This window comes from Rhinolophus sinicus, chromosome 14 (assembly GCF_057876585.1).
Source record: "Rhinolophus sinicus isolate RSI-liver-muscle chromosome 14, RSI-T2T, whole genome shotgun sequence".
Lineage (NCBI taxonomy): Eukaryota > Metazoa > Chordata > Mammalia > Chiroptera > Rhinolophidae > Rhinolophus > Rhinolophus sinicus.
In genome coordinates this window covers 8,775,488-8,846,298 of record NC_142514.1, presented here as the reverse complement: position 1 = coordinate 8,846,298, position 70,811 = coordinate 8,775,488, and the positions used below count along the sequence as shown (strand labels likewise).

At 49.8% G+C, this 70,811-nt stretch overlaps 2 protein-coding genes across 2 annotated transcripts; one reads left to right on the top strand and one right to left on the bottom strand.

The window, feature by feature from the left end:
- Window positions 1–17,146: 17,146 nt before the first annotated feature.
- On the top strand, window positions 17,147–51,852 carry LRRC38 (leucine rich repeat containing 38). The gene is made up of 2 exons (XM_088790121.1): window positions 17,147–18,919; window positions 35,611–51,852. The coding sequence occupies exons 1-2, from the start codon at window positions 18,277–18,279 to the stop codon at window positions 35,862–35,864; spliced, it is 897 nt and encodes a 298-aa protein (XP_088646247.1). The 5' UTR covers window positions 17,147–18,276; the 3' UTR covers window positions 35,865–51,852.
- A 9,528-nt stretch (window positions 51,853–61,380) lies between these two features.
- On the bottom strand, window positions 61,381–64,128 carry LOC148755324 (PRAME family member 20-like). Its single transcript, XM_088791371.1, has 3 exons — window positions 63,851–64,128; window positions 62,837–63,406; window positions 61,381–61,954 (listed from the first exon to the last, which is right to left on the bottom strand). Exons 1-3 carry the CDS (start codon window positions 64,123–64,125, stop codon window positions 61,381–61,383), a joined length of 1,419 nt encoding a protein of 472 aa, XP_088647497.1. The 5' UTR covers window positions 64,126–64,128.
- Between the last annotated feature and the right edge of the window lie 6,683 nt (window positions 64,129–70,811).

Sequence of the window (70,811 nt, the reverse complement as noted above, 5' to 3'; positions counted from 1 at the left end):
TTTCATTTAATTTCTGGGAAGTTTGGAAATCCTGGGATTGTGGGGCCATCCAGGACTAATAACAACCTAGGTTAATGGAGGCCACTAACCCAAGAGGCCCTCAGCTCCCCAGCCTCGCTAGCAGCTCACCCCTCCTTCTGACTAAATCCTTCACCAAACCATCCTGTTGAGTTTTTGGAAAAGTATCTTCGGGGAACATGCAATGTCCATCCTGGCCACTAGAGGGCAGAACACGGCAACATTCCTCCAGGGGTGCTGCGGCCTGAAGGGACGGTTTGGCATGTTCCTTCCTGTCGCCCTGACGCCTGGAGACAGGACAAATATAGAGTAAACAATAGTCAGAGGGTGCAATTTGGGTGCCACAGCCTCCGATGCCAGCTTCTTCTCTTTCTTTTTTTGACTTTTTTTTTTTTTTTAAACATCTAATGAGAGGGAAACGTGCTGGGTTTGGAAATAGAAGACTCCTTCTTCAGGTCAAGGTCTAGGCTCAGATTTGCCTGGTTGGAGCACAGCCCTGTTTCACTCGCTCACTTGACAACTCGTTATTGAGCACGAACCACCATGTGCCGGGCACTCTGCTGGAAACACAGGATTTCCCTGTAAGGCTGGAGAGGTGGGTGCTATCTAGGGGCGGGTGCCAGCCTGCGGGCCAGGCTTCACTGAGGGGGTGGCTTTTGCAGTGGAGTTATGTGGTGACTGTGGGTATTCAAGGTGTTCAAGGCAGAGGTCCTGATGATGCAAGGCACGTGGAGATTTCACACAGAGGGGAGGGGATGAGTGAAGACCCTCAGATACAACTGACAAAACTGTGGGCAATTTGGGCCTGTCCATCTCCACCACCACCACCACCACCACCATCTCTGCCTTCTAACCTGGCTCCCTGCTTCCCCTCGGACCCCGCTACACACCAGCCTCTACCCAGTGGCCAGTCGAATCTTTATAAATATTCATCACATCAAGTACCCCCGTGGTGGGAAGCCCCCAGTCACACCCCTCTCATGGGTACCAAAGCCTGCAGATGCATCTTCCCTACACACACACCTCTCTGACCACCTCTCATGCCCTCTGCCCTCCAGGCACACTGGCTTTCTTTCTAATTCCGGAACTTTCCAAGCCCATCCAAGCCTTAGGGCTCTCAGACCAAGCACTCCTACCAGGACTCACTTCTTGGGCATAGACCCATGCAGCCACACAGGGGCCTGGGCTCGCAGGGGCCCCACGCTTCGTTTAATGCTCTGCTCTCGCCATCTTGGGATTTTTAATCGGTTTGAAGGAGGGCCCACATTTTCATTTTGCCCGGCACCCCATGAATCGTGTGGTCAGTCCTGCCTCTACCTTGAACACTCTGCTCTTGGCACATCTGGCTCCTTCAGTCATCCAGGTCGTCTCGGCTCAGATGTCACCTCCTCAGAGGGGCCTTCCCTGGCCACCTGTCCAAAGGAGCCCCACCCGTGGCACAGTCTTTCCTGGGGGACGAGCTGTGAAATTCTAGACCAGAGCAGGGGGAGTGAATTCCCCTCTGACGTCAGCAGTTGATCCAAGCTGTGTCCAGAAGCCTTTCGGATACAATCCCAGAGGCAGAGGGAGGGCGGAGCAGCCAGGCAGGGCTGTTTATAGCTTCCGGGCGCTTGGCAGTTTGATTCGCCTTAAGTCAGGCTGAAGTTATTGACTAAACGTTTGCGTGTCCATCTTCAGCTTAGAATTATCCAAAGGGCACCTGGAACCACACAGTTGCTGCCCCTCGGTCTGTATTTTGCCAACACATGAGGTTTCTTCTGAAATTTCTCCCATGTGGAAAAAATGGCGGAGTTGAGGCTGTGGTACTATATGCTTTGTATTGTGCAGTTTCAAGTGTGGCTTTATCTTCATCATCATTGTTACCGTTGTTGGTTGTTGAGCTACAGGGGCAGCTTTCATTCCATTGATTCAAGAAATCCTCACTGAGTATCCGCTCTGCAACAAGCAGGGGTGGGGCTCACCTGGGGGAACCAGTGATAATAATAGTAATTGCTGTTGTGTGGGTGCAGACAGTGAAGTAGGTGCACTGCATATGTGAACTCACTGTAACCTCCAGCCACTCCATGGGGGCAGGGGGGTTACTATTATTCCCATTTGACAGCTGAGGAATCTGAGTCCTGGAGGGAGGTGAAGCCATGTGCTGAGTCACCCAGTTAATGACATGGACAGTTGGGACTGGACTGGTTTGTGCCACGCCAGTGCCCAAGCTCACGACAACCCCCCACATGCCTTGCAGGTGTTTTCCTAAGTCCCTGGACTTTGCTGATAACCTCAAGATGAGTCTGCCAGGCCCAGTGGAAACAAATCACCTTCCCAACCCCCCCACCCCCCCCCCACCCACCACCCGGTCTGTAATCTTTGGAGGAATTGCCCCATGTGCTCTGTCCAGCAGAAAAACTTGGCATCAGGCACTTTTTGTGGCACAGGGCTGGCAGGGCTGCCACACAGAGCTGTGCAGGCTGTATACCGCACACCTTCAGCGGCACCGTTCACGTAAACTGCTGTCCCCTGCACTAGTGCAATGGATAATTGCACTCTCATATTTAGTGGCCCTGAGTTGAGATTTCATGCCTTAATGAAATTATTCAAAATAAAGAGGGTGAGGGGGCAAACTGAGTTAGAGGAAGGCGAAGAGGAATTGTCCAGGATGCGTACAACCCGTCCAGGTATGGCTTAATATCAACAATGGGGAAACTTCGAAAAGAAAACAACTTGTGTTTATTTTTTATTTCTGCAAATAAATTATCCCCAAACTTAGCTTAAAACAACAAACATTTATTATCTCACAGGTTCTGTGGGTCAGGAACGCAGGAGTGGCTTAGGTGGGTGATTCTGGCTCACCATCTCTCTGGAAGTTACAGCCGAGATGTCACATGGGCTGCTGTCATGTGGAGCTGGAGACCCTGCTTTCAAGCTCCCTCACGTGGTTGTTGGTAGGAGACCCCAGCTCTTTGCCATATGGGCTTCTCTACATACTGCCTGAGTGTCCTCACCGCACGGCAGCTGGCTTCCCCTCGCGAGAGTGTTTGGAGAGAGAGAAAGCAAGAGTGATGTCTGAGATGGAAGTGGTGGCCTTTACATAATCTCGTACTAGAACTGACGTACCATAAGCTATTAGTCATGGAAACCACAGGATGTGAACCCCAGGAGGGGGCCATTGGGCGCCAACTTGGAGGCTGGCTACCACACCACTGCTGTACCACCAGCGTAGGCTCCCCACACTCTGCAAGCCTTGGGGGGTTTTCAGCAGTTGAGCCCTTTCACTCCAGATATGTGGTTCACAGACATGGTCTCCCCTTGCTCCTTTCCGGTTGGGGTTTGAGTGGCGGGGTCTTTGCCTTACCACTCATTCAGCCTCACGCAAGCTGTTATGAAAGCCAACAGATTTCGTACACGCTTTGGACCTGAGATCTAAACGCTGAATGGGAGGAAAATATGCCACCCCAAAATATGCCACTTCGGCATATTGGTTATTTTGAATTAAAGGTACTTAAGAAACAACAGCTGCAAGAAGGATACTCTGACCCTCCTTTGTCCCCCTGAAAGCAGGAAATAAATCTTCCATGTGAAAGTACCTCCCTGTGCTAGGAGGGCAGAAGGCATCTCCATCACCAGACACAGGGAATTCAGGGCTGAGAAGCCTGTATAAACAAATCCTGTTCCTTCTTCGCTAATTAGCTACTCCAAGCCCAAACCCCTTTGTTTTGTCAATTCTTCACAAATGTATTGTTTCCTTGTTTAAAAGGCAACATAACTGCCTGCGTTTTTCACTTCCTAGCACCCCATATCTTTGGGGCTCCTGTACATGTGAAATAAAATTTGATTTTCTCCTGTTCATCTGTCTTATGTTAATTTAGCTATTAGACCCACCAAAGAACCTAGATGAGAAGAAGGGAAAATGTTTCCTTCCCCTACAAAAGCAAAAAGTATGATTAGTTTCTCACCCTCCTACAGGACACTTGAGAAAGGAGCCTGTTAGAACCTGGGGTGGTGGTCTATTTCATTTAGCAGCTGAGGCTGTTGTCATTATTGTTTATTTGGTTTCTTACTTTAGACCTTGAAACCAGATGGAGGGGAAAGCATACCAAACCTAGAGTCATCCAGACATGGTTTGAAGGCCAGCTTTGCCACTTCCAATGCATGGACATGGGTAAGTTTCTTAATCTCCTTAAATTTTATTTTTGCATCAGAGATGGACATAATAATATCTAGCTCATAGAATTGTGCTGGGAACTAAATTAGACACCAGGTGAAAATGCTTTGCCTGGTGCCCCAAACTTACAAACTACCCAGGAAATGGTGGCTTACATGGAAACTGTTGTACCATATAGAGAAATAACCCTAGCTATTTTATTTCATGGTTTTCAGCTTTTTTGAAATGTAATGTTTTTAATGTAAGAAAATGGCCAGTTCCAGCTATAAAAGTGATCATGTTAAAAGGTTTGCTGCAATCTTAGCTGTGGTCTTATTACATCCTAAAGCTTACAAATATTCTGAGGACCCATTTTTGCAAGGAAGGTAATGGGAAAAAAGTGATTTAGGCTCTAAAAATGCCAATTTGCAGTTAACTGTTCAGGAACACATCTCTTCCCTAAAATGAGGGACATGTGTATCCCAGATGAGATGAAAAGTCCCCTTGTCCCCTTTCTGTTCCTTCATTCCTTCATAATCAGACAATGAGTTTGGCAAAATAGCTGCCTATGTACAGATACAATTTTTCAGAAACAATCACCTCAAAACTTCTTTTTCTGAGAGTCTCCTCTGCAAGATGCTGTCTCATCAAAGACATACATTCCTATTTTCAAGGCAGCAATTTTCCGTTTTGCTTTTTTCAAGATGCATTGTCATTCGGCACCTAGGACTCCCTCCCTAAGTTCTGTACTTTAGGGTATTGAAAGTCACCACGACTCCAAGGCAAGTGTCACCCATCAACAGCTCGTGAATAACTAATCAGGAGAGGGAAACGGAGCATCACGACGCAGAACTCACTTTCTGCTCTTACAGGGCTTGTGATTAAGCTGAGAAAAAGGCCTCGATTCACTCTGTGTGTGTGTGTGTGTGTGTGTGTGTGTGTGTGTGTGTGTGTGTGCCTTGCGTTTGGGGCTGAAGGGTAGGCCAGATGCCCAGAGGGACTTTGCCTGTAGGGCCTGGAAACAGGATGGGAAATCATTGGTGATTAGGTGTGGCTTCCTATGAAGCATTCCCTCTCACCTCTTCTCATCCTTTCAGGTGATGAAATCCACCCTCGACTGAGGTCATTTGCTCCCTAACGGATCAGAATGGCTGGCCTTCTGCTAGACACTGGAGAGTTTCCAAATTGAGCCTCGCCAATCGGATTTGAGTGGCCCTGCCTGAGTACTTCCCCTTGGAATCCAGTGGTGAGTAGGAGCATTTCCATGATGAGCTAACCATGTCAAGAGTAGAGTTCAGTGACTGTTGAGAACCAAGGACCATGCCTGTGGCTCAGAAACGTGCCTCCCATTACCCTCCCCTCTTCCTGAGTACCTGGTCCCGGGCTGGTTTAGGGCTCTTCGTGTACACAGGAGGTGCTCAATAAACGCTTGCTGACTGCCGTGATCTTTACACATAATTAGCTCATTGAGCTTAATCAATTCCTTTCCTGGAGTAATTTCAGGTTTATCTGTGTCTACTCACTTTTCCATTCTGCCACCTGGTCACTTCTGAGGCCTGCTCCACCCCATTCATCAACAAGCCCAAATGTACCTGTCTGTAAACTGCTGGGGAGAGAGCTAGTGTGACATCCACAGTAGACTAGTGTGACGTCCACAGGAGAAGCCATGAGTCACCATCACCTCTCAAACTCTGATAAGCTTATCTACTGCAAAGAAGGGCCAGGAAAGTACATGAGTCTGGCCTGAGGCAGATGATGGAGTTTGGGGGGAAAACAAAGTACCAGACACCCAAACAAAGCTTTGTTTCCTTAAGTCATCTTAGCAATGCTTCTTGAGGAATGTGTTCATATTGTACAGAGGAGGGAGTGGAAACGCGCGGGGGGAGGGGGGGTGCCCAAGCCACAAGAGGTGGAGGCAGGAATGAGAACCACGTGTGCCGTGTGCCGCGCTCCACAAGCCTGAGAAATCAGCCACTTCAGGGCCTTGAGGTGTGCTCACGTCAGTGCTGTCTGGGGAAGAGAAAGCAGAGGTGGGTGTGCTCCTTGGGACCTCCTTGAGTTCCATTTCTGATATCATGAGATTGTAAACTGCTAGCTATTAATTTTATGTTTTCTTGGTCAATTTTCCTAAGAATTAGAAATCAACGAAAGGAAAGATTGCAATGACCTCTCTTTTATATCTCTGGTGTGTTTCCTCTGACACCAAACAATTCTCCAATTCTTTGGACACCAACTGCAGGCCCAACAATTCAATTCATTTCTGACGCTATCTACCTGGAGTTAGAGGCAGATCCCACAACTTAAAGGGCTCAATCCCACAAGACTGCCCCCACTTCAGACACCACCTGTAAGTCTCAGGCCACCTGAACTTCTGACTGACTGGCTGTAAATCAGGTTTCCCATGACTCCCTCCTCAGGCTTGATAATTTACTGGGACAGCTCACAGAACTTAGAAAAAGGTTTGATTTCTGTTTACCGGTTTGTTATAAAGGACACGACTCAGAAATAACCAAATGGAAGAGATGCACTGGGCAAGGCTTGGGGGCTAGGTGTGTGTGTGTGTGTGTGTGTGTGTGCAGAGCTTCCACTCCCTCTCTGGGAGTGTCCCCCCCCCGTCCCCCCACCCCAGCACCTACATGTGCTCACCATCCCAGAAGCTCTCTGAATCAAACTGCTCAAAAGTTTTTATAGAACTCAATTTCCAGCCTCTGTCCCCTCTCTGAAGGTCAGGGGTTAAGGCTCAAAATTCTTACCCTCCAATCACTTGGTGTTGCTGGTGACCAGCTCCATTCTGAGGCGACCTAGGGGCCCCACACTAAGTCATCACATTAGCACAAACTCAGGTGTGATCTTAAGGGGCTCATTGTGAATAAGAAAAGACACCCCTATCACTCAGGAAACTCCAAGGTTTTTAGGACCTCTGGGCTAGGAATGGGGACAAAGACAGATATAGTCTTTATTACAATACAGTATCCAAAGGGGAGCCTCTGGCCCTCCATCAATGCATCTCACATTGGGGGTGGTTTTTCTAAGTGTTCTCATGGTTTTTCCCCAAGGCTTCTTCAAACCAAAGACACTGACAACTAGTGTGAGGTTGAAACAATTGTGAAGCTGCTAGCTCCCAGGGACACGGTATCCATTGTCTGCTGCTGCTGCTGTTATTTTCCAACTTGCATGAGACAGACAACCCAATTCAGACTTCAAATTGGCTCAAGCACAAAGCAGGCCTCTATTGGCCCGTGTAACTGAGAGGTCTGGAGAGACTGCACAGCTTCTCACTGGCCCTCCACTCTGTTTCTCATCAGTTTGTCCACAGGTTCCACACAGGAGGTGCTTAATAAATGCTTACTGTTGTCACAAAAAGACCCCATCCGCTGCAAGCACCGTACCCTCATAGCATCGCATCTCAGGATGGGGAGAGGATGCCCCAGCTAAACAGCTGCTGGCACCTTCTTGGAGATACTGAGTCATGTGTTCAGGCTTGAACCAATCACCTGAAGGTGGGGCAGAGTCTGTTTAATTATTCATGACACTTGTTAAAACATGGGGGGGAGGGGAGGGGAGGGGAGGGGAGGGGAGGGGAGGGGAGGGCTAATGAAAACATTCCACTATGGGATGGGCCCTAACCTAAGGAGGAGTGATGTTCAGCCCTTGCAGTGCTGGAGGGCAGGCAAATGTGGGTTCATTTCATCTGTTTCCCCAACATGGCCATTAATGAGGTCGAGGTACCCCAGGAAGGAACATCAGACATCATCCAGCCCAAGAACTTTCCTTTAGAGGTGAGACCAAGGACAAGAGAACTTAAAAGTGAGTTAAAGATTGTGCTTCACCCCTCTCTCACATTGGGAATCAGGCCAGGTTGCATTGTCATTGTGTCCCCAATGTTTGCATCCATTTCAAAGGTACGCGGTCAGTATTATTGGATGAATGCATGGGAACAGCAGCTCTGTAATCAGAGCTTTTAAAATGCTGGTACAACACCCAGGGATTGGTCCACCAGGCCATGGGACAGCTACAAAGGAAGGTCAAAAACTCGCATGGACTAGGAATCAGGAGGCCGGGTTACTTTCCAACATCGATTTGAGATGTTGTGAGCCTTTCTCAAACGTTCATGGTCAAATTCTGAAGCGTTTCCTAAGAATTCTGTGCCTTCATGTACACAATTCCTCTCTCTGGAACATATTTTCCTTCTCTGGAACAGATTCCCCACCTGCTTGTAGAACTCCTATTCATCCTTCAAAACCTTGATCCACCATCACCTCTTCTGTGATACTTTGTTTGATCCTTCCAATTCAGGTAGAATTTTTATTCCCTTCCTCCTCCGTACCACTGTATCTTGTACACACTTTTAACATTGTACGTTTTACAAATTATTTGCTTATATGTCTGCATACTATACTGAGCTACCTGATAAGGTATCTGAGGGAACCACATCCCATTTATCTTTATATCCTTGTTCCTTGGCACATAGAAGTTCAGTACAGTTTATATGCTAACTGGAATGAACATTCTCAAGCCTCCAGTTCCCCATTGTCGAAGGGCTTCACCAATCAATACTTGCCCTCGCTACCTTAAAGGATTTTTAAAATGAGAATGAGATGACTAATAAAAATTCCTCGCTGGAAGGCATGAAGGTCAAGTCCAGTAAACTCTTGCTGGGTCGGAGCACCTGGTTACTCAGCTGGATGTGAATTGACCTTATTGGCTCAGGAGGGGCTTGGGGCTCTCCTGCGCTTTCATCAGTCACTCTGAACAAGGGTATGGTTGCAGGACAGCTAAGGACAGTGGTTAAAAACTTCTGACTGTCTAAAAACGTGACCGAGTCCCCCTCCGCCCCCACCCCTGCTCGGTTTTTCTTCATTGCAGTTATCGTTCTCTGACGTCATCCAATGTAGTAGTTTGCTCAGTGACTGTTATTCTGTGGCTGAGGCTGGCTGCCCACCCACATCCATTCTCCTCATTTCTCGGCTTTGGCCAGACCCCATTGCTTAGCCCCTCTTGACACTGGCTGAGGCCGCAGGACTAGCTTTCCCTCGCAGAAAGGACATAGAAATGATGGTTGCTGCTCCCCACAGACCTGGGCTTCAGCACACCAGAGGGGGCTCCTCTGTGCCCCTTGCACCTTCCTGCTGGCTGCAGGGGGACGTGGCAGCTGCAGCCCAGGTTCATCCAAGCAGCGAAGACAACATCATAGGTGCTTAGCAGAGCGAAGACTTGGAAGGAACTTGGTTTCTCCCCAATGGCCCCGTGGAGCAGGTCACTACTTCTTTGTTGTTTAGTACATTTTGGGGTCTCTTGATTCTAGAAACCCAGTCTTACCCTAACTAATGCACACGAATGCTTTGTGACAGCTGGGACTTTGTCTTTTTTGTTTGCTGCAGGGTTCCCAATGCCTAGAACACTGTCTGGCTCATAGCAGGGGCTCAAACGAATATGTGCTGCATAAATGAATGGAACTAGACGGCCCATGTTTGAATCACTGGCAACCCATGTGACCTTAAGCCCGGTGACCTCAGTGTCCCCACCTGTAAAATGGAGATAGTAATTGGACCTATTTTTTGGGTTGTTGAGGAGATTTAGATTATATTTACAGTTCATAGAGCAATGCTTAACACATAGTAAGTGCTCAGTAAATGTTAGATATTGTTATTATTATTGCATATGGTGTTTTCTGCAGCCTTTGAGGTCTTCTGTAATACTGAAAATGATATCATATTAAATTAGAAGAAACTTCAGAGAAAAAGAAGCGATGACAGCTTGGCGAGTAGATGTGTCTGCTTTGCGATTGGCTGGCACAGATGAAGTGGGTTCACCTTTAATTGTTTCATGAACTCAGTGTGATGGTTTGGGGAAATACATGCAAATGTATGCAAATCATATACAACTTCACATAAAAATAGCCTCCTGTGTGCCTCCGCATTTACTAGAAAGAATTCTGGGGGCTTTAAACTACCCCTTCGGGTTATGTCAGCTTTCCCATCTGCCCTCCAGAAAGACCCACACCTGGAAGGAGGGTGGGATGCCCACGTGTGGGGGGGGGTTGCGCATGTCTGCGATATGGTTTGGGGGAGGGCACAGGAGGCTAGTGAGGACAGCTGAAGTACTGCTCTGAGATCACATATGTGTGGCTGCTCCAAAATAAACTTTAAAATTCCAGGCTCTGAGGCCCTACATCCAACCAGACAGTCCATCCAATCAGCAGCCATCTAACCACCTACCATTATCATGACAGCAAAAGGAAACGTGTGCCAGGGTTTGAAGTGTCAAAGCTCCTTGCAGCTCACCAGCTGTGAAAAGCTGAGGAGTCAGTGATATATCTGAGTCTCGTCTGGCTTCTGGCTTCTGTAAAATGGACACCAGGACCCATGGCCTGCCCACCTGACAGCCGCTTTGAGGACCCACTGAAATGATGGGTGCAAAGGGGCTTCACAGTCTTGTAAGTGGTTAATGAGAGTGTTCAGGTCACCATCAGTATTCTTGTGAGGGGAGCAGTGAGCAAGGAGAGAAAACCACCTGGCAGGAAGTGGGGGACTGAGGAGAGTGTAGGATTTGTGGGGTTGAACAAACAGGTCTGAAGCCTCATTACAGAGGCCCCTGTCTCTTGAGCTTTCCAACATTCCATCTGGCAGCATCATTCATTCATACATGCACGCACTCACTCATTCATTTGGCAATGACATTGAGCACCTGCCCTACGCAGGGCCCTATGTCGGGTTCCAGGATCCAAAGATGCAAAAGACACAATCTTTGCTCACAAAAATTCTTTCCTGCTGTCCTTCTTCACAGGGACCTGTTTCTTATCACACCAGAGCTCACTAACGATCCAGCAGGGGAGGCAAACTTGTCATTAATAAATGCCACGCCACATGCAAGGGACAGTCATAGAAGCCCGGAGAGCAAGAGATGATGCAAAGGAGGAAATATTTGGCTGCACCTGGGAAGGTCAAGGCCACCTGGAGAAATGCATGGTGTCCTGAAGGGTGAGCGTGAGCTTGCCAGGTGGATGGGCAGAGGGAACAGTGTGTACCAGGGTACAGAAGCATGAAGCCACATGGCCATTTGCTCCAAGAGCTGATTTGGAAAATATGGTTAATGGTGTCAAGATGTACCTTTCCCCAGTCACGTCAGCCCAGGCATCCTTGACTCCTCCAAATGCCGGTGACATTTATGAACCCACGAGTTTGGCAGTTACCGTATAGAACCAGTCCTTTGCTTGTTTGTTGTCTGCGCTGCTGTGTGTCCCATCTCTTCAAGGAGATTGTGAGTCACCTGAGAACCGAGGCTGTCTATTCTATCTTCGTCTCCCCAGGACTCAGCACAATGCCTTCCTTGTGAATATTAAGCAGGCAACAGACGTTCGTGGCTGGAGGTGTCCAGACGATGACAGTGTCAGGGTGCTACTTATTTATTGAGGGCCCCCTCAGATGTTGTGCCACAGGCTAATTTGCACATTATCTCTTGTAATCCTCACAATAACCCTACAGGGTGGATACTCTGAGTCCCCACTTTACAGATGAAGCAACTGAGGCTTAGACAGACTGCCTCACTTGCAGGAGAGGCGCGGCCTAGAAGTGATGGAACTAGGATTTGAATGCAGGCTGACTCATCCAACAGCAGATGCACTCAGTCTGACTCTACCCAGGTTTCCTGCCCTAGTTCAGTGCACTTAAAACAACAGTATGCGTTGGAATTTTACAGATTGATGTGTAAATCCTAATCTCTAACCAGATTGTGGTTATTTCTTCTTATGGCTGCCTCCTGAGCCATGGCTCCTTAAGCCTGGTCCATCTTTGTATCTTCATACCTAGCATGGCACCTGTTCTCTCAGGATACAGAACAACAGGACCACGGAATTATCCAGGACAATTCTGGAAGACTCCCTGGAGGAAGCCAGCTTTCCTTGAGCCACATTTGGAATGTGGAAAGAGGCAAGATGGAAAGACGGTGTGTGTGGAGCTCGACGATAGAGGTGATAAGGCCATTTATGCGACGCTACATGCTTTTCATGGAGTTCAGAGGACCTAGAAATGTGGTTAGAGGGGCCCCAAATTCCCAGACTACTTCAGGGGTACAGCTGGAACACTTTGTGCTCCACACACAAATCCCTTTCTCTCTGCAGGATCAGAGCCAAAGCCACCTTTGAAGGGATGAAGGTCCTTGCTTTTCCAGAGGCGACGGATGGGCCTCTCCAGGTGAGACACCACCGGAAGCTACTGAAAAACGGTCGCCTTGTTGAGCAGCGTCATTTGTAGGTAGTCATCAGGTAAGTATACATTTCCTGAGTGCCTACTATGTTCTAGGGCTGATTCTAAGAACTGGGACAACATAGTGGCCCTCATAAGAGTTCCATCTTAGTGGTGGAAGGTACAGTGAATAAGTAAACTAACAATCTAGGTGATGTCAGGGGGTAACACATGCTTTGAAAAAAAATCAAACAAAGTGGTAGCATAAAGAGTGACTGGGGAGAGAGGAGGCCAGTCCGAGGAGGTGACATTTGGGCTGCAAATACCTGAATAACCAAATGTCACCAACCATGCCAAGAGCTGGCAGGAGTGTTTCAGCCACAAGGCACAGCACAAGCAAAGGTGATGGAGTGGGAACAAATGTGATGAATTAGGTAGATGTACAAAAAGACCAGAGTGGCTGGATGGTGCTGAGGCAAGAGGAGAGTGATCCCAAATGGGATGGGAGAGGCATATGGGGCCAGATCACTCGGGTCTAGTAGGATTTTATTCCAAGTGCGCCAGTATATATTAGCTAGGTATTGCTGTGTAACAAATTACCCCCAAATTTAGCAGTTCGAAACAAAACCTGTTTTTTATCTTAGTTTCTGTGGGTCAGGAATCTGGGCATGCCTTTGCTGTGTCCTCTACTTCAAGGTCAAGATGGCGGCAGGGCTGTAGTCATCTCAGGGTTGCACTGGGAAGGCTCTGGTTCAAGTTCACATGGTTGGAGTCAGGATTCAGTTCCTCAAGGGCTGTCGATCTGAGGCCATCCTCAGTTCCTTACATGCGGGCCTCTCCAATACGGCAGCTTGTTTCATCAAAGCCCACAAGCCAAAGAGTCAAGAGAGAGCATCTGAGAGCAAGATGGAAGTTACCGTCTTTGTAACCTAATTGCAAAATGGCATCTGTCATGTTGGTCAGATTCTATTCATTAGAAGCAAGTCACAGGTCCTGTCCCCACTAAAGGAATACCAGGAGGTGGGGGTCATTGGGGGTCATCTTAGAAGAAGTCTCCCTGCCACACACCATAAGTCATTGGAGGTGTCTGAGCAGGGAGGTGATATGATCTGATATATATTTTCAAAGGATCACTTTGGCTTTTTTGAGCATAAGGAGTTTGAGTGGGGGTTGGGTGAAAGTGGACCCAGGAAGGCCAGTGGAGACCTCTGTAAAAGAAGATGCCAGTTGAGACTAAAAAAGTAACAGTGGAGAGGCAGAGAAGGAGAACTGACGGTCTTACCAACGGATAGGAGGTGGGGGTCAGTGAACCAGAAGCAGGATGACTTCTGAGCTTGCTGTGACTCGTGCCTCCTGCCTGCCTGGGATGACAGTGCTTTTGAATCTCAGGATGTGTGCTCTGTGTTTTTCTCTTCCTGGGAGAGACAGGGTGGCACTACCCCATCCTCTTCCGGCCTTACCCAAGGTCACACATTTGCTAGATGGCTGGCCAGCATTAAGAGCACCGGCCGTGAGCAGAGAACAGATGTCTTCTTGCGCCAGGCTGAGGGACTGACCCCACGTCCTCAGTCTCATTAGTCTGCCCACGCTCAGACCAACCAAGCCAGCCAGCTGGGGGTGGGGGGGCAGGGGGAACACTCACCTATAACTGTGCTCACAAAGTCAGCCAGAGCTGGAGACAGCTGAGAGGTGTATTTGTCTGTCTCAGATGGCCTACAGTTGGAGTGTGGAATAGGGGGGCAGGGAGAGTTAACCTGGGCCCAGAGTGTTAGCGTATCCCTAACAAATACATTCCAGAGAGGCAAACACAAGTTCTTTACCTGAAGAATACTATCTCCATGAAATATTTACCTGCTATAGATGAAAAGATAGAGAAATAACTATGTGGTTACCATTTATTGTGTCAGTCTCGCTGCTAAGCACTTCATAAATATCTCATTTAATCCCCATAACAGCCCAGCGAAGTAGGCACTAGTATACCCCATTTCACAGAAGGGAAAACTGAGGCTTAAAGAAGTTAAGTAACTTGCCCAAGGTGACAGCCAGTGAACGGACAGCCAGGATTTGACCCAGGTCTGTGATTCCAAACCCATGTTCCTAAGCAGACCCCCTACTTCCTATCTAGGCTGGTTGAAGATTCATCTTCTGGTTCTAAAATGGGGGTCCAGGCTTGCCAGCGAGTAGCAAAACAGAAGCATGTTTTACTGCTGCTCTTACCCCGGCTAGACCTAGTGGAGAGGAGATGGAGCTGCTCCCCTAAGGAGTCAGTTCTCACCCAAGCAGACAGCAGATGGTGCCCCCTGGTGGTGATGGCAAGGAAGAGCAGTAGGTGGGAATTTGGAGGAGCTTAGGTTTGGCCAGTTTGGAGAGACAGAGACATAGCAGTGTCCATGGAGCAGAGACCCGGGTCCATCAAGTCAAGCTGCCCCAGGCAAAGGTCCAGAGCACATCTCCTTTCCTGGGGCCCGTGGGGTGTCCTCATGCCTCCTACCCAGGTCAGCCAGTTGCTCAGAAGAGGTGATGAACACCACTAACCCAAATGACATCACCAAACACCAGACACATTCTTATCCCTCAAGCTTAGCATCTGCACCTAAAATCAGACTCCTGCACATATCACACTGGCATCATCTTGTTTATAATTTAGGGCCTAGAATTTTGGCTAATTTAGAGGTCAGTCTAGTCTGGCAACCAAAGGAGAAAATCTCATTGCTGGGTTGTTTTTGCTTACAGAGACCAGGATCCATATGGGGGAGTTTCCTGGTGAACTGCCATCCACATAATCCCCCAAGGCCTCGTGGGGAGTCAGACATGGGCCACTGCGAAGGCAAAACAAGAAGTGCTCCGGAGCTCCAGGGGCACAGAACAGGGGTGAAAATTCAGCGTGGCCAGCTGGGGAAGGCATGATGTCACCTTTGAAAACATCAGGATACCTTGGGTATTTGCCACACCCCTGTTTGGAGCCTCTTGAATAGGAATCACAAAGTGTGTTGACTCTGAGAACAAATACAGAAACGGGACTGACAAGCTGAGTCTGAAGGTCTCTCCATGTCACCTGCACAGTTCCTCCTCTGTAGGGGGCTGTAAGGGGCCCCCTTCCTGGGGAGGGAGCAGGGTGAGTGGAGCAGCTGGGGAGTCAGGATGCCTGTGTTCTATTTCCAGCAGCTATCACTGACTCACAGCATGACCTTGTTGAGGTCACAGCTATGTTTTCCTTGCTGGGGGAAAATCAGAGGTGGCAAAGCTTGCATTTTCCCAAGGGATGGAAGTCCTAGAATATGGGGACCACTTTCCTCCCCACAAAACTTAGCCATGTCTGGTCCTGCTGATATTGATTTAAAAATGCTTAGATTTGGATTCAAGGGAGTTTGGGGGACACTCAAAGCAAGAAGCAAAAAGTTCCTGCCATAGCAAGACTTATGGCCACTTTTATATGCAGTGTGATCCAAACGTTTTTCAGATCACGTTCCATACCACTATTTTCCCACCTGGGCCTCATGCCATCTGTGGAAGGGGAAAGACAAGGTATTTTCTCTCTAGTTTCAAACTGAGGAAATCAAGTCCAAGAGTGGTATTTCTCAACTTTTTTATTACCAGGCACCCCTTTGATTGTTTTACTACCACGCAGCCCCCTCTTGGCAAGCCCTTGGTAAGTGCTCTGCGTTTATTAAGCAGAAATTTGTCTCTGTCTTCATCAATCAAAGTCACCCATGAGTGCCAGTTTCTGCTCAACACAAAAGAACCAGGGCTACCTCTGAGTTCATTGTCCACAATTGCAGCATTTACTCTGGGTGACCCACTCAGAGGGAAAGGCCCATTTGCACCAGATTTTGTGAAATCCTGCAAAGACTTTATCTTCAGGGGGCCCAGGGACCCCAGGCTGGGAATTACTTCCCCAGGCATATCCAGTGGCCCGTCAAAGGTACTGTGGTGCTCGTGGTGGGATCAGGACCAGGTCCAAGGGCCTGAATTCCAGGCCAGGGCTCCAGCCAACCAGACCACTGGGCAGGGAGGGCTGGTGCACACTCAGACACACAGGCACTCGAGCGTACATGTGCAAGACAGCGGCCGAACCAAACGCAGACAGCAGGAAGCAAGGAGGCTGAGGCCTCACCCCAGTAATAAACAGGCTCCCCTAGTAATGGAGTGAGCAGCCAGAACCAAGGCTGAGACTGGAAAGGTAGAGGGCGGAACAGATTGTTCCAGGGTGTTCCTGGAGAGTTAGTTGCAACAAACAAGGGGGACCTGTTAATTCTGCCACCTGCCTGCGCTTGGTCTGACACTTCCTCAATGCATCATGTATGCAGCCTGGGTGTTCTCACCCACGTTAGGGCGATTCAGGCAATTCCCCCAGCACCTGCCTCTTCTAGGTGATGGGGGCTGAGCCCTTGTAGCTGGGGGCTACAGAGGCAAACTGGGGACTCTGGGAGAGTGGAGGCCTGGAGTGTAAACAGGGAAAGAGCTTCAGCACCCAAAGTGCCTCCGAGCTCCCCGCTCCCCAGGACTCCTGGGGAGATAACTCCTCATCTGTTGAGCCGCTGGCTCAGTTCCAGAGGCTCAGGTTTTTGATCCATCGGAAGGCATCAAGACTCCATGTACCTTTGGAAAAACGCTGGGGCTTAGCTTTGTAGTTTTAGAATCTGAGCCTCCACCAGCCTGCACCAGGGCCAGGGGCCAGGGCAGGGTCTCTGAGGGCCTGTTGCCCAACAGCTGTTCCCTGGGTTATTTTGGTCCAGCTTATCAATTCCAGGGTATTTGGACCAAAATAGCCAGCAGCAGGACAATCTCTTAGTGGCTCTGTGGGGACCTCTCTCCTTAGAAAAGTTTCTTAAATGGGATTGAGGGGGAGGAGTTTGGCTGAGGGATGATAAAAAGGGAATTCTGCTTGTCTGAGGGTAAACTGACCATGACTTGCTGTCCTTTCAGCCTTCCTGATCACCTCCCTTAGGGACCAAAGCTGGGAGTTTGATGGGGAGAGAGTGGAAGTGAAGATGAAAGAGATAATTTATAACTTTGTTTCTTGACTCCGTGGTCCTCCCCCATGGCCGGTGACATACATATTACTGTTACCCATTTTACAGGTGGGGCGCACGGGGTCCAGAGAGGCGGAAGCACACAGCTTGGAATCCAGGTCTCCTGACCCCAGGCCACAGGGCCTGTCGGCTGGGCCTCGGTAGACCAGCAGCAGATCGGCGCTGGCGGCTGCCAGTTCCCCGACTAGTTCCGCGCCAACATGGAAAATGCTGACTGGCCCTGGCCTTTCTTTGGGCCACAGCGGGTGCCCTGGCAGCTGCCAGCCTCGCTGAGCGGGTCTACCTCACAGAGATGGGTCGAGTGCGGTGGGGGAAGGGAAGGAGGAAGAGGAGCCAACTAGGGGCTCCCTGGAGCCCGCTGGAGCCCCGCCCAACTCCTGTTGGCAGCCGCAGGCGCGGCCCCCCGAGAGCCCACGGGGATTGCGCTCCCTTTGGCAACGGGAGTGGCGCGCGAGGAGCGTGCTTTGGCACCAGGCGGGCGCGGGTGTACGGGGCGCACGCCCCTGACACGCCCTCTGAAAACTGCCAGGGGGTGGAGGGGGCGCTCCGTTACTGAACTGAGTCGTCGAGTGGTCCTGGCTCAGTGTGCACGACAGGGCTCATCGGTTCTCGGAAATAAGCTGCCCGTGTGGGGCCTCTTTTGGCGACGGCCACTCAGCCAGCCCTACCGCTCCCCCGGGATTTCACAGCGGGTTAATTTCCTGTGGAGGTAAATCCTTCGTGATTCCCTCGCCCCTCCCTCCCCCGCTCTCCCGGCTCTGTCCGCCTGCCCGCATCACGCTCGGTCGCCCCCGCGCGCCCGGGCGCACGCCCTCCCCGCCCTGGCAAGCCGGTCCCGCGCACCGCCCCGCGCCTGGGCTGGTCCCGAGAGCCGCGTCCGCGTCGCCGCGGCTCGCGCTGGTCCCCGGCCATGAGCCCCCGCGCCGTCCCCCGCGGCCCCGCCAGCGCCGCAGCGGCGCTCGGGCTCTGCAGCCTCCTACTCCTGCTCGGGCCCGGGCACGCGTGCCCCGCGGGCTGCGCCTGCACCGACCCGCTCACCGTGGACTGTCGCGACCGCGGGCTGCCCAGCGTGCCTGACCCCTTTCCCCTGGACGTGCGCAAGCTGCTGGTGGCGGGCAACCGCATCCAACGCATCCCCGAGGACTTCTTCATTTTCTACGGCGACCTGGTTTACCTGGACTTCAGGAATAACTCGCTACGCTCGCTGGAAGAGGGCACGTTCAGCGGCTCCGCCAAACTCGCCTTCCTCGACCTCAGCTACAACAACCTGACCCAGCTGGGCGCCGGCGCCTTCCGCTCCGCGGGGAGGCTGATCAAGCTGAGCCTGGCCAACAACCACCTGGCGGGCGTGCACGAGGCGGCCTTCGAGAACCTGGAGTCGCTGCAGGTGCTGGAGCTCAACCACAACAACCTGCGCAGCCTCAACGTGGCCGCCCTGGCCGCGCTGCCCGCGCTGCGCACCCTGCGCCTGGACGGGAACCCCTGGCTTTGCGACTGCGATTTCGCCCACCTCTTCTCTTGGATCGAGGAGAACGCGTCCAAGCTGCCCAAAGGTGAGCCCGCCCGGCTGGGCTGGGGGAGGGCAGGAGGGGGCAAGAAGAGGCCATCACAGCCCAGGAGCCCCGGGCCAGGGGCCTCCGTGGAGCTTGTAAGAGGAGGCCTGGGTGCTGGTGAGCAACAGCTCTGGATGAGAATTGCTCCTGATGTCACCCTCGCACGTTCCCAGCCAGAACTTTTCCTGGGACTCTGCTGGGGAAAGGGACACGGCTGAATTCTCCAGAGTTTCTGGGCCCTGATGCAGTACGTCTCTCCCTGTTTCTCCACCAACCCGCTTTCTGAAGTTAGGGATCTGCCATTTCTTGGTCACTCATTACAGCGATCGTCTTATGGGCCTCTGGCTCCTAGTACTGGTGGGTGGGGGTTATTTAACAGCCTCTCCTAAGTGGAATTCACCCTCCCCTGTAGAAAACAGCTCAGCGCCATTCTCACTACCCTGACCTGGAGAGAGCGCCAGCCAGTTCTAAGAACTCTCCACCAGTCACCTGAGCAGGTCTCAATTTCAGCTCCCAGCTTGCTCATCTATCTAAAAGGGGTGAGGATATTCCTGGTGAGGAATAATGGCAGCCTGTTAAGAGCCAGTGATGCAGGAAAGATTTGTAGTTCTGTGGCTTTTCAGCCCAGATGTGAAATCACTGAGCAAAACCACCGTGGGCTGGTGCACCCTGTGCTTTCCTGGTACACTTTGCCAGTGGCGATCTGGGCATGCATGCCCACCTGGCAGATGGGAACACAACGGCACAGCAGTGAAGGGGCCCCATGGAGGCCAGCGAGAAGGAAGCATAGCAGAGCTGAGAAGGAGGGGACCTCAGCATCCATAGGGGTGAGCCCCAGACGGGGAGCGGGCACAGTGTCTTTATCCTCAGGGATCCCAGCCTTCCACTGGTGAGCATGTGAGCCCCGCAGCAGCCTCCAGAGACAGATTCCACCTCTGCCTGTCGCCAAGGCTTTGGCAGAATAGGACCCAGAGCTGTGTGGAACACATTAGGAAAGGTGACATAGATACAGAGTTCGCTTCCATAGATCTAGTTTTCCATGTGCTGAGAAGTCCAGGCGGCTGCTCACCTAAGCCCTGGATTCCTGTGCTCACTTATTCCTTCCATACTTGACTAAGCACAAACCCCAGGCAGGGACAATCCCTCCTCAGCAGATGCAAGCGTCTGAACTGTCACTTTAATCCCAGGCAGGCTCTCCCACGTGAGCAAGTCCTAAAAAGATCTGACCTGCAAGAACAGAGTCCCCCAACTTTAAACGTGGCCTTCATTACCTGCCTGACTCCCAAGACCCTCCCCACCAGACACTGACCGGAGGCAGGAAAGGCCACGTGAGATCTCACCGTGTGCCTCGGTTCCGATGGCTCCTACCTCTGCTTCTTGGTGGGTTGGCATCATTAAGCCCCATTGTTAGTTGTGTTGGCATAATTGGCTCCCATTGTCATCCCCATGAGGGCTACTAGATGTTAGGAGCCGTGGGTTTCAGTCTCAGTTCTGCTATGGGTGCCTGTGACCTTGAACAGAGGCTGTGACCTTATCCTGTCGTGCCTCAGTTTCCTCATCTCTCAAGTACTTTGGTTGACTTCTGAGGTCTCTTACAGAGCCCGGGAGTTGGAGACTGAAGACATAGGTTTGAGTCCGGGCTTAAAAAAAATGAGTGACTCTGCATGGGTCACTTAACTTTTTGGAGTCTCCTCTTCCTCCTGTGTGACATTGAGACAGAGGAATGCTGTGCACAGTCGTCAGGATCACAGATAATGTGTGTGAAAGAGAAGAACAGTCTGAGTGTAAAACGTAATTTCTCCTACTGTCTATAATATAGGGAAGAAAAGGGACACCAGATGGGATGTGTGGCTGGGGACCGGGATGGACAGGTTTAGAGCAAGGAACGGTGTCCAGGCCTTGGTGGAGGCCTGGCCCATCAGCAGGGAGAGGGTGGAGGCAGTGAGGGAGGGCAGCATGGGGCTTCCAGCACCCTCTGGGGTGAGGAGCCAAGAACAGCGCTCCTCTCACTGCAGGCTGCCCGTGTTGGACGTCCAGAGCAGTGGATCTGCTGCCCAGCAGTGTCGCCAGAACTGTGAACCAGAGGCATGGTGGGTGGTAGCGGAAGTAGCACGGGCCTGATATGAGAGAACTGAGTTCTGATCAAGACTCAGGTTTATGATCTTAGGCACATCCCTGACCTCCCTGAGCCTCAGTTTCCCTGTCCCCAACAGCAGAATGCAGTAACAGAATCCCACGCCAAATTTGCTGTGAGGTTTGAACAAGATCAGTTCTGTCAAGGGCACAGTAACGCTTAGCACTGACTAGGTGCTCGATAGATGTCAGCTGCCCCTCCTGCATTTGTGCTTCTTATATTTTCGCAAAGACATGAGGGCGAAGTGGCCTATAGCCCAGACTCCGGCACTGAGCTGCTTGGTTCAAATCCTGCCTCTTTTTCTTAGTAGTTGTGTGACCTTTCATACCCCAGTTTCCTCATCTGTAAAATGGGGGAGATACTATTACCCACCTCACAGGGTTGTTGCAAAGCTCGAAAGGGTATCAGAACAGTGAGAACAGTGCCTCGTACACAGTAAGTACTAATAAGCATTGCTATTGTTATTATTCTCCTGTCTTAACCAGGAGGCCCAGAGAAGTGATGGGAGTGACTTGCCCAAGATCCCATGAGAGTTAAAAACAGCAGGGGGTCGGGGGATACATCAGGACCTCCTAGCCCCCCAGGCCCCTGCTATGCTCACCACTCACTTCCTGACAAGGGAAATCAGGCTCAAGCTCCAGGGCTTTCGGCAGGCGCCCTGCTTCTCCCAGGGGAGGGAATCCAAAGGAAGAAGCAAATGGGATCCTGTCCTCATTGACCTTCCCGCAGGTCCCCTGAGGCCACAGGGAGGAGAGGCCATGTAGCTGGCAGGCAAGGCACTGCATCTGTGCTTCAGACTTACGAGGAAATACAGCCCATACCAAACCCTGAGAATGTATCCCAGAAAATGCCCATGCGGGTCCCTGGGGGAGGCTAAATAGCTGAGACACATCTTTCACTTCCCTTTCTAGCCATGGTCACATGTGGCTTCGACTCATAGCCCGCAGTCCTGGGGAAGTGAGGTGAGCTGATTCTCATGCCCAGCGACCTTGACACATGCAGCTGTAGGAAGGGAAGGGCTGGAAGGAGAGGGGAACGGGGGCAAAATGAAAGTGTTCCACAGGTCATGCCTCGGGGCTGCGAACCCTGGTCCCCTGCATGGGCGCAGCCTCCTAGGAAGGTCCACCTTAGTGCCTGGGCACCCATTCCAGTGCTCAGCCCCTGTGGGCAGACCCTGTGGGCAGAGTCCTCTCCAAGAAGGGATGTTGTGACAGGCACGTTGCTCACCAGGTCACATCACTAACCAGGCCTGACTCAGGGCTCTCTGGGGGTCCCTGCCTCCCATCTCCCAGTGACTCCACTTTCCTTTTTTGATGTCAGAAACTTTAAGAGCCTGGTTTGGTCCAACGAGTGGGGGCTTCTCTTGTCATACTGACAAAAGAAACAGTAGTTCAGCCAAAAGGACAAACGTTGACGCTTGGAGGTCACACGGGTCCTTTCTCCCAGGTGACTCCAACGTGACTCTTTCTTCTTTTTTAAAAATGAAAGCAGTTCTAATTTTCTGGATTATAAAATAACAGGCCCTTGTAGACTTAGGAACTGCAATTAAGTTCATAAAGAAATTAAAACTACCCAGAATCCCCCCATTATTAAAGATTTGCTATATTTAATTTGGTTTTATTCTTATGCACATATACATATTTTTAAACAAATTGGTACTGTGTTATATACCTTATTACTGATTTTTTTTTCCTCTTATTGAGTCGTGAAAGTTTCCTGTCTTTACAGTTCTTTGAAAATTTAACTTCTAATGGCCATGTAATAGATCGTTTTCTACATCTGTTCGTTGAACCTGTCTCCTGTTGTTGGCATGTGGGTTGTTTCCTTTTATTTTTTGTATACAAACAATGCTGAACTGAGCACCCTCATACATGTAAAGTTTGTGGAAATCTCTGATAATTTCTTTGGGGTGGATTGTTTTGCGGTGGGAACACAGGGTGAAAATTTATATGTTTGTTTTAAACCTCTGGACACTTTTTTGCATTTGCACCTGAGACAGCGGGCACCATTGGCAAGAGAGAGTACCTGTGTCACCACACCTTTCCTGGTTTTATGTATTATTATTTTTAAACATGTTTTCCAATTTTATTGGCAGAATAATGATATCTCCTGATTGCTTTCATTTGCATTACGTATTTGCTCACCAGCTGAGTGAACGTTGTGTGTGAACGTTTTACATACCTGAGAATCATATTCCTGGCAGAGTCTGACTGAAGCCTCACTCGCTCCTGCCAGTGGCTTACCTCCTGCCTTTGACAGGTCTGTACATGTCCTGGGATCCCCCGAGCTACTGCATTTTTAACTTGTCTCTTTATTAGAGTTGAGTCCCCGGGTGTCACCTTTCTCAGAATTACTTGTGTCCAGGGCCAGGTGTCAGCTTTTATGGGCAGCCCAGTCTGGAGTTCCGGTGGAGAGTCAACTGCACACATGACCTGAGGCAACCTCGCCCTGTCTTGTTTGCTCCCTGGAGAGCCTGTTTCCAGGGTCCTTATTGCTGGGCGCCAGGGGACAGTGGACCTACCTTCCTGCCCATCTAGGACAGCCCCGGGCCACGCATCATTAGCTAGCAGTGAGACCTGAGTCACGTCCCCTCTGTCAGTTGCCCTAGGTCACGAATAGCGACCCCAAATGTCCCCGGGGGCAGCAGGTGGGAGACATCAGGTGAGGTGGGGCAGGAGGAGAACCAAGACCATGAACACACAGAAAACAGTTTAGACAGACATGCTGGCCAAGCTCCCCAAAACATGGACATGCTGGCCAAGCTCCCCAAAACATGCTCATGGCTGTGTTCTTCTCACCAGCCACCAGTCGTAGCCCCTGGGTCAGCTGACCGTGAAGGCCCCTTGTAGCTCTGATTTTGGTTGACTCTGTGCCCTCCCCTGCCAGCCTCCTGCAGGTCACAGGACGAGAGAGTCTGGAAGCCCCTCACCCCCAACTCCCAGCTCCCAACAAAGGTCTCCTGGGTGGGTCCTCTTGACATGGGTCCCCCCACCCCGGGAGCTCTCTTTCAAATCAGGGGGTACAAGAGTACGTCCCCCTCTCCTGCACCTCCGTATGAAGAAAGACCACCCCTCCTCCAATGATTAGAAAGAAAAGCATTGCTTTTTTGGCAAGACACCATCAACAGAGATGATGTCTGTTTTTAAACGTAACCATCGTAATGATTACCTGCGTCAGAAATGAAAGTCGCACGTGATCACATTCAAGGATGGGAGAGCTTAGAGCTGGGGATCAGGACATTCCCACTTGGGCAGGTTGCCTAACGTTTCTGGGCTTTGTTTCCTTTGTCTGTCACCCCAAGGTTTGTTGGGAAGATCAGGGAAATACTGGTGCAAAAGAGCTTTAGAAGGAAATGGGGGCATGCTTGCAAAAGGGGGGAGGCACTGTTAACCCAGTGATATTACAGAACAGTGTCCTAGAGCATCGGGCCACTGGGTGATCACACGGCGAGAAGCACAGAACAGCCGCGGGGCAGCCAGCAGGCTCTTTACCCGCTTGATGGAGCACAGGAGAGAAGGGTGATGGGCCAGATCACAGGAGTTGCTCGGTGATGAGGAAACCATGGCTTTCATGGTCATCTGTGGCGTGGGGACAACAGGGAGAGGTGGCGAGGAGATGAAGAATACCCACAGGTGTGCAGGGCCTCAGGGAGGCTGGGAAAGCAGGTGGGAGGCCGATGTGGGCTCCTCGGTGGTCAGGAGACAGGAGTGAGTCCCATAGAAAAATGACCGGAAGGATTTGTGTCTAAGTGCCGATGGTGATTTGATTTGATTTGTAATTCATAGACTTTATTTTCTAGAGCGGCTTTAGGTTTACGGAAAATCAAGCAGACAGTACAGAGAGTTCCCGTATCTCCCCTCCACCAGCCGTGAGCTTGGAGCCCCTTATTATTAACCTCTTGCATTAGTGTGGTCCATTTGTTATACCTGAGGAACCAACATTGATACATTATTATTAACTAATACATTATTATTAATTATTACATTTGCTCTTTGTGGTGTACATCCTATGGGTTTTGACAAGTGGATACCATTATGTGTCACCATCACAGTGTCATACAGAAGAGATTCATTGCCTTAAAAATGTCCTGTGTTTCACCTGTTCAGTCCTCTCACCTCCCTCCTGACCCTCTCCTGGTGAACACTGATCTTTTTTACTGTCTCTATTGTTTGGCCTTTCTAGAATGGGATGTAATTTTTAATTTCCTTTTTGCTTCTGTGCACTTTCCCGTCTTGCCAAAATGGACCAGTATTGTGTCTGCCCCCTCCCACTGAACTTATTTTAGTATGACACACACAGAGACAGGTGCACGTGCCGACTATTAGCCTTGTGGACCTGCGTGGCTCTGACGCTCCTCTCTGACCCTCCTGACTCCCTCTTATAAGGACCCTTGTGATTTCATTGGACTCGGCACGACAATCTGTCCATCTCAAGGTCCTTAGCTTCGTCACATCTGCACAGTCCGTTTTGCCACGCACAGTAACACACTCACAGGTTTTGTGGCTAGGACGTGGGTACCTTTGGGTGGGGGGCGTTATCTGTCAACCACAGGGAAGTATGCCAACCCCTTCACTTCTCCAGGTCTGTTTCCCCACCTGTGAAAGTGGAGGGTCAGATGACGGTGAGATCCTCTCCACCTGCACAGGCCCCTAATGACAACCCCCACCCTTCCCCGTGCCTCAGCCTGCAGTCACTTCCCAACAACTCATAACTCTGGCTCCAGTGACAGCAGTTGCCACAGTGCCAGGACCCACTGAGCACTATGGGGTGAAGGTGTCAGCTGGATCACAAGTCTGCCCTTGGCCCCGCTGCCAGCAGAATCATAAATATAATGAAAAACCAACCTGGTTCCCGACTTCCCAGGAAAATCAGAATTTCTTTTGCTGGTCAATTATTTTGGAGTTGTTTGGGGCATGGAGAGAACTTTATGGGCTGAGGAAGAAATGCCAGCACTCATGGGGAGATGTGCTGGAGTGATTGACACAAACAGCACAGTTGGGGGAATCCCCAGCCTTGAGGACAGAGGGGCCACTAGGGAGCCCCAGAGAGAGGCAGGCTTCACATGTGAGAGGGAGGGATGGACGGAGCCCAAAGAGAGGAAAGGTGGCATCACTCTGCAGAGACAGGGCACACACAAAGTCTAGTTTCATGGCTTGGATGAAATTGTCCACTAAGGAGGGGTCAAGTGAAGTTCCACAGATGACCAGTATCTGAGTGAGCCCCATCGATACTGAGGGCGCCGTGGGGTCAGAAAGATGGGCTTTGGTGACAGGCTTACCTTTAAATCAAGATCCTCACAGATAACTTGCGTGACTTTGGGCAAGCCACGTAGCTTCCCTGAGCCCTGGTCTCTGCATCTAAAAAATACCCCACATTTGTACCCCCATCGCAGCGTTATTTACAATCGCCAAAGTGGAAACAACCCAAGTATCCATTGACACAGGAATGGATGGGCAACATGTAGTCCATTCACACAGTAGAGTATTAGCCTTAAAGGAAAGGAAATCCTGACACACGCTACAATATGGATGAACCTTGAGACCACTATGCTAAGTGAAATACGCTATTCACAAAGGGACAAGTACTGTGTGATTCCACCTGCCTGAGGCACCTTAAAGTAGTCAAATTCATAGAAAATAGAATGGTGGCTGCCGGGGGCTGTGGGAGAGGAAATGTTAGTGTTTAATGGGGGCAGAGTTTCAGTTTTGTAAGATGAAAAGCGTTCTGGAGATGGATGGTAGTGACGGTTGCACAACAGTCTGAAGGTACTTAATGCCACTAAACTGTGCCCTTAAAAATAGTTAAGATGGTAAATGTTATGTTATTTATGTTGTGTTATTTTACCACAATTAAAAAAAAATTAATGGGAGTAGAAAAAAAAAACCTTAAAGCAGGGCATCTCAGCCTTGGCACTACTGGCATTGTAGGCTGGCTTTCTTCATCGTGGGGGCATCCTGTGCACTGTAGGGTGTGTGGCAGCATCCCTGCCCTCTACCCACCACATGCCAGTCGCACCCCCGCCAGTAGTGACAACCAAAACAATCTCGAGACATCACTAAATGTCCACTGAGGGGCAAAATCACCCCCTGTTGAGAACCGCTGCTCTAAAAGGCTTTTGCAAAAGAGGATTAAATGAGATGATAATGGCCAGGCACTTACCACAGTTCCTGGTAAATAGTAGGAGTTCCAGGAAAGAGCACGTCCCTGTAGAGTGTGCAGTCATGGTCAACAGTGTCATCGGAGGGGACCCCCTAACACACATGCCCCTTCTAATCCCTGAGACATTCCCAGTGCTATTCCAGCTGACCAGCGAGTCCACCCTTAGAGATTAACTTGGGACACTTTGTGAGGGTGCTCTGCAGGGGAGATCCGGGGAGGGAGTCACAGGGGGTCTCTGAGACCCAGAGGCAGCGTGGAGCCTTGATCACTCTGACCTGTGGGAGGTACCAGATTCATGGGTTCAGTCTTCAACTTCCTCACACTGGCCTTGCCAGAGGTTCTCTCTAATCGGATCACCAATAATAGACACAGGTTGGCACCCCCAGCACTCGGCCCAGGGCCCAATTCACAGCAAATGTGTGTTACTGATGTACGAGGTGATGGCGGCGGTGGTGGTAGGAATGGTGGAGGTGGGCATTATAGTGGACGTCATGCTGGAGATGGTAGACACAGGGGAGGCGGTGGAAGTAGCAATGGTGGTGATGGTCAAGATGGTGGCAATGATGGTGATGATGGTGGTGGTAGTGGGAATGCATGCATGCCACCCGGAGAATTAAAATTTCAGCCGTCAGTGATCTTCTCTGCTCATCTTACTGGGGGAGGGCAGGTTGTGGGTCAGTTGATTTTCCATGCTCGTGCATGTAACTGATGTCCTGAGGTCCAGGAGCTGGACTGGAGGGTCGGATAGCAGACACAAGTCACAGTCCTGGGGCAGGACCCGCTCTTCCATGCTGTCCCTCTACCGACACGCTTTGTGGAGCCGGGACTGCACAGGAGCCTGTGACCCAATGCTGCTGGTACATCTTCCTCTAGTAGAAATCAGCTGATTACTTAATCAGAAGAAGTGTCTGCTGGCTGACACAGGAAGGACAGTTGGGGATTTTCCCCTATGCCGCCGTCGATATTTAATGAAAGTGATGGTGGGGAACAAAGGTCAGCACTATCAGGAATTAGGGCTGGTGTTCCCGGGCACCCCACCTCCCAGAAGCAGGAGCAGGCCTGGCATGCCTTGGATGCCCCCTGTGCAGTCTTCTTTTGCAGCCCCAAGTGGCTGCAGCTGGGCTGTGGGAGCCACAACTTCTCCAGGTGTTCACAGTCAGCTGAGCTCCTGATGCTCAGAAAGAGCACTAAGCAAGGAGTCAGGAGACCTGGGTTCCGTCTAGACGCTGTGTGACCTTACGCAAATTGCCTAACTTCTCTGGGCCGCTCATCTGTAAAACACAGGGGGAAGGGTGGTGGGGAGGGGGACTAACAGATGTTAAAGGTGCCTTCAGATCCATGATGCTGCAAAGTCAGGAGGCCCTGGCTGAAAGTCTGCTGTGTGTGTGTGAAAGGACTAAGCTGCTGTCTCCTGGTCCTTTGGGTTTGGAGTTCAGGAGGCGAGCAAGGGGGCCTGGCCAAGTGTTCACTGGCCCAGACTGAGCCCTCTTATTCCAGTGAGCAGAAGAGGAGAGTGATGGGAGTGGTGAGCTCTGGCCGAGAGAGCAGGGGACCAATGCCCAGGGTCCCTTAGTGTTGATCCTTGCTCCAGGGTGTAGGAGGGGGGGGGCCTCCTTCCCCAGGAATTGTAGCTAGGTGAATGGAAATGTGTTAGGTGAATGGATCCGTCACTCTCTCCCAAAGCTCCTTGTCACTAGGGCCTCCTTACACCTTGGGAAGATTTGGAAGCTCCTAGTAAACGTGTTGGCCAGACAGTTCACAGAAGAACAATCCATATGGCCAGTGAGCACACCATACAACGTTCAGCTGGCTCAACTGGTCATCAGAGAAATGCAAATTAAATCAACAATATGCTGTTTTATGGCTTATCCGGCTGGCAAAGATGAAAAAGTGACAAAAGCCATTATTGGCACAAGTTTGGGGACTCGCACACAATCTTCAACTTGTGGGAATGTGTCATGGGAAATAATTAAGAATGTGTACGCGGATGCTCTTAGCAGCTTTAGCTTCTAATAAGAAAAAACGAGAGACATCCTGAGATCGGGTCAGTAAGTCGTGACTCATCTGCACAATAAAATACCCAAGTAGTCACTACAACTGGTGTTTGATAATTATACTGACTGAATGGAAAGAGCTTCCCGGTACGGTTAGCCAACAGTGGCGGTATATTTCTACTTGAAGAATTTATGTACATGTACACATAGAAAAATCTAGTATAGTATACGTGTTACTAGACATGGATTTATGGGTCCTTTTATCCTCCTTTTTATTTTTATTGTTTCAGTGTATACACAGGCTTTGTATGTTAAGTGGAATTAGGGAAACAAAATGTATTTTTAATGACAAAAGGTACTTAGGAGAGCCTGTCTTTGATCTGGGCTGGGCAGTTCCCTGGAGGCCAGATCAGGGGAAAGACCCCAAGAGATCCTCTGGCTGCAGGCCTGTGTGTTGTCAACAGACTGGAGATTAATCTCAGTCTACCTTCCGCTGTGTCACCATCTATTTCGGGAGAATGGCAGCTCTTCACTCTGTGCTCAGGTGTCAGCTGCTGGGGAGAAGTCATCAGTCAAGGGAAGAGAGCCTGGAGGGGCGGCAGCGGGCAGGGGGCCGAGCCACCCTGCACAGGAAGGTGTTCTGTCTCTTCTGAGTGTGCCTTGGTGGGAAGGAAGAGGTGATTCTAAAGGCAAGGAGCAGTGGGCCCCGTCTGTCTAGGCCAGAATGAGCTGGAACCCACTTTGTTTTGGTGACGGGAGATATAAATTAGAGGGAAATCCGTAACAGGACAAAAGGTAGGAACTCAGCTTCCCAGGATTCCGTTGTGCCTACTCACTGAGTTTTCTCCCTCGGAGAGGAGGTGAGCTGCACTGAAACACACCCACTTTCTCGAGGCACTGGAGCCACCCCGCACGTGGTTTTGTAGGACAGCTGGCAGAGTGAGATGATTTGTGGCTGTGGGACAGAGGCTGACAGAGCAGGTGTCCAGCCCATCCTTGAATTCCATTTTCCTACAACCTGTCGCTTGGGCCTCTTGAGTGTAAACAACAGGAGAGAGGGACTTATTATAGGGACGTCAGGTAACTCACACATTGAAGAGAAGGCTGGCGACACAGGCTCACAAAAGAAGGAGGCAGCTCAGGAGTCTAGAAAGCAGAAACCAAGTGATGATTTCTCCAGATGGGGCTGTGGCACTGAGTGGGCTCTGGCCATCGGTTTGGTCAACCCACCCAAGATTCAGTATATGGGGACAGAGAGACTCTGGCCCAGTATGGGTCATGTGCTGACCTCCTGGCCAAAGAAGGGGTGTGCATTTTTAAAAAGTCACACCAAGATGTACCCAAGAAGTGAGAGGCGATTGCCCACACTGCAAACTGGGAGCAGCCTCAAAATAAGGAGAGATGAGGGGGAGAAGCCAAAGGTCAACAAGTGACTGCCACACAGGAGACACCTGTCATGGGTTGACTTGCATCCCTCAGGAAGACACACCCATGTGCTAACCCCTGGAATCTGTGACCATGGCTTTGTTTGAGAAGAGTCTTGGCAGATGCAATTAAGCTAAGGACCTTGAGATGAGATTGTCCTGGATTTAGGGGGGGCCCTCAGTCCAATGACTGGTGTCCTTGTAAGATGGAACATTGACAGATAAAAATGGGGAGATTTGAAAGACAGAGGCAGGGATGCAGCCAGAAACCAAAGAACTCCTGCAACCTGGAGAACCTGGAAGAGGGAAAGACGGCTTCTTCTCCCCTGGGGCCCTCAGAGGGAGCCTGGCCCTGCTGGCGCTGCAATTTCAGACTTGTGGTTTTCAGAACAGTGAGAGAATAAATTTGTTGTAAGCTACCCATGTGTGGTCATTTATGACGACAGCCCTAAGAAACTAATACAACACCAAAACCCTTTAGAATGACCTTTTACTTTCTTTCCACTGAGTACTTTGGGCTTGGGCCACCCATGGGAGTATGGGTTCCAGACGGGGCTTATGAGTTCACTGTGCAGCTTTGGTGTAATATGACACACTGGGTCTGAGTATCTATCCCCTGCAATAACGTGTGCAAGCATTTTTAAGGCAATAAGGGAGGGGAATGGCTAACAGCACAGGCTCTGCACTCAAGTGGCCTGACTCCAGATCCTGGCTCCACCATTCCTTAGCTGGACCACCTTCAGCACATAACATAACAGCTCAGTTTCCTTATCTGCAAACCAGGGTCATCACAGTTCCCTTTTAGGCCTTGTGAGTCATATAATCTCTTGCAACTACTCAAACCTGCCGTGGTAGTGCAAAAGCGCCCTAGGGAATGTGTAGCCCAACGTGCCTGGCTGTGTTCCAATAAGACTTTATTGACATAAACATATGGGGGCTGGGGGGCAGTGGCATTTGGCCTTGGAGCTGTGGTTTGTGGACTTCTAGTCTTGAGGAATATGGAAGCGATCCCTGACAGTCATTCCAGGTGGAGTGGAGAGTATGGGATAGGATGCTGGTTCCCAAACGTGGCCCCGGCCAATAGCCATTCTGTCCTTCGCACAATGAGAACATGAGGGCATTGTGGTGAGTTTTTCCTAAAACCAAATGTATTTATGGCTGTTTAATGTTACCCTCCCTTCTTAGCTTTAATGGTGTACAAATGTTCTCTCTTTTATAAAATGGTGTGTGTGTGTGTGTGTGTGTGTGTGTGTGTGTGTGTGTGTATAATGTCCTAATTGGGTAGGGTTATACACTGCAGTCCTAGGTCAGTCTCCTCTATTTCTGATTTTTTACCACTATGTAAAATCCAAAAGCCTGAGGACCACAGCTGTGGACTCTAGGCTTCCGAGAGATCTTCCATATGGCAAATGGTCTTTTCCTCAACTTCTATCCATTCCTTTCACCCCCTGGTTGCCTCTGGGACAGGCGGGAGGCCCACTGCCCCAGGGGCTTACAAAGTCAAATGCTCGTGCAGGCACCAGCCAGATGACATGAATGCATGAGCCAGCCCACTGCAGTGTCCTGTCTCAGGCAGCCGACAGTTGACTCCATGTGACAACATTGCCTTATCTCCCGATTTAAAGGTGTTTTTAGATTCTTAGACTAAAAGACCACCATCGTTGCGATGACAAGCAAAAGCATTCTGCAGCCTGAGCTTGGCCCCTGGCTGCCATTTTTCACCTCTTAATTCAAATCTCAATTCCTGGCAATGATTCTTCAGCAACTCATGCGAGGGTGCCCCTCCATGCCTGCATTTCTGAGCGTCCACAGAGCCCTTCTCCTGACTAGGGCGTCCAGAGGCTACGCTGGCAGCTCAAACTTTCAAGTCTGCCCAGGTCAGGGCCTGGGACCCGGAGGGTTGCTGGAGAGTTGTAGGACATTTTTCTAAAAGACACTCTGCTTGGAGGGAACTAGTTCTGAGGCACCAGGCCCGGCCACTGCTGCCTTGGGTCTTCCTGGCCTGCCCTGGGGAGTGGGAGGGATGGTGTAGTAGCTAGAGTCAGTCTCGGCTCTGTCGTTTCCTGGATTAGTCTTTTGACATCCCTGTGCCTCAGTTTGACCATCTGTAAAATGGGGATGATTAGAGTAGGCTTCTTATTGGGTTGGCATGAGGATTAAATGAGCTAATGCCTGTAAAATCCTAAGAGCAGCAGCCAGCACACGTAAGTACTGGCTTTTGTTCACTCTTCTTAACTAAGATGCTGAGGAGATGGGGTCAAGGAAGGGGGGAGAACATTCCAAATCAAGTAAGGAGGTCACAGGAGGTCCTCTCCTCTCCTCCCCTCCCATGCCCATGCTTGCCCATCCTTCCTCTGCCCTCTGGGCTTTCTCTGGACCTCTTGTAGGATGTCTCATTCTCTCTTAAAATATAATTATTTGTGCACGTGTCCTGATGCCCCTCCTATTAGACTTAAGTCTCTTTTTTCTTTCTCTTCTTTCCCTCCCTCTTTCCTTCCCTTCCTTCCTCCCTTTCTTCCCTCCTTCCTTTTTGCTTTCAATGTTTTTCTTTCCTTTGTGCCTAGCATGAAGCCTCACCTGTGTTGTTTAATGCATGAATCAAAGAAACGGTTTAATAACTAAATGTTTAGTAACGAAGCGTAGGCCTGCCTTAGAAGATTACTTACTCAGCCGAGCAGTCTCAACTGGCGGATTCTGTTTCCTTCCCCACCCCCCTCCTGGGGACATGTGGCACTGTCTGCAGACGTTTTTGATTGTCACAATGGGAGGAGACATGTGACCGGCCTCCAGTGGGTAGAGGGCAGCGGTAATGACACACATCATGCAATGCATAGGACAGCCCCCCACATCAAAGAGTTATCCGGCCCCAAATGTCAACAGTGCTGAGGCTAAGAAACCCTGGGCTAAAGCAAGATCCTTCAGGAGAGAAGAGGGCACCCCAAAGTCAGATTACCCCAACTTTTGAGTTCTGCAGTTGGCCTCAAATGTGTCTGTAGAGAACCTTGGCAGTGATGCCCCGCCCACTCTGTGGGCTGACTCTCTTTGTGGAACTCTTATTCCCCTGCTCTTTGTGAACTATGAAAACCCATTAAGTCAGTGTATCTTATCATGATCGCACATCGAGCGTGTTCCAGCCTCTCCCACCCCAGGTGGGCTTGTGTGCAGCACTTTTTAAAACAAGCCTGCCTCTTCTCACCACAGAGAAATATGTGAGGTGACATTTCCTGAAAGGGTCACTTTGTAATAATGCCAAACTTAATCTCAGGGTACAAAGAACATTGTAGAAATCAGAATCAACTTGAAGAGTCGGGGCCAGCAGAGGCTGGATTTAAACGGCAGGTTCTGTAGGCTGGTATTTTTGTTATGGTTGTTGTCCATTTAATACAGCTCGTTAAAGAAGGGCTTCTAGAATGTTTCTCTGGGTAATAATGACCTCTTACAGGTTTGAAGATGGCAAACATTGTCTTGGCTTTAGAAATTGCCTGTGTTTCACAAAGTTCATTGATGTCCATCTTATTTATTTTCATAACATCTTTGGGAGTGGGGTGAATGTTAAGAAGAGACAGGTCAGTTGATTTTCCCATTTTTCCATTGAAGAAAAAAGAGTCTGTAAGGAAATCCCTATATCACTCTATCTTAAAGCTCTCCTGTTAAAATGCATTTAAAATGCTCAGAACAAGTAAACAAAAGTTTGGCTTCTTTAAGAAAAGAAACAGTCAAAACTGTAGTCCAGTGAAAACTGGAGAAACCTGCAGAGTTCTGGTCCAGCTAATTTCCTGGGTGTAGAAGGTAGGCACAGATCCTGGAAGGAGGGACTGGGAGTCTGGTTGCTAGGCAACGGTTCCCATGGGGACAAGAGAGCATCAGGGTTGGCTATAGGCACATTAAAGATGGGCCAGGACAGAAGGAAGGAGGAAGCTCAGCCACTCTTCCTCCCACTTCTGTTTCTGAGCTGGAGAAGGAAATATATGCAAATAAAGACCTGAAGGGTGGTTGCAGGTTTGCTGTGCAATTAGCAGGGCCGCTCTTTGCAGGACAGAAATGAGCTGATCAGTGTGATGTGAAGAAATCATCCTGACTTTCAGATAATGCTGGAGCTAGATTGAGGGCCAACTTTCTGAAACCAAGAAGCACTGAAAAAGAGAGCAATTGAAAGTTTTCCTGAAAGTTGAAAGGAAAGCAAAGGCAAATAGAGATTGCCGGCAGTTGAGCTAAATGTCAAAAACGGTGTCCTTGCATCTCTGTGCCGCTGTGTGGCTAAAGCCTAGCTACATAACGTCTCTGTGCTTCCATTTCCGCATCCATAGATGGGCATAATAATAGTACCTACCTCCGAAGGTGGTTGTGAGAATTAAGAGTTCATATGTATGTGGCACTTAGAACAGTGTTTGCACTTAGTAAGCGTAATGTGAGTGTTAGTTACTCCTGTTTTGTTTTACTCTCTGCTTCCAGATCAGAAACGGAAGATCTGCACTCCTTATGCATTTGCATGTCGTGCATTTTCTTATATCTGACATCAGTAAAATCATGGCAGTGACTTGACTTTGTATATACTTCATATCGTGTGTCAGGATGGTGACAAACACTAACCCAGCCCCCATCCTATTGCATCTGCCCCACCCACCACCCCTCTCCCTGTCCCTGAGCCTGGGTATTACTGGTCTGACTTAGGGTCTGCAGAAGTCCTAAACCCTAAAAAGATGCTGCTGCCCTTCCATCACCACCCTGAGTGATTCAAAATCAGGAGAGCACCACGCCATAGGTCGAGGAAGACCCGACACATTCTGATTTCTGCTACCACGGTTACCCTGAGGCTTTGTGAAAAGCTTCCATTCCATTCCAGTCAGCTTTCCCCCCGCTTTTGTGTTTGGGGGGCTGCTCCTGCTTTGCACTTTGTAAGCGCTCGCCTTACCACCCTTGCATTCTGCAATCCCGGGCTACAGCCTAAAGCTCTCTCTCGTTCTGCCTGCCCTCTCCCAGGCCTTGACGAAATCCAGTGCTCCCTGCCCATGGAGAACAGAAGGGTTTTCCTGCACCAGCTGTCGGAGGCCAGCTTCAACGAGTGTAAGTTCAGCCTGTCGCTCACAGACCTGTTCATTATCATCTTCTCGGGCGTGGCCGTGTCCATCGCTGCCATCATCTCCAGCTTCTTCCTGGCCACCGTGGTGCAGTGCTTCCAGCGGTGCACCCCCAACAAAGACGCCGAGGACGAAGACGACGATGAGGATGACTGAGCCGCCCCTCCCAGTCCTCGCTTTCCAGAACCCGAGCTGGTGGCTCCCCTCTGAGAAGAGAGGGCAATGCTGAAAGCAGAAAGGAAACCGACCACCATCAGTGCCCAGAGCACAGAGCAGCGTCTGCTCCGTGCCTGGCACCCTGGGCACACCCGATGGGACCTCCGATCTCAGAGTTTAGAATTTATAGAGCGTGGAGCTCAGGAAGGATTCCCAGAGGACACCCTGCCTCTCAGCTTGAGGTGCGTGCATGGGGAGAAGATGGCCAGGTCAGGCTTTATAGCTGATGGCTGAAAACCAACCTCGGGGATATGAGCCTACAGAGACAACTTTGTGACGTCCGTACTGGGAGACCATGCAGTATCTCCTTCCTTTCCAGGGGCAGCAGCTCAGACAGCGGGGATTCAGGTTCAGGTCCCTCTCCCTGGAATCAGGACTTCTGTTCTTCATGGAATAGGCTTCAGCAACCCTGGGATTTACACAAAGAACAAACCCACATTTGACTAACACGGCACCGAGGAGAAAGCCTGGAACTGGCCAACGGGTGTCTGTTGTTATATGTTGGTTAGTGGGTTAGGAAAACTTTTGTCAACAAAACTCAAACCCTGATCCATTTCCTTAGATTTAGCAACTAGAAGGGGAAGGATAGTCGTTTTGTACAATTGTTATAGCCTCTGCTCAGAGTCGCTCTTCCCTCTGAAGTTATTTCCCTTCCCGGTCCCCACACTCTAGCCCCATGAGTCCCTCCTCCGCCAAATAATGCCTGGCCATTCTCTGTACTGGCACCGCTCCAGACTTGTCATCTCCAGAACTTGCAATAAACTTTCCCGGAGGCTAAGCTTCCAGAAGGCAGATTGCATCAGACCAAGAAAATATTTAAAAAAAAAACACCACACACACACACACACACACACACACACTGGGACTTGGCCTCTGACAAACCTCCATCAGTGGCCTTAGGGGTGTGTGACATTTCTTTGGAGCATAGGCTGTGACAGGCAGTGTTTTCCAGGATGTGGGATGCAGCATTTCGGTTCAGAGACAGTATGAAACAATGTCATGGTCCCAGCGGGTTCAAGCAAGATGACGTGTGTCACCAGCACTGGTCCTGGCTGGCAACTGACACTCAGACGAGCGGTTCGCCAGAAGCTCCAGGAATATTTCTGAGACTCACCTGTTCATTGCCTCCCTCCACTGCCCCCCTCCATCTTTGCTGCCACAAGGAATGACTGTTTACTAAGCATCAGGCACTGTGGATGCACATTGGGTAGGACATGGGCCTTACCTTATCATGGGTGGAACTTAAAACAAGCAAGTAAACAAAACTGTGATTGCAAGTAGTGATAAGTGCCATGAAGGAAATAAATGAGGTCGTCTGACAGAGTTACTGGTAGAAGCCACTCAAGAGTGGGTAGTTGGGTATATTAGCCAGGGTTTTCCAGAGAAACAGAATCAACAGGAGATATGTATATTCTTTCTATCTATCTATCTATCTATCTATCTATCTATCTATCTATCTATCTATCTATCTATCTCTATCTCTGTCTTGAGATGATAAGGAATTGGCTCACATGATTATGGAGGTGAGAGGTCCCAGAATCTGTAGCTGGCCAGCTGGAGACACAAGGAGAACCAGTCTTGTAATTCCAGTCTGAGTCCAAAGGCCTGACGACCAGGAGAGCCAATGGTTAAGTTCAAGTTTGAGGGCAAGAGGAGACCCAGGTCAAGCAGTCAGGCAGAAAGAGAGTGAATTCTCCCTTCCTCCACCCCTCTTTCTGTTCTATTCTGGTCCTCAGCAGATGGGATGGGGCCCACCCACAGTGGGGGGGGGGGGCAATCTGCTTTACTCAGTCTACAGATTCTAATGCTAATCTCATCCAGAAACAACATTTCACCAGCTATCTGGGCACCCTGTGACCTAGTCAAGTTGATGCCTAAAATTAGCCATCACATTGGGGAAGGGCTCTGATCTGGTAGCGTGGAGCTGAATCCTGCCTCCTCTCACCTCCTTGCCTCCCCCTTTCTCCCTTCTTCTGCTCTCTTTCTCTACTCTTCTCCCCCACTCCCCACCCTTGGTTATCGCTTCTAACCCCCAGCATTGTTGGCTCCCGTGGAGGAGACCCCTGGCTCAGAAGGGCTGTCTTCTCATAGAGTCACTGGGCAGGCGGGGAAGAGGGCAGCATCTTTCCAGACTCCACGGCAACCTCAGCCCATGAACCACCTCTGTGGCCTCCATCCTCAGTGCAGGTAACACTTCCACTGAGGAAACAAGATAAGCAAACTGAAACTGGTCATCATGAACAATTAGGTGCCGCTTGAATTGCAGCCTAAAGGTTCCAGCCATCATTTACATCTTTGTGAATGAAGATTCCTGGGGAAGGTTTTCAGTAAGGAGAGGGGGGCACTCCACCGACACTGGGCACTGGAGGGAAGATAAAAGATCACTGAGGGGGGCCAAAGGTTCAAAGGCTGGGAGTTTGAGATGCAGGATCATCTAACATCAGCCCCTCCCCAGTCTGGCCACAGATTCAGCCGACACTTGTATGAGGTTGGAATGGCTGCTTGTCATCTGAGTCTCCACTCCCTACCCCCAGGAGCACCCTACCAGGGACACATTTAAAGGTCCTGGGTGCAGCTGGGCCCCTGCCAAAGTCACAATATGTTTCCCCCAGAATCTGCAGGAGACGGTGTCCCAAGCTGTGGAACTAACACCAGTTCCTTGTTCTAATAGGTTCCGGTGGATGCATTCCCACTGAATGAGTGTGTTTTATTGCTCAGTCTGCCTCAAGGGGTGCACTCTGGTCAGCGGGCAGAAGCCCTGCACAGTGTAGGGGCCGCTGGTCATTTACTGAATGAAGGAGTGAGAGAAGGAGGGGCAACCTGGGGCCTGCTGGACACCCATCAGCCATCATGTCTGCCGACTGCACCCCAGTTTGGGAATGAACATGATTCTGGGGAAAAAGAAGAGCTTTAAAATGTTGCCAGTTGAAACAGTCACTGCTTAGGTATAAAGTTGCTGGGAATCTGGGGACATGAGGGACATCTGCGGTCAAGACCAGGAGCCACAACTTCACTGGGGAAAGGCCTTTTGAGAAGTGACATTGTGCAAACAAGAGGCAATGATGTGGCGTTCCCTGACTTTGCCGTAGGTTTTATTCTTATCAACAACAATGACCGTGCAACGTCCCAGCTGAGGGCCTCCACGGCACCAGAAATGCCCCTCTCCCCGATCTCCACAGTGTCACCTGGGTCTCAAGTGTCACCTCCCCAACTCTCATCACTTCATATTATTTTCTGCACAGTGCCGACCGTGGTGTGAAATTATCCCACTTGTTTGTTTATGTGTTTATTGTCTACCTCTCAGGCCTAGAGCCTGAGCTTGCCAAGGGCAGGAACTCAAGCCGTTTGCGTCCCCAGCATTGAGTAGAGTACCTGGCACAGAGCAGTGGCACCATCTAATAGTGGTTGAAAGAGCAAACAGATGAGTTCCAGGCACCATACTAGAACCTCTCCAAACATGAGCTCTGCGAGCATCCTCACAAGTCCACATGAGAGCTGCCATTGTCCCAATTTTATGAGAAACCCGAGGCTCAGAGAAGGTGGCTAGGTTCCAGTGATGGAGTGGGGTCTGGCCACTGCTCTGACTGTTGCACCACCTTGCTCCGTTCACCTGCGTTCCCTTTTCAGGCCAGCAGGAACAGGCCTGGCAGGTCCAGTGTAGAGTGGCACATTCCTTGGGGCTGTGCTGGGCTCCAGGAACAGCAGCCTGCACTTGTGAGGTACACCCAGAATGAGTTCAGTTTGAGCCTCAGATCCAGCATCTTGGACGCGTTCAGGAAAAGTCAAAATCACCAAAATATCTTTTGTCTCACTGTCCTGGTCTCCTTAAGATCTGATGACCAGAGGATTCTGGCGGCATCACAGGTGAATTTCTCTTACTGTGATGACAGCCAATAGCACAAATGCAGCCCTTGGACCTGGGCAAGGGGCCCCTATCTTGGGTCCAGAGCTGCAGAGGGCCCTGCTCTGGCCTCCCTCCAGCTTTGCTCTTCCCCTTGGGGTGAATAATCTGTGGGGCCAAGAGCACACACCCACCCAGAAACAATGCCCTCTTCTAGAACATTCTCTGGGTATAAAGGACTCCAGAAATCCCCCCACAAACAACTCAAAGCTTGGGGGTGGGCCTCTTCCCAGCATCCCCCCTCCAGGGAGAACTGAGTGGCCAGGCAGTAGATATTGGTGGAGGGTGTGGATAGAGGTTGGAATGTACAGCCTGGGGGGCAGAAGACCCCCTGGAGGCACAGGATAGAGCCAGGGCTGGGAAAGGACAGGGGCCGGGGGTTAGATGGCTCAGCTCTCCCCACACTGCCGTACTCTGGTGCAGATGTCCAGGAATTCCAGAATCATCGTTTAAACCTAGTCTTCCAAGTCAGTCACAAGGTATTTTTGTCAAGGTAGTTGGGTAGAACATTAACAGTTTATCTTCATTTATGACTTGTGAATGTTTAGATATGAGTGTGAGGAAGCTATCTGTACTCTTGTTCTAGCTTCACAGATGTTACAGGAGGGCCTGGGTACCCCCACAGGGACCCAAGGGCAGCCACACACCCTGGCTGTGGCCCTAGGACCAAATACCTCTTCTGCCTTGTGGGGCTGGTCAGAAGACACCTTTATACAGAAAGGCTGAAAACTGCATGCCCACCAATCACTTTCACCAGTGACAGAGAAGGGTTTGTACTGAACATCCACACTTCCCTCCTCCCCCTGCTCCACTCCCTCCCCCAACCCCCACCACCACCCAATGTCCCTACAGACTCAGATGGCCAGTGCTATAGGCATGAGTTCTGGGTGAGGTCAGTGGCTGGGAGTGGGTGGCCTTTCCAATTCTATCAAATTTAACTGGACTCTGGAGCATATCAAGGATCTACATTCCCTTAACATCCCACCAACAACAACTGAGCCAGTCGCTAGCCCTGGACCTTGGCCGTAACCCCTTTTTGTGGCCTCTGGTGACCTTGAGAGTGAAAGTAATTTTTTATTTGCTAGGTCTAGCCATACCCTGTGTAGTAAAACCTCCCCAAAGCAGACAGATCCCTGGGGATTTCATTTGCCTACAACCAGCTAGGTAGCTTTGTTCTTTAAAACTCCAGGCCAATAAACACACATCCAAACTTTAAATTGTTTTTCCACGTAAAAGATTTTTTTAAACACGAAAAAGAACACAACACTGTTCCCCGCCAATTGCAAATGTGATCCACTTTTTGAAAATATGCCTTTTCAGGGTGTGAGTTATTATATTTTTGGCCTTGGAAGAAATACAGTGTGCTTTTTTGGTAAAACCTCACACCCATATTCAGGACTGTTAGTCATGAACTCATTTGCTCGCTGGAGTGCCATTGGAACCGGAGCTGGGGGTTGCTTTTCCAAGAATCACTCTTTCAGGGTTCGCCACTCAGCAAAGACCCCCCCCATTCGAGCCTCTGATTGTGATTGATCAGAGTGAAGCACCATGTGTTAACCGGTCTTAAAAGGAGCCCTCTGGTGTGGAGGGTCCTCACTGCAATGGAGTGTCCACTCTGTCCTCGTAGCCGGACACCAGTGGCCGTGCCCTGGACCCTCTCGGAGCCGAGCCGCAAGCCCTCCCCTGTGAACAGCGTGACAGTGCCTTCTGGGCAGAGTTGATGAGAGCACACGGATTCATGGAAGGGAAGGCCCCCCATACATGGTCCCTTCCCTCCTTCAGGATCGCAGCGGTGCCTTCTGGAACACTCATAAACAGGCAAAAGAGTTCACACTCAGAGCTCAAACCCCAGCATCGGATAACGGGAGTGGAGAGCCAGTCGGCTGAAGACCTCTGGCATGTAACAAGGAGCTCAGGTCTCATTTTCACCATTTTGCAGTCAGCCCCCAGACTCGCTGCTACTGGCCCAACTCACCCAGCTGCGCTTTGGTGCTCACAAGTCTGTGCAAATGTCAAGGCTGATCTTACACGTGTGACCCACACGTCCCTGGGGTCCGCTCGCCAGGAATACAAATGAGGCCACGTGAATTCTCAAAGGATTGTTGTGTCCTGGTGGATCCCACCTGCCAGAGTGAAAATTGGTAAAAGTACCACCCGCCTATTCCCCAACCCACAGACACTAAGTACAGTTGAGCCTTGAATAACTCGGGGGGTTAGGGGTACCGAACCCCCGCACAATCAAAAATCCTTTTAGAGCTAAATACTGTGTTTTGATCCAGTGTCGCAGTTGGTCGAATCCACAGATATGAAACCAAGGGATACAGAAGGCCGACTATGTATTTATTGAAAAAAAGTCTGCGTATAAGTGGACCCACGCAGTTCAAACTCGTGTTGTTCAAGGGTCACGTGTGTTTCTGGGGATGGAGTCTCTCTTGGGCTTAAAACCCAGTCTGAACTGGCACCCATGAAGCATCCATCACGTCTACTGAGGGTTCCCGCTTGCCTTGGGCAGTGTGGCCTCCCCCTACCCTGCTGTGGCTCCTTGGGGGACACTCTCCCCAAACCATCCCTGCCCTGCCAGGGTATTTAATCCCAAACTGCCATTCCTGGAGGTCTCAGAGGATGACCTTTCTTTCAGCCCTCACTTACCCACAGAGCCACCGTGTGTTTCTTATGGAAATGGGGACAATGCCCCCTCCATGGTGTAGATTAGTCCCTAAGCCGGGTTTAGCACCACACCTCCTCTGATTGTCCCAATTTCCCCATTTCTCTGAACACCCTTTTGTCAGGCCTCCTTCCTCTCAGATTTATCAATGTGTCACCACCCGCAGCCATGGCAACCAGCCAGTTTCCAAACCAGATCAGGCTCAGGTGGGACAGGAAGAAAAGTGGACATTGAAGCCATTCAGCAGCTGCCTCCCTTCCTGATTGATGGGGGAGGCTGCAGGATTCTGCTGAGGCATTTATAAACACGCAAAAGAGTTCACACTCAGAGCTCAGGTCTCACAGGAAGTCATGGGCTCCACACATCCTTACGAGCTGCCTGGGGAGGTGAGAGATGCAAGGGCAGGACATCTCTACCATGGAGCTCCGAGCTGGCACAATGGACATCTCCCGATCCCCCACCCCCATGGAATCCTCTGTTCCCAGAGGCACTTTCTAGACTATAAGCAACATGAGCTCAGGGCCAGTGGGCCTTCCATCACTTAAACACCAGGCCTGGCAGACAGGAGCCCTCAGTTGTCAGAGCACATCCACTTCCCCATCTGAAGAGGGCCACACTGTGTGGCCTCCCTCCCTTAAGGAAGGAAGTCCAAGGGAGTGAGGAGGCAGGCAGAGTCCAGGATGAGGGTCAAGCCAGGTAATTGCAGGTGCCCCATGACCACTGGAATGGTTCTAACAGAGTATTTGGGAGTAGTATTGCTGGAGTATTAAAATAGCAGAGTAATAAAATATTCAAGCTGAGTACCAGAACATTCACGTTCTACCTGAGTATTTGGAGGGTAACGGAGCTGGGCCCACTGCTTACCTGGCTGCTCACCTGGCTGGCTCTTACGGTGTGTGATGCTGCCATGAGTGGTCCTGGACTTTGCCAACCTGCTCCATCCCTGTCCCCAATACGCACGCCCGTTAGCCCCTTGGCCCCCTTTCTGTTCCCCCTACTGACTTTGCTTCTTCCAGCTCGAGGGCCCTTGACCTGGCCATCCCCTCCCCCTGGAATGCTCTTCCTCTAGAACTTTGCTCCTTCTCATCATTCAGGTCTCAGCTCAAAAGTCGCCTTCTCAGAGAGGTCTTCCCTGCCCATCCCAGCCAGAGAGACCCTCACCTGTCTCCCTCTAATGCATCATCACCCTGTTTCATTCTCTTCACAGCACTCACGGCTGTGTGGGCTTCTAGGGTTTTGTTTGCTTGCTTGTAAACTGTTTCCCCCTCCTTAGATTGCAAACTGTGAGAGCAAGGTCCGTGCTTGTCTTGTTTATCCTGTATACTCAGAGCCTAGACCTGCTGTGGGTTTGGCAGGGGCCTGATAAATATTTATGAAATGAATGAATGAGGTAGGTGGGTGGGTGGGTGGGTGGATGGATGGATGGATGGATGGATGGATGGATGGGTGGATGGTAGGTGAGTGAATAGTTGAGTGGGCAAATAGTTGAGTGGGTTCTTAGATGGTCGGTGGATGAATGAATGGTAGATGGAAAATATCCTGCCCTTTCCACAGACTTGAAAACCACATATAAACTGAGAAGAATGCAACCAAGGGAGGATTTACAAGACATCCTGAGTGTATTAAAGGAAAATGCCTTTTCACTTTGCGGGGGGGCACAGTTCTGAGCCCTGGGCTGAAGCCATGGCAGGAACCACCCGGGGTGTTTCCTTCCTTGACAGTTGCCCATCTTTGTTGCAGGGAAGAAGCCTTCCCCATGGCTCTAGTGGGGGCTGCTGGTGGCGGATGCGACCCCCTAGACTTCGCACCCTGCCTTTCTTCTGAGAGCCCCAGAGAGCAAGCCCCTCAGACTGTCATGTCCCGTGAGGTCATGGTGGCCACCTCCTCTCCTCTCTGAGGTCCCTCCACACCAGTGTTCTTCACTCCTTGGCATTGGCGGCTGGGTACTGAGTGATTTCCATTAGTGACCATCTGACCCTTAATTACTTCCGTTAATTACTTGGACAGGCTGTCCCTGCAGAAAGGGCTGAAATCCCAGGGACGATGAGGAGATGTCCTCCACCTGTCCTTGTCTGCCACCTGCCTCTAGCAGGGGGACATAGTGCACCATTCAGCTTAGTCAGTGTTCCAAAGTCCTGCCCTCAGGGGAGGTCAGTCTGTCACTTTGATGAGGTCCCTCAAAGAGCTTACTCTCTCACTAAACCTGAATCTTCTAAGGAGCCTGACTGCTTGTTGGGAGAAACAAGTGTGATAGCGGGGGCGGGGGGGACAGCTCCTCATCTGTGCAGGAACATGGGATTCTCTGCTTCTCTGCCTCAGTGATTTCCGGTCCCCACTGACTCCTACGCATGGAGCCGCCCCGCCCGTGGCACGTAAGGCCAGATGGGGCATACCGCCTGCAGCTCCCACCCCCCTCACACCCCCATCTAATACATCATCTGAGACATCGCCAGCCTGACCTCCGAGGTTCCAGGGAGAGTGTCACGGGCTCCCAGGTTACCTGGGTTTGCACTTTTCCCTCATCTCCCTCCACTTGTGCTGCCTAAAGCCTCCTTATCCTGGATGCTTCTTGGATGCACTTGGCACTCACTCATTCATTCATTCATTCGTTCGTTATTAATATATACCCCCCGGGCCAGGCACGAGTCACACAGCCGCACAGGACAAACACAGCCTCTGACGACAAGCAGTTTTCCATCAGAGAAAACAAGTGATTACAACAACATGACAAGCCACACCAGGAAGTGCTGGGCACCTGGGGAGCCCAGAGCAGGGCCTGTGAGGGGCAGGTGAGAGGCCAGGAAAAGGGTCCCTGGTGAGAACTAATGACTCTGTCCAAACCCCTGCACTGGGAGCCAGCAAACTCTAGCAGGGCTTCTAGCAGCATAAGGCCATGTGCCGAGGACCAGCCCAGCCTCCCATTACATGCCTGAGAATTACTGTTTGTTCCAGCCAACCTCTGAAGACAGGCCCGGACCTCCCTTTCTTAGAGCATTTATTAAAAAGGGCTTATAGTGAATCCTTCCTCTGTCCCTTTGAGATGTGTATGTACCTCCTATAACTCAGGAATGTCTTTCACAAGGGCCTGGCAGCCATGCCGTTGAAATGTCATCATCAGGAAGCTAAGGCCTCTGTCCCCGGTGTCTGTGGTAGGACAGTGTCCTAACCTCCGTAACTGCCAGCCAGCAGACTCGGACGGCCCAAACGCAGGTACCCTGATCAAACCTTTGTGATTTCACTTCTCTGATTCTACTGGGCCCCCATTCTACCCCCTCCCTCATCCTCCCTTTAAAACACCCAGTCCCCTCTGAGCAAATGTCTTTCCCTACTGTCAGTAGTCATTGAATAAAATTGTTTTCACCGCTTTAACTAACATGTGACCCCGGGGGAAGGATATTTAAGCTGAAACGGGAAAGTTGAGCAGTAGTTAGCCGGACTAAGTGGGTGGGTATGTGGCAAGGAGGTGGGGGGAGAACGTTCTCATTCTCAGTAAAGAATAAGGGAGAAACCAAAAGAGGCTTAGAAGGGCTGGAAATGAAAGGGAGGGATGAGGGCTTGGTCCATACCAGCAGACCTTTGCAGGCACAGTCTGTCCGTTCACCCCCAGTGGAAGCCTCGGGCACTAACTGAAGTTTCTTCTGCACCATTCAGCGTCCATCTCTCTCCCCGGTCAGCTCTGCCCAGCTGGCACTCAGCCCTCCCTGCTGGGTTGGTTTGGGGCTGCCCAGCCCTCTCTGGGGACCAACACGATGCTGCTGCCCCATGGCTTCCTTTTCTCCCATTTAACAAAAATTGGGATATAACATACCATAGAGTTCACCCTTTTAAAGTGCACAGTCAGTGGCTTTAGTATACTCACAAGGTTGTGCCATCGTCACTACTATCTAATTCCAGAACAGTTCATCGCCTCAAAAAGAGACCCCATACCTGTTAGCAGTCGCTCCCCATTTTCCCCTTCCCCAGCCCCTGCGCCCACTCATCTACTCTCCGTGTCTATGGGTTTGCCCATTCTGGACATTTCATATAAATGGAATCATGCCATATGTGGCCCCTGGTGTCTGGCTTATGTCACTTCGCATAATGTTTTCAAGCTTCATCCGTGTTGTAGCCTGTGTCAGTAGCGGCACTTTTTTCATGGCTGAATAATATTCCACTGTGTGGGTATGTCACAATTTGTTCATTCGTTTATCAGTTGGTGGACATTTCGATTATTTCTACCCTTGGGCTATTGTGAATAATGCTGCTATGAACATTTGTGTACATATACTTTGATACATATAAGTTTTCTATTATTTGGGGTATGTACGTAGGAGTGGACCTGCTGGGTCACATGGTAACTCTGTTTAACTTTTTGAGGAACTGCCTAACTGTTTTCCAAAGTGGATGCACCGTTTTCCATCCCTCCAGCCATGTAGGAGGGTCCCAGTGTCTCCACATCCTCGCCAACGCTTGTAATTGTGTCCTTTGAATTATATCCATCCTTGAGGGTGTGAAGTGGCGTGTGGCTTCTAGTCCCATCACGCCAGTCACCCCTTCCCCGCTCTGGCTTTGCCTACAGAGTGGGACCAGACTCCTTTCTAGTTCCTCTTGGTGCTGGTGAGAAATCCTCACAGGCTAGTGAGAACACCTCACACCCAGGGGCTCTGATTGTAACTGCTGCCCTTTTCTGTGTCACCATGGAGAAACCCCTCACCTGGGCAGGTAGCTGAGAGAGGCCTGTGTCCCACATGTGAGGCTGTGAGCCTGCGTTCTTCCACATCGAGCCTCATGCTCGATGAAACTTAGCTAGAGAAACTTTCAGCTGCAGCATTTTCAGTCCTGTTGTCATGTCTCTCTGGAAACTAAGTCCACAGCCTGCAGAAAGGAAGGAAAGCTCTCAGAATACCTGATCTGACCCATCTGGAGTGAAGGTGGATTGTTGTCAGGAGGGCAGAGCTTGGGGCAAAGAGCAGGCTGGTGGTCCAGCCAGGAGGCCTGTGGACCTGAGGCCATCCAGAACCCTGCTGGGCTCCCCCTCTCACCAGATGGCTAGAACGTAGCCCCAACTGCAGGAGTTGGAGCAAATGTTCACTCTGATTCACAAGCCTGTTAGAAAGGTGTACACTTGCCTCCCTAAAGGGCATCCATGTCACTTGGCAAAAGAAGACTCTTCATCATTGAAATGGCAGGGGCAGGAGTGTATGCTGGGCGGAAGTGAGCTGGGCAGCTGGGGTGCCCTTTATGGTTGGGCTTTGTTCGCCCCCAGCTCCTGCAGGCACTTCCCCTGACAGCAACATGAGAGTTACACTGCGCTCCCTGCTGGGGTGTGCTGGGACAATGGCTCACCACATAAAAGGCCTTGATTTGTAGCATTTGGTGCTTCTGGGGTGTAAATATTCTCCCTTTGGCCAATTTCGAGCTACCAACTTGATATCACCAAACACACAGATGTGCACAGTGGTCTCGCCAGCTCATAGGAACCGGTAACAGCACTCACTGACCTCACCCCCACAGCTCCCAGGCCAATGGCCAGTGACTCATAGGGAGGTTAGTCAGGGGTACAAGGCCCCCCTCCTCGGCCTCAAGGTGGGACAGGCCTTGGGCACAGTCCTGCCCTGCTCCAGGGCTCCCTGGGCTCTGCCTAGAGCTAGACTTCTCCTGGAACCAGCCTTGTATTCTGTCTCCTTCCTTCTGCTCGTCTCACTCCCTTACTGGTTTCTTCTAGGGGACCGGACCCAACACAGGCCTCTGTGCCCAGCAGTGGCCCCAAGCAAGCTCTGTCCTGAGGTCAGCCAGTGGGTCGCCCCAGTAGGTTTCCTGGCAGATGTGGAGAAGGGGGGCCTGACCACCCCCCTGACATTTGTGGGGTGGTCAGACAGCCCTATACTAGGAAGCAGGGAATCTGGGTCCTGACTCCACCACTGACCCTGAACAAGGCCCCTGCACTCGGTCTTTCCAACTGTCACCAAAATGATGGGTGTGACTTCATCACCTCCAGAAGCTTTGAAATTCTTGGTCAGACCCCATTGCTGGACACTTGGGTTCATTAGGCGGAGGTTGGGATGCTTCTTATTTAACCAGCACCTCAGGAGTGTGTGTGGATCAGGAGCGTGTGGAAGCCATGGTCCTAAGATAGGTGTTTCAGCCTCAGTGCCATTGCCATTTGGGCTGGGTCATTGTCTGTGGTGGGGGCCGTCCTGTGCATGTCGGATGCTGAGCAGCAGCCCCACCCCCACCCACTCGATGCTAACAGCACCATCCCCAGTTGTGGTGACCAAAAATATCTCCAGACTCTACCCGATGTCCCCTGGAGAGACAAAATTGTCCCCCGCGCCACTCTCCAATTCAAGATCTATGTCTGTGAATCTTGAAATGTCATGGCCACATATCAAACTATGATAAGGAGACCATATCGATTGGAACCCCCTCCATAAAACTCTTTATACTTAAATAAAAAATCAGTTTTACGTTATATTTTTCAATTGTATTTGCATAGAAGTGTACAAATATACTTTCTCTTATTTTTCTTAAATGTCTCATTATTATTACCATTATTATTTTATGTGGGAGAAAGGAAAACTATGTCCAGTTCTCCGTGGGGATACCTTAGTTTTGCTTTACGTCCCCCCCCTTCCTAATTGTGTCCCTTCCCAACCACTATCTTTCAATAGAGGCAGTCCCCTCTGACTCCCTTCAGTTTGCCCTCACTGCTGTAAGCAGAAACTCCTGCAAGATCTAGGGAGATTTGGGGACCCAGGAGAGATGTAGGGGTGTGGGAAACACACTCAGCAGAAATAATAGGGATGTGGGAAGGGGAGGCAAATCCCAGAGCCGGGAGCACCTGGCAATCTGCAAAAGATGGCCATTGTAGGTGGTGGCTTTCCATCCCAATGGAGTCCTTGAAGCCAGACAGGAGAGTCTGGGCCTGCGACGTTGTGCCCTAGTGAGCCATGGGAAGTTCTTGAGCAAGGGCATGATAACAAAGCAGGAAGGATCCTGACATTTGCTGAACCCCCAGGCTTTCTGGTGCCTTTCCAGCTTCCAGCAAGCTGCCTGACAACGGTGGGAGGGTAACTGAGGAGAAAGAGGTCCCAGGCTGTCCATCATTTAGACAGAAATAGTCACGTAGCCAGTCCCTGGGAATTCCCTGGCAGTCACATTCATATTGTAAATTCCTTTCACATCAGGGCAGGCAGAGTTTAGGGGAGCAGGGTGCTTTTGGCAACGGGGATGCTAACGGAGCAGGCAGCTTGTTACAGGTACAAGTGCTGTCTGGACTATGGCAGGTTGGCTCGTCCCCACCGTGAACAGCACTGGCTTTGCAACCTGTGCCGTAACATTCCAACCAGCAGCTTCTGAGCACTTTGATAAATGGGGCGGAGGGATTTCTCTTATGAAAGGGGAGGAGTTTTCTCAGATTAACCCAAAAGAGACAGGCATAAAGGGTGCTTCAGACAAGGCTTTTGGAAGGAAACCTCTGCCTTCCCTAGGCATAGAATCAATTCTCCTGACTCCTTTTGAGTGATGGGGACATTTCTTCAATCTCTCTTGGGCTGAAAGATTAATGGGGAAGCTGAACAAAGAATGCAACTCTGTGTACTGCCCGTTTCTTTCCCTTTTCTTTCCCCATAACCTGCATTTCTAAGTCCAAACAAATATGGTCAAGTACAATCTAGGTCCTCCCAGGAGGGGCTTATACAAGTCCACAGGCCTGGGCCAGTGGATTTCTCTTTTTAAATCAGGAATCCAAAAAGGCACCTGAAACTGCCACTTCCAACCCCTGACGTGGCACCCATTGTAGAGGTATGAGATGGCCCTGCCTTACCCATTGCCAGAGGGTGAACTCACATGCCTTAAATGGGCTGATTTCAGGCTGGCATCAGCCTCCTCTTAGTACATAGAGCAGCCTGAAAATGGGCACGAGGTGTCCTTTGGGGGTGACAAAGTGTTTTGAAAAGCGATCGGGGCGATGGTTTTGCCACATTGTGAATGTACTAAATACTACTGAATTATTCGCTTTAAGTGATTAATTTCATGTGATGTGTATTTCACCTAAAGTGGCGGGGGTGGGGGGAGGGCAGAGCAAGAGACACTTTACTGAGGTCGTCATGCAGCCTCCTGCCCGTCCCTTTCTCTCCACCTGTTTGGCCCCAAACTGAGCTCCTCGATCTCACTTCCCTGATCCAAACTGAAAGCTCCTTAATGCCAGCTCTGCTTCTGGTTTCTTCAACATTTAACACTTATGCTAATTGTTCCACAGAAATGTGACTTTGCTCTCCAGTGCTATTGACCTGCATCCCACATCTCGTCATCTGCTGTCTAGGTGGGAGTTCTGGGGTCCACTCCAAGGCAGCTGAGGGTCCTGGGGTCCCCATATGACAAGGTGTTCTTTAATATAATACCTCATTAGAGCTCTTAGCCAAGAGGGAATTAAAAAGCAAGCAGGAGGTTGAGGGGGCCACCTGATTGTGACTCCGAGCTGTTTGCCCGTCTCTCTGAAGCGTGTCTGTCCATCTTATTTACTTGTTCACTTGTAAACTGTTGGATAGAGACAGCGAGAACAACAGGTAGGCAGGATTCTAAGCTGGCCGCCAAGATTCCTGCCCCCTGGTGCCCAGACCGTGTACAGCCCCCTCCCCCTTGAGTGTGTGGGCGGCACAGAAAATGATGCTGGGATTTCACCCCTGTGATTAGGTTATATTATAAGGCCAAAAGTGAAGGGATATTGCAGCTGTTGACCTTGGGAAACCAAAAGGGAGATTATCCTGGGTGAGCCCTTTAAAGGAGAATCTTGAAGAGAGAGACTCTGTCCCCTGCTGGCCTGGAAGAAGCAAGTCACGTGAGTTCTACAGCTGCAGCGACATAAATTCTGCCACATGAATTCTGCCACATGAGCACAGAATAGAACCCCTGAGGCCCCAACCCCAGGTGACACTTTGATTGAAGCTCTGTGAGACCCTGAGCAGAGGACCAGCTAGGCCATGCCCGGGGTACGACCCACAGAAACCTGAAGGTGATAAATGAGTGTTTTAAGCTGCTGAATTTGTGGTAATTTGTTATTCTTTATAGCACATTAATACTGGGGGTGCCAAAAAATGTACACAAGTGGACACTTTGGTCAACGTTGCTCAAGCAGTAGTTTGCTGTAATGAGAAGTGTCTGGACGCTGATGGTAACCACTGGGAGCACCTCTTGTGATTGCAGAAGTCAAACGTAACTTCTGTTCATCTTTTGTTATCGGCATATATTGAGTATCACAATTTTAATAGTTTTCCTTTCTTAAAATGTGTATAAATTTTTTTGGCACCTTCTGTATATAGTGACTTGGGAAGAAAAAGACATCCTGGATAGAAACCAATAAAGATCAAAAGATTGAAATCTAATTTTCTGTCTGCTCTCTGATTGCTATTTTGTAAGGGGTAGATCATGGAAAAGGTTTTTTTTGTGTTTTGTTTGAACAACTTTATTGATGTAATTGACATATAATCAATTACACATGTTTAAAGAATATAATTTGATAATTAGTCAATCAATTGATCTATCTATCCCCATGAAATCATCACCACAATCAAGATCATGAACAGTCTTCATCCCAAAGGGTTTCCTTTGTCATCCCTCTTACCACCCCTCCCCAGCCCCAGGCTACCATTGATCTACTTTGTCACTAGATTCATTCGCATTTCCTAAAGTTTTTTCCTAAGTGGAACCATAGAGTAGGAATTCTTTTTGGTTGGGTTTCTTGCACTCAGCACAACTGTTCTGAGATTCATGTATCAGCAGTTCGTTCCTTTCCATGGCTGAGGAGTCCTGAATGCCCTTGATCTTAAGCAGGTCACTCAGTGTCTCTGGGCCACAGTTTTTCTGTGGGTAACTAGACACCAGATGCCCTGGGAACGACTCCATGGCTAACTTCACATCTTCCCTTCTGGGATTCGGGACACCAGGCACCTCTTCCAGTACCTTCCTGACTGTGTACTCAATGCCTGGGGTTTCTCCCTGTGTGGCCATGAAAAATCTGTCTCTCTTAGCTCTTAATTTGTGGTGAAGGAGAGAGTGTCGGGACCCGGCGCATCTAGGGACCCTCTGTGACATTGAGTGACCTTGCAGACAACAGACCCTGCGTGTGGACAGGCCTGAGTAGCCACAGGCTCTGCAAGGAGAATTCTGCTCGGGTGTCGCAGACACAGAGGATCAATTGAAATCCAGGGTTGATTTGCTGCCAGCCCTGCCCTCCTTTCTGCTGGGATCTTGGGTGAGGAATATAAATAGTTCAACGGGGGATTAGAGAGGCAGCAGGGTACAGCCCCTGCCCTAGAAAAGAAATTAAATATGTTTGAAAAAAGATCAAGAAATGAAAAAGAGAAAAACAAAAACAAGGAACACCTTTGGATCTCCTTGGCAGACCTAACCTCAAATCCTGTTTCCCCCGTGCTATATGGAAATGGAAGACAGTAGGCAGCTTACGTCTCTGAAAAGAGTTCATCAAGTTTGGGGTAAACATTGTTTTTTAAAAGATAACAGCTGGAACTTCCAAAACAGAGGGAGTGTGGGGACAGAGCCAGGAGAGCAGTTTCCAGGCTCTCGACCTCACGTGGAAAGGTGCTGGCTCTGGTAATAGATGGCCATCAGCTGTAACTAGTTGGCCATCAGCTGTAACCAGTTAGCCATTAGCCACTGATATAACTGCCGTGGCTACGCTAGGGTTGTTGGTTGGTTGGCAGAGAAGCGGACGGCAGATTGCAGATCGTGTGGCTCCTGCTTCCTGTGTCTCCAACCCAGCCGCCAGCGAGACTATAGTGGTATGAACCTCCTATCCACGGCTCCATTGGTGTTCCTTTTTGGCCTCACCATGTCCTGCGTTCTTATGCGGGGACCAGAGACCCTGCATGACAGGGGATATCTATCAATCGATCGATCGATCGATCTATTGGTAATGGCACCTCCTGAGTCCAGGCCCACCTGGGCAAAGATGCCCTTACCTTGATCTGAAATTCCATCTTTTGGGGGCCACATAGCTCCCCCTGCCAGGAAGCCTCTTCTGTTGCTGGGACTTGGGCATTGGCTGGGCTATACTTTTAGAGTCCATTGTTGCAGGGGTCCCAGACTGCCCGGTTCTGGCCATCTCTGCCTGTGGTGAGTTGGAGCCATCTCCGGTTTTCTTGCTCAAGAAACCCCTGCTTCCGCAACTTGGTGTGTTCCATATCCTGGTTCCTGAGGCTGGGAAAGAACAGTGGCTTCCTTTGGCCAGGTCCAGGCTGCCATCCTTCTGATTGATTGGACTTTCTGACCACATGCTGACACTCCCTCCTGGCACGGGTTCCTTTGGTCATTTGTCAGCCTCTCATCTTCTCTGTGGCTGACTGGCACTGGGTAGCATCACAGGGGCATCTCCATGACAACGACATCTCCCCTCCCATCCATCTTAGGAAAATGACCCTGTGAATGTGTCCTATGAAAGGCTTATGTTTCAGACTGGTTACAATCAGAGATTTTTAGAATGGGAAAGTGTTTTGATTGCTACTAATTTATTTTCCCCACCAATTTGCTGGTGTGAATATTACCTTGCTAACATCTTTCCTTCTGGGATTCGGGACACCAGGCACCTCTTCCAGTACCTTCCTGACTGTGTGCACAAAGAGGTGACGTGACCGCAGTAAAATTGTAGCGCTGGTTAATGGCAAAGCAGGATTAGAACCCTCTGGTGTCACTTACGATTGGTTTTGGCTAAACGTAACAATAGACAAGCAAACAACAACAAAGCCAGGTAACAGTAACATGAACAAGAGAGCAGCTTATTTCTCTCTCAGATTAGGAGGTCAGTCGAGGACTTTCTGGCTGCTCCATAATTCTAGGAACCCAAGGTTCCTTCTCACTGTGGCTCTGCCGTCAGTAGCATCATGATGCAAGACGTCTGCTTGAGCTCCAGCCATCACTTCCGCATCCTAGCACGCAAGAAGGGGGAACAGAGGGGAATGACGCTGCCATCTCTTTTAAGGGGACTTCCTAGAAGTTCCACTCAACACTTCTGCTTATTATTGGTTTGAGCTTGGTTACTAGGCCATAACTATTTTAAGGGAATCTGGGAAATGAAGTTATTTAGCTGAAAGGGTGGGGGCAGTGGCATGTGACCAGATAAAATGTTGTTGCTACATTATTCACTAGGGAAGGCATGGACGAAGGGTATTGAGAGGCAACTAGAAATCTCATATGTGTGAGTTATATATGTATATCTGGAAAGTTCTCCCCCATCCTTAATCTCAGATGTGAGCTGGGACTGGGGCTCTGAGCCAGGAATGCATATGTTCAGTTCACCTATATTTTCTAATTTGCCTGCTCGCTAAAATTTATTTGCAACCCCAAAATCAATAGTCACAACACTTTGTAGTCACTCACAGACATGCCTGTGCTCAGAGTGCAAGATTAGAGTCTCCAGACGGGCACGGTCCCCGCGGACGTCACCCAAGGGGCTGCTCTGCCCTCCTGGTTTGGCTCTCATGCAGCAAACAACCTTTGCACTGTCTGTGTAGCGCTACGTTTTCTGTATTTTTGCACATTTGGTTGGTGATTTTGCTGTCTACAATGGCTCCCAAGGGTAGCGTGAACGGCTGTGTAGTGTTCCTCCGCATAAGAGGGCCGTGATGTAACTTATGGAGAAAATGCACGTGTTAGATAAGCTTCGTTCAGGCTTGACTTACGGTGCTGTAGGCTGTGAGTTTGATGTTATAAACCATTATCACAATATGTATCAAAGGAGATGTCTTTAAGCAGAAACATACATAAAACAAAGTTAGGCATTGATCAGTTGACAAAAATGTTGTGACCAGAGGCTCAAGGAACCCAACCCTGTATTTCACCTGGGGGCAATGTTCAGTATTCGCTAATTCAGCATTTCTGTGACTTTATGGAACATAATTACTGTGAATAACAAGAACTGACTACACACGCACACACACACACACACACACACACACACACACACACACCTGTCATACAATTGTCCCAACACTCCTGAAAAAGAGGGCACCATTAAGCTCATTTGATAGAAGGGAAAACCAGCTCAGAGAGGTTAGGTGGCTCCCCCAACATTGCACAGCCAGCAAGTGGGCTAGAACTCAGGTCTGGCCAACCCAAGTTCTCCCTCTTGCCCCCACCCAAACTGAAGAGAGAGAGAGAGTTAGGGTAAATTCAGAAACCAGGATGGAGGTGGCACGGTAGAGAATTTATGTGCAGAGGGGTCAAGCTTCCAGCTCTGCTGAGCAGAGGAGCCCAGAAGCCCCTCTCCTACCCTCTCTGATCCCACCCTCTGCTGAGGGCCCTCAGGGTAAGTGAGCGGGGCTGCCCGGGGCTGAGCTGTTGGAGCAGGCAGTTGGCAAGGGGGTGGCTCCCCTACAGGCAGACAGGCAGACAGTTATATATAACTGAGGATTGATTGCTGCTATCTCCCCTCCCTGTATCAGCCACACAGAGGACTGCAGTCCTTCACCTTTACCCAAAGCCCGCAGCTGGCAGCCTCCCCCACCCCTCGGCCCCAGGAGTTGACCAGTGAGTCCCTTCACTAGCAAGCAGTCCCCAGTGAAAAGAACAGAAGGACAAGGAAAAGATAAAGACAGCAGACAACAAATGCAGGAGCTTATGTTGTTTTGTTTGGAAAAGAAGACTTAGAGGAAACATTGAAATAAAAGCAAAATTACAGCAGCTGTGGGACGCTCAGAGCCCAAGTAGAAAATGATGGCTCTAAGTGATTCTAAGTATCTCTAATCCTTGGAATGTCATCTCCCACATGGAATGGGCCCCCTGCCCATTGGATTCTCCAAGGGGCTTGGCCGTCAGTGATTGGCCATGTGGTAGGGTCCCTGCTGGGGCACCACTAGCACCACCTTGCAAGGCAGCCCATTCCATTGGGGCCCACTCTAATTGGTAGAAATCACCATGGGGGGCGGGGTCACAGACTGGGTATTCACATCCCTCAGAGCCCCTCTAACCCTGGATCCTTCATCTTTACCCAAACTGGAGACAGTGTGTGTCTATGTGTGTATAGTCAGTTCTTGTTATTCACAGTAGTTATGTTCCATCAAGTCACAGAAAAACTGAATTAGTGAACAGGATCGCAGTAAAATGGCTATAAGGATACGTCCTGGTTGACACTGGCCTTGGAGAAGATGAAAAGAATCATGGTAATAACTATCTTTTGAGTTCCTACCATGTGTCAGGTACTTTGTATATGTTCTCCAAATCCCCATGGCAGACAGATCACATCATCCCTCTTTTTCCTGGGGGCATATTGATGCTCAGATCGGAAGCCATGTGCCCGGCGAGATAGGCAAGTCAGTGGCCATATCTGTCCCATTATACCACCGCCATCCCTCCAACACCCAGAACCACCGGGAGCCGATAGCTCTGGATGGGATGAGCAGGAAGGCATAATTCCTCAGTAACAGCGATTGTTAGAAACAGTTCCTCAGGTTTCCTGGGCTGAAAGAGGACCGTGGCATCTCTACCAAAGATTTCCAACTGTATCTATTTTCAGAAAAAAAAAAAAAAAAGAAAGAAAAAAAAATATATATATATATATATATATATTAGGTTGGTGCAAAAGTAATTGCGGTTTTTGCAATTATTTTTAACCTTTTAAACCACAATTACTTTTGCACCAACCTAATACATACTTTAAAAATCTTCAACTAGGACCTGATGGACAATCCTTCATGCAAGTAGGACATCAAGAAGCCCAACAGTATGGGACGCCTCCTGTGATCGGCCACTTGGGGGAAATCTGAGAGGGCACCTCATGCTCTTCAGTAAAGTCCAGGGAAGGGAGCAGAAAACCCAAAGTGGCACTGCCTCCATCCAAGGAAACCCGGGGGGAATGAATGAATGAGTGAATGAATGAATGATGTGATCAGCCCAGGCCTCTCCTGAAACCCATGTCACGACAAGAGTAAGGCTGACCAAAACCTTCCAGCCCCTGGCCCCACACTGGGGAGCTCCATAAAGAATTGCTGACTTGAAAGCCCATGAGTCATCACATGTTTGACCACTTACTAGGGTTGATGGGAGAGACCCCGGCGGTGGGGGGAGGCCACGTTCTCCCCACTCCTCAGGTGTCCTGGAGGAGGGCACTGGCTCTCCACACACGTTAGCTTTCCACACTCGTGGTTCCCACTTTCTCCCTTTCTCCCTCCCCTCCACTCCTTCTCTTCCTGTACTTCCTCCTCTGTCACCTCCATCCCATCCTCAAAGCCTGAAGCTCAACCTGGGAGGGTCATTTCAGGTGTGGGTGGGGGACTTAGAAAACCTGTTTGGCCACAGTCCAAACCACTGTCTCTGGTCTTAGCGTAACTAAAACAAGGTCGACATCCAGACGTACACTCTCCTAACTCCTGCATCTTCTCTCGGTTCTGAATACGGAGACAAGGAAAAGAGGAATGACCAGTGATTACCTCCCCTGTTTCAACAATGACAATATGTATTGAGTGCCTACATGGGCCAGACACGGGGTCACTCCTGGGTCAACACTGATGAATAAAATGGGTGAGGTCTTATGCCCTCCCGGAGCTGGGTATCTATTAGGTTGGTACAAAAGTAATTGCGGTTTTTGCCCTTATTTTTAACCTTTAAACCGCAATTACTTTTGCACCAACCTAATAGAAGAAACAAGAATGCACACCATTACAAATTGCGGTATGTTTGTTCTGTGGCGGAAACCAGCAGAGTGATGGGGAACAGTGGATGTGGTCAGGGAAAGCTTCTCTGAGGAGCTGATATAAAAGCTGAAACCTGGAGGAGAAGAAGCCGGTCTAGTAAAAAGTGATGGGGGTGGGGCTGGGGTAGGGAGAGCATTACCTGCTTGTCTCCTTCCACCCCTAGAGCCAGGGTTATGCAGCCAATTGCAACGCCTGCACTAACTCCCACTCTAGCCTCCTGCAGTGGAACGTTTCACCCCAAAGAAAAAAGGCCACCTCCGTCTTGTTTGGAGGCGAGTTAATGTCCCTTGCAATGTGCCGCTGCAGAAGGTGACAGCTCTTTGATTTATCTCTTGCTGACAATCCTGCCAGTTGAATGCTAGGCAGCACCTAAATAGGTCTGAGTGCATTTGACCAAGCCAGCCTATATGCATATTCACTCAGGAAGCAGAAGTGGCTCCGGGCAGAGAAGAAACTATTTGAGAGCAAAAAGAATTGTGGGGAAGCTGAAAGGGTTTGACCAAATCCATGTACAGAAGATGCGGGAGGGGGTAGGGGGCAAGCAGCCAGCTTAATTACCTTATTTATCACACTGACCAGATCCTCCTCAATACGGCTCCAGTGAATCACAACATGCAAAATCAATTTTGAGCTTCTCTGGAAAAAAAAAGAAAAAGAAAAACCACCATTAACTAGTTTTTTATAATGTCCTTGAACCTCCAGTGGGATCTAAATTAGGCAAAAGTCGTTGTTGTTTTTTCTTCAAAGCCTGGTTATATAGAGCACCAGACTGAAATTCTAGTGTCTACGGTTTTGATCTCTCTCTCTCTCTCTCTGTCTCTCTCTCTCTTAATGGGGGTGACATTGGTTAGTAAAATTGTATAGGTTTCAAGTGTACATTTCTCTGACCTTGGAAATAGCACTTACTGCCTCCAGGCTAACTTTTACCTTTTACTTCCCTAGAGGAACCGGCAGATAAAATCCCTTTTTATCTCATCTCTTTCCCTTCTTGCTCAGTGTCTCTGATTCACTTCTTTGTCCTAAACAGAGACAAATCTCCCCCAAACATCAAGCATTCAAGCCAGACAAGGTGAATACATAGGTGATGCTCTGTCCTAACCAAAGGATTAAAAATAATGCACGTCTGCCTCGCTTAAGACCAAAGGGACAAAAGGGAGCAAATCTTCATAACGTCCTGTTCTTTTGTTGTCATTTCTTCTTGCTGAGGAATAAGGGGTCTCACGAGGACGAACTCCGACAGGAAGAAGCCATCATTACAATGAACCGGAGTCTGCACTGTCTTCCTCCAGGGACCAAGGCGGGATTTGAATTTTCAAGGAGGTTGAGTCCTCTGTCTGTAACCACATCAAAGTGGGTCACGGACCTGCTCTAACAGATTTCACTGTCAAATAGGAAGCTGGCGCCAGTCCCAGCCCATGATGGAAAGTTAATGGAATGTTTCTCATCCAGGGCCTTTGGAGTGGCATTGTGGAGATGTTGGGGACATAAAGGCAAGCCAGTGTTAAGTGGAAGAAAAAAAATGCCACGTTTTGACAGCGAGTTAACTCTCAGACAACCTCTCCCCTTGCCCCATCCTGAATATGTATGTGTTTAAAGAGCAATTGAGTGATAAGCGATCTCATCCAGTACATTTGGGGGTGGGAGGGAGGGTTCTTAAAGTGTCCTCTTGAAACCCTGTCTCCCGTTTGCACTTCGCAGCTTTCTCCAAGGGTCTGAGAGCTCCGGCCCTGAATTCCTGGAGCAACCTTCGCTGTTGTCATTGTTGTCATAGCCTTTTGTCCTGACAACCTGGTGTACATCTCTCGGTCACTCGGCAGTGACCACAGACCCATCCCTTCAGCCAGAAACAGATTGGACGAGGTGTAGAGGACTCAAGAGCTGCTCTACTGGGCACGCCCATCTCCAACTGCTGTGAGTGGTGATGGCTAATGACTCCCAGCTCCTGCTTCTTCTAGAGAATCACGTCCCTCTCTCCCACCCCGCAGAAGTGAAGGCCCCTTGTCAGCCCTGCCCCAGGCATCCCACAAAAGCAGCCCCCCTGGCCTCCAGGTGGGACCCACACTGTGGTACACTCCACGCTCCAGAGCTCCCCGTGGGGACAGGCTGAAACCAGCTGCAACTGGTTATTACTTATCCTGATATACTGATTTCAAAACATGCTATCCTATGGAGTCTTCTTTGACAGGGAGAGACAGAAGGTGTCATGGGAATAAAGTCAATCTCTCATTGATATGCCCTAGCCCCTCAAAAAGGGTATGGTTTTCATGCGATATAGAAATATACTTTTTAATGTTATATGCCCATATGAGTTTAGTTAATTTTGCTAAAAAGAACCCAAATATCTTTCCTGGCCACAGAAAGTTTAATTTGCGAAGGATTGCCAGCCACCAGGATGAGAGGCATGAGTTATTGGTAAGACCCAGAGGCCGTGGCTGGTCTGCAGTGTGGGCGACCCCTTCCAGACGTGGGGGCCCTGCCTTGTGCAGTGAAGCCCTTTCCTCACAGCCAAAGGCCAGGAACTGAGACTTATGGATGCACCTGGAGGAGAGACATGCTCACGCTCAAGGTTCTGGCCTGAGTCAGCAGTGAGAGCCCCCACCAAGAGCCCTTCACGCCAACGGCTCATTAGCCATGTAGTGGAATATATATTCCAGTTGTGTATATTAACCCACGGAGCAGCCATGGAAATCAGGAGGCAAGATGCCCGGAGAACTGGAGGGAATGATAAAAATGGTGCTGTGAACCCCTGGGGCCGAACCTCAACCCAGCAGTTAGAGATAGATCCTGACAACTCAACGACATTTTTTCTTTAGTAACTGGAGAGTTCTGAGATGCAAGTTGGGGAAGCAGGTTAATATATCATGGAGGACCCCAGATGGTTGCCACTGAAGTTTCCTTTATTTGTGACATTGCTTTACAACCATCACCTCAGGGTAACTCCCACCCGTGTCTCTCAAGCCCAGATCCCCTTCCGGCAACTCAGACTCATGTTTCGGACTCTCTAGGACACTTGTCCCCTAAGGTCCCATTAACTTCTCTAGTCAGCATTTCCCCCTGCAATCCTGAGCCCCAGCTGGATCACCTTCCTTCTCCCATTTGCACCGAGCACATGTCTGAAACCATGGGCGTGTTCCCTTTATAATGCACCTCGGTCCTAGGTTTCAGTTTCCAAGTGCCCAGAAGAAAGCTTTTGCTAAATGCACCTCACTAAGCAGAGCAAGAGCAGGGGCATAGAATGGGCTCCGTGTCATAGAATGTCGTGTTGCCATAGTGAGGACAGGGGCTGGTGCTAAGCCAGATGGTCCTGGGCCGTCCCAAGTCCCTCAGAATCTCTATCAGCTCAGCCCGAATCTGGGCAAACCTCCTCCTCTCGAGAGCACCCTCGGAGCTGTAACTCTCCAGAGGGGCGGGGTACAGCTCTAGCCTTAAGCTGCATAGCCCGGCCATGTGACACAGCAGCTTCTCCACCGTGGCCATGGAGAGGGGGTTCCCGGAGATTCTGAAGGTCCTGAGCTGGCGGCAGCGGCTCAGGACAGGCAGGATGCCCTCGACTTGGGAGTCCACGATCCCACAATAAACTAAGCCCAGGTCCTGGAGGGTGGATGCAACTTTCTCCAGCAGCGCTCGGAGGGGCTTGGGACTGAAATCGGCCAGGGTGACACCACTCAGATCCAGGCCCTTTAGCTGACTGAGGTTTGGGGACTGGGCCAGATGCTTCAAGTCTGATTCCATAAGCGGGCAGTTAGTTATTGAGAGGGTCTCCAAGGGCGTCTGCAGGCAGCTGGGGAGAGACGGAGCAGTTAATTCTGGGGGACAGGAGTAGCGGGGAAAGGGGGGCCTCAAGGTGGGAGAGGACCGAGTCGACCAAGCCCAGGGTCCTTCTGACCATCTGATGAAGGCCACCACCCAGGGCGCCCGGTCTCATGTTAGCCTGAGTCTTTTCAACTCGCCCAAGCTCCCTTTCCTCACCGGTCAAGCAGAGCACTCCACTTACTTATGAGGATGAATGGACATAATGGAATGCCCTGGAATATGCTCAGGAGAGCCTGGCTCCGTGGGCATCACTGAGTTTCAATGTTGGGAGCCAAGGCCAAAATGCTCTCAACTCAGACAGGCTTCCTTCTTCCTTCCTGCTTGAACCCCAGGCACCCAGATCTCTGGGCCACTTGAGGCTAGTTCTTCTGATGTATGACATCAACTGGGGTGTCCGTTACTGCAAACCACTTGTCACTTTTTATAATCCTTTTCACCCCTGCTCCTTTATCTCCAGAATCATGCATTTCTCCTGTATTAACTACCTCACCTGGAGCGCAAAGCAACCTTTTACAGATGGGGAATTGGAAACAGGCTCATGCGCATTCATGCAACTAGTGGGCAGAGCTTATCTTTGGAAACACTGAAGTCTGATGTGGCTTTCCCTCCTCACTCACCCCTTATCCTAAGTCATCTTAATTTGGACATCGCTTCCTAGGGAAGCGTTCGCTAGGTCTGAACCCCCACTGTATAGCTTCCTAGTACGGTGTCTCTTTCCAGAAGCTCTATCCCCGTTTGTCCCTCCACCTTTCTTTTGGGTGGTTCCATGAGACCACACTTGAGGCTAGAGCAGCAAACAAGGCAATGCTCTCGACACTCTAGGGTGTGCGTTCACTGTTACACTGCTCACCTGACCATCTGGTGCAGCCGCCCTTTGAGGAAGGAGGGAGATTCCATACAGAGCCTCCGGAGGTGGTGCAGCCGAAGGAACTGAGAGGTGAATTGGGAGACATGCCGCTCCTTCTCCTCCTCTTCGGAGGCCGGCACGTGGATGTGGGAGAGAAAGAGTGTGTGCACGTTCCTCATCTGACCCAGGTAAGGAGCAAGCACCCCCAGGGTGGACAGGTTCCAGGTGCAATTCACTTCCACCTCCTGGATGCAGTCCAGCCGCACCATAGCCAGGACCTTCTTAATACTCTCGATGGGCACCGCAAAAATCTTGAGCGTCTTACAGCACAGGCGGAGTGATCCTGCTCTCCGCTTGGCCCACCGGATGAGGTAGGTGAAGAAGTGATTCTGGATCCTATTGCTGAAGCTCAGGTCGATGAACACCTCCAAGGGGGCCAAGCGCTTCCTCGTCCTGGAACTGGCCTCAGCCACCGGTCCCACCGGGGAGCTCACCTGGGCCCCGGCTCCAGACCACATGCTCCAGAAGTTCTGACCGGTATTCCGTAAATCCAGCACCTGCAGTTTCCACCTCCTGTGGGGGGAAGCAGGACATTGGCTAAAATGCTTTAAGGTCAACAGAAAGAGCTCAGCAGCATGAAACCAAGCATCTCAGAGTTTAGGCAGCAATGGGACTTCCCCTCTGAGCTTACACTTCACATCCCGACATCAGTGTCTCCCATGCCCTCTTCTTTCCTCTGTGCCTTTCTCCATCTCCTTCCTCTTCCATCCTTCCTGGTCTCTACTTCTAGTACCTTTAAGTACCGTCGGGAGGAGGTAAGGGCCTGTCCTTTCAGGTGCCCCAGCCTCTTAAGAGTCCTCCACTTTCCAACGTGGACTCAGCAACGGCCAAAGCCTCTCTGAGCTTTGCTGGCACCATCAGAGAACTCTGCTCCACCCTTTGGCCCTCCACACTCCCTGATCCCAGCCGTGTTCCGAGCTGCACAGGACTCTTCCAGGCTACCTGGATCTGCCTTACCTGGGGCGAACCTTCTGGGCAAGCAGGATGTCAAGCCCATCCAACGTAGCTTGTAAGGTCTTGTGCTGAGGCATTTGCATCAGGCCCCCCAGAGGGAGGCGGGTGAAGGGCCAGGCGTGCACCATCGCCATCAGGGACTTTCTGTGTCTTCCGCAGAACGCCTCCATGAACAGTGGCGGGAAGAGCTCAGTGGGCAGATACTCCAGAGATGCGATGGCCAAGGCCTCGTCCCTCAGCAGGCTCTTTCCCGCCAGTTCCAGGAGTCTGGGTGGCATCAGGATGCTCGTCTTTGAATCTTCCCCAAAGGGAATCCTGTGGAAGCATCAAGGGAACACAGCGTCTTTTTCAGGCCAACCGTGAGCGTGCCCATCGTCTGACCCCCCCACCCTTCAGAGGAACCAACTCAGGGCGAAAGTCACTGCTCTGGCAAGGATGGAAGAGCCTCAGTTTACCCAGTTGCATTCTGAGCTCGGTGGCCACAGAGTCATAGCTCTGCCCCTACCGGCCCCAGGACAGGCATCTCAGAAGTACCCCCTGCTTTAATTCCAGTCCCACTGGGAAGTGGGTACCAAGGAGACAAAGCTGACCCCCACCCTTGTGGGGGGACCATCACTCATGTGGTCCAACACAGCCTACACCCTCAGTTCCCAGTTAACCTGGCTGGGAAAGATTGAGGTGATGCTCCTAAAATGGATGCCATTCATCTTTTAAAAATTTAAATGACAAACTGTAAAAAAGTTGTGTAACAAAGCTTAAAGGTAAAAAAAAAACCCTGACACGTACATTTCTGTGTGTTATCTCTTTACATCTATTAGAAGGAGTTCAGGGGAACAAATAGTTCACATTCAGTATAGACTCTACTCTTTACAATCATATGGAATGTTCCGAAGCTTTCAGCTAGAAAAGAAGGCCTAACTAGTAAAATCACAAAACCACCCAGTATGTGAGCTATAATCTAAGTGCACAGACTAAATACTTGAAGTGTCAAGAAATAAAACGCCAGTTCGATGTTTTTCATTAGAAAAAAAAATCAGCTCAGTGAAGACATTTAAAAATGACAAAACAAAGCACAAGTCAAAATGTTTGGGATTAAGGCAAAACTACACTTAAGAGGCAAAACCAAGCCTTAAATCTGTTCACCTGAAAATAAAGAGGAATGCTCCCCTTGCCATCTTGGGCTGCAGGTCGCTATGCTGCCTAAGGTAAGGTGGGGGTGTCCTTAGCTGAAGTTGGAAACTTACCTGCCCTGAGGTGGTTGACTGGGTGCTCAGTCCTCAGACCTGGAAGGGAACCAAGGCAGTGACTCCAGAGCTAAACTATTCTGTATCTCTTCTTTGGTGACAGGCTTTTATAGACCTTTCTAATCACATCTCCCATTTTCAACTACTAACCTCCAATCAGAAAGCAATAACCTGAGCAGATTCCTCAGTCTCCGTCCAGTTAATCCTAATGGGATCTTTGCCTTTCTCCCGATTAATTGATTGCATCAGACCTCTATTGAGGAAAGAGAAAGAATTAGGGAAGGGCACAGTTCAGGACTCGTTCATTGATTCAATCCCTAGACACTGATTGAGTTTTCCTGATAGTGAGACAGTCCTCTGCTCGGCGTGAGACGGGGAAGGGTGTAATCAGTTCCTGACTTTAGACAGAACAAACAAAACAAACCTGAAAGCCTCATTGCTGGGATATCTTTGGCCACATCAAAATCATCAGAAAGTTCCAGAGCTAAAACAACTTTGTGAAGACAGTGGTGTCATCCCCAAAGAAAAGAAAAGAAACGTGACCACCGGTCCAGCCCTCTCATTTTATAGGTGAAGCCACGTCATTATTAATTTATTTGATCGATCTGGCTGTATCTCAGGGTCATGTTGAACATTACTTCTTACTGTACAGACAGCATAAAAAAGAGCATAACATTTGGAGACCAAAGACCAAGCTTTGAACCTGGGCTTTGCACCAAGTTGCTGTTGACTGTGAACGAATTTCTTAGTTTCTTTGTTTTAATTCCTCATTTATAATCACAAAAGCTTCTGTCTTCTTAAAGTTGTTATGAAGTTTGACTGACACATTTTACATGTGTGCTGCCTAATACAATACCCACTGGCTATAAGTGGCTGCTGAGCCCTTGAAATGTGGCTACTCCAAATTAAGATGTGCTGTCAGTGAAAAAGACACTCTGGATTTTCAAGACTTAGTATGAAAAAACGTATATAAAATCTCGGGGATTATTTGTTTCTGTTGGCTACATGTTGAAATGGCAATATTTGGTAGTCACTGAATTAAATAAAATATATTATTTAGATTTAAAAGAAAAGAAAAGAAACGTCTCCGTGCATCAAGTTGTCACTTAGGTTTGATGTCAGGTAACATAGCAGATCATGAACCCATTCAGGGAGCAAGGGACAAGTGATTGAGGATGTCACTGGTCTTCCAGACTACAAGGCTTCTCTGAAGGAGGCCAGGTCAGAACCACAATGAGAAGTAGGGGTGAGAGCTGGGCAGGGCACAGAGCTGGGCCATTCAAATGGGACCCTGTGAATGACCCAAGATCGTGTGAAATATGGGGTTGTTTTTTTCTTGATGAGGAGGGAGATTGAAAGATTTTTCTCTGGGTGACTTTAGAAACTAAAAGGGGAGTGGCTGAATTGGAGATAGTGTCATCCATGAGGGCAGGGAGGGAGATCCTATCTTCTGTCCCTCCCAAGAGGAAAAGGGTGTCCCCTCCGGGAAAGATGAGATTTGCTCAGCAAATTGGCTGGAGAAGATTAAATCCAAGAATGTGAGCTGAGGGAGAGGCAGCCAGCCCTAAGAAGGCATACGTTTCCAAGCCTGAAAGGCACTGAGGGTGGACGCGGTGGGCTCTTGGAGATCTTGGAGCCAGGGAGAGAAATAAACGTGGGCCAATCACACATAGGCCTGTCATCGTCATGGTGACAGGTAGCAGCTGCTACCAGGAGACATTTATCTCAGAGTCAGGGTTCTTCCACAGGGGACACTTCCCAGACAGCAAGTAGCCTCAGCCATTTTCCAGGGCCCTTGAGAGCCTAACCATAATCCCACTGGCTCTTTTCCAAGTATATTTTGATAATTAATGTTTCCTCAAACAATTGTACCAATTGAGGTAACAACTGAGGCAAAGGCAATTTCCAAAAGCCCTTTCCTGCCCCTAAACTCGTTGGACACAGAGATTCTGCTCACAGACATGCCATTAGGCATAGAGACAAAACTGTTTTCTGTTCATATTAAGCACAGTGCCCAAATACCAACACGTTTCCCCACAAAATTCAGAAGTGACATTTGGAGTTGAAGGGTCTGCTATGGTCAGGGATGACACCCACCTGGGCTGGATCACGTGTGGATTTTGGGGAAGTTAGGGACACAAAGAAAGAGAAAATCTCCATCCACCCACAAAGATGTCCCCATGGCTTTCTCCCTCTCCTCGCAGCCCCCCCCCCCCATTCGGTGTGATGCTGAAACAATTCTTACATACCACTGGCTGCCAAGGCTAGGGTTCTTTGAAGGATGTTCTCTGTCTTGGTGTCTTTCCAGAAGATTCCTTTCTCCACATTTCTACCCTATATTTGTAAGTGGCCTTTGCATAAAACTAGGTTAATCATCTTCATTAATGGGCTGCAACAGAGTGAAATTAGTAACGATAATCATAAACACCTCTGTTTATTGAACACCCACTGGGTGAGCAATGGTGCAGGCACTTTTCATCTGCTCCCTCAAATGCCCTTCACAGAAAATCTAAAGTTCACTGCTATTTTCCCCATTTTTAGGCTGCTGGACCCAAGTCTTGGCTAGGGAGAGGAACCCGCCCACGTTCACGCAGCAAGTAATTGGTAGATTCCCTCAGGTGAGGGGCTCAGAAGGACCCCCAAGTTGTCAGACAACCATCATGTGACCATCAGTGGAATTAGGAAAATGGCAGAAATCCAAGCTAGAGATGTTTCTATGGGATCCCAGCTTCTATAAGATCCAAGGAGATAGGAGCGGTTAAGGTCTTCGAATGTTCTAGAAAGTTTAAAAGCCTAACACTCTCTTTTCTGCCCAGAGGCAACGGGACCCTCCTCTGTCCATCTCCACACAGAGACTGTTTGCTCAGGGGACACACTGGGGCATCTGAGGAGGGGGAAACACATCTGCATGGAGGTGTGTTCCTGACTAATTGCGGGGGCCCAGTAGGACTCCCAGGGTCCAATGAGAAGCCTGGATTTGGGACACATTTCTACCATGTCATGGTCACCTGTTCTCATGGACCTCGTTTGCTGCCCAGGTCAGAGCAGCCTCTGAGCCCGCCCATCGGGAGGATGTCCTGACCCCCTTTTCCAGTCAGAATCCCAGGAATGTCAGTTCAACTAAGACTCCAAAACATCTGCTCCCAGGTTCTTGCTCAGAGGTGTAGAATATTTCTGTGCCTCCAGTTCCCTCTCCTGACTGGGCAACCCTCTTTCTGCATCCCAGGAATGTCAGTTCACCTCTCCTGCCACCTGGAGCATACGGACCCTTCCAATGGAATCTGAAGAAATTCTCAAATTCTACTGAGGTGTTTTGGAGAATACAACTAACCACAAGGCATAGTGTTCTCCAGTTGCACTTCTGAATCCAAAGAGACACCCAGGAATGTCGAGGGCGCCCCCTCCTGGGTTGCTGAGGAGTCATGGATCTTCTGCTATTCCTAGAGGAGCCAGGCTAAGGAGAAGCTCTGGGGACCAGTCCCCAGGCATCAGCCCTCCCCTCTGTGGTTCTCTCAGCCCTGCTTTTGAGCAGACAAAGTTCTCCCGGGATGCAGGATATCTTTTTTCCCCCACCAAGTCATTTCTTCTGACCCTGAAATGTTTTGCCCTCTGCCTTTTTAAAAATCCAAGTCCCCGTGATGGCCCTCATTGCCCCTCTAGTATTCAACAGACTCTTTAGATCCACTAATATCTTGCCTACACAAGGGGCTGTCCTTTCTTCCTCACCAGTAAAGATGTGATGACAACATCGCTCTGGGTCCAAGCTCGAGGAACAAGCTTGTAGAGGTATAGAGGGTTGGAAGGAAACTGCTGACTCACTCCAGGCAGGATGGGGCCTTGGGGATTAAGGGAAGAAAGAGGGGCAAGAGCAGGGAATGGCCAGAGGAGCTGGTACAGGGCCCAGATGAAGGGGGAGGAGGGAAATGAGCAGACCAGGTCCCTTGTCTCTCACAGAGCTGTGACCTTTCAAGGCTGGGGACTTGTGTCTGAGACCACTGGGGGGCACTACAGACCTAGATTTGGGAGGTGTGAGTTCCCAAAGGGCTGGCTTTGTTTGCTGTGACCTACATGAATTTCCAGAGGCTGTCCCCCCACCCCCACCCCTGCTCCCACCCCACAGGCACAGAGTAAGGCCAGTGGAGAATCCAGGGAGAGAATAGTGAGCATCCATTCTGGATGCAAAGATAAGGGACAGGTTAGGAGGGAAGGGGAGGGCCGGGCCTTAGCATATAGACCTGGGAAAGGGATGCTCTGGATAATTTTGCCGTTCAGTCTCCTCACTCATCATGGCCTCATCAGACTGTGAGAATTGGGCTTTTCAGGAGGAAAAGAGGCCAAACCCCACAGTCAATCAGCCTGAGGGTCAATCCCACCTACTGATATGCCAATAGCAATCAAGGCTCAACTATCACAGGAAATTTGGCACTGTCTTGTCATCCAAATTACCCCGAATCTCCTACTGCAAGTCATAGGAAGGTGATGGTGGATGACAGTAAAACAAGGGCCCATCAGGTTGCCTGGCACTTTCCAGTGGAACAAAGTAGGAACACAGGGACAAGACAGTCTTATGGGAGCTCCCTTATAAGTTACTGGTTGCTTTTCTCTTGCTGCTTTTAGGATTCTCTCTTTGTCTTTAACCTTTGTCATTTTAATTATAATCTGTCTTGGTGTGGGCCTGTTTGGGTTCATACTGTTTGGGACTCTACACTTCCTGGACTTGTATGTCTCTTTCCTTCACCAGGTTAGGAAAGTTTTCAGTTATTATTTCTTCAAATATAGTCTCAATCCCTTGCTTGCTCTCTTCTCCTTCTGGTACTCCTATGATGAGAATGTTGTTATGCTTGATGTTGTCCCAGAGGTCTCTTAAACTATCCTCATTTTTTTGGACATTTTTTTCTTTTTGCTGTTCTGATTGGGTGTTTTCTTCTACCTTTTCTTCCAAATCACTGATTCAACCCTCTGCTTCATCTAGTCTGCTGGTGATTCCTTCTAGTGCATTCTTCATTTCAGTTATTATATGCTTCACTTCCGACTGGTTCTTTTTTATGGTTTCTATGTTCTTTTTTGTGCTTTTTATCTCTTTGTTGAAGTTCTCACTAAGTTTATTGAGCATCCTTATAACCATTGTTTTGAACTCTGTCTGGTAGGTTGCTTGCTTCCATTTCGTTTAGTTCTTTTTCTGGAGTTTTCTTCCGTTCTTTCATTTAGGACGCATTTCTTTGTTTCCTCTTTGTGGCTGCCTCTCTGTGTTTGTTTCTATGTATTAGGTAGATCTGCTATGTCTCCCATCTTGGTCAGGTGGCCTTATGTAGTAGGTGCCCTGTGGAGCCCTGGCACAGTCTCCCTGGTCACCTGCTCTTGGTGCTCCAGGTGTGTCCCTCATGTGGGTTGTGTGTACCCTCCTGTTATAGTTGAGCCTTGATTGCTATTGGCATATCAGTGGGTTGGATTGACCCTCAGGCTGATTGGCTGTGGGGTTTGGCCACGTCCACAGCTTACAGGCTGCTGTGCAGAGGGTGGGGGCTCACTTCACTGAGTGGGACTCACCACAGTGGGCTCTGGTGCCTGCTGAAACTGTCCTTTGTCTGTGCCACTTATGGGGCTTATTGGGTGGTGCTCTGCTGTGATCTGAAGCCAACCTCTGAGTATGTTGGTTCTGGGGCCTCTTGTGAGGGGCTCCGGTGCAGGCCTATGTCACTCACTGCCTGTGACCTGCCGGG

Bases quoted from the DNA above. Each gene is read 5' to 3' on its own strand.
- LRRC38 (XM_088790121.1), top strand. From the start codon at position 18,277: ATGAGCCCCCGCGCCGTCCCCCGCGGCCCCGCCAGCGCCGCAGCGGCG. The intron at 18,920-35,610 runs GTGAGCCCGCCC...GCCCTCTCCCAG, and splicing joins CGCGTCCAAGCTGCCCAAAG to GCCTTGACGAAATCCAGTGC.
- LOC148755324 (XM_088791371.1), bottom strand. From the start codon at position 64,125: ATGCCACCCAGACTCCTGGAACTGGCGGGAAAGAGCCTGCTGAGGGAC. The intron at 63,407-63,850 runs GTAAGGCAGATC...TTCCCCCCACAG, and splicing joins GCCCAGAAGGTTCGCCCCAG to GAGGTGGAAACTGCAGGTGC. The intron at 61,955-62,836 runs GTGAGCAGTGTA...GTCTCTCCCCAG, and splicing joins CGGCTGCACCAGATGGTCAG to CTGCCTGCAGACGCCCTTGG.